The sequence below is a fragment of the Uloborus diversus genome, chromosome 3 (assembly GCF_026930045.1).
Source record: "Uloborus diversus isolate 005 chromosome 3, Udiv.v.3.1, whole genome shotgun sequence".
Classification (NCBI taxonomy): Eukaryota; Metazoa; Arthropoda; class Arachnida; order Araneae; family Uloboridae; genus Uloborus; species Uloborus diversus.
The window spans coordinates 113,747,760-113,819,848 of record NC_072733.1 but is presented as its reverse complement, the minus strand read 5'-3'; the positions used below and the strand labels follow the sequence as shown (position 1 = coordinate 113,819,848).

General features: G+C 32.7%; 1 protein-coding gene across 4 annotated transcripts; it reads right to left on the bottom strand.

Annotated features, from left to right (window-relative positions):
* Positions 1–25,392: 25,392 nt before the first annotated feature.
* Positions 25,393–59,634, bottom strand: LOC129218561 (uncharacterized). Of its 4 annotated transcripts, none has more exons than XM_054852868.1 (10): positions 59,415–59,634; positions 36,833–37,039; positions 36,572–36,745; positions 34,941–35,045; positions 34,679–34,759; positions 33,826–33,876; positions 33,490–33,728; positions 29,855–30,020; positions 27,151–27,261; positions 25,393–25,564 (listed from the first exon to the last, which is right to left on the bottom strand). In XM_054852868.1, the coding sequence occupies exons 2-10, from the start codon at positions 36,960–36,962 to the stop codon at positions 25,494–25,496; spliced, it is 1,128 nt and encodes a 375-aa protein (XP_054708843.1). In that variant the 5' UTR covers positions 36,963–37,039; positions 59,415–59,634; the 3' UTR covers positions 25,393–25,493. The 4 variants fall into 4 exon arrangements, with proteins under 4 accessions (XP_054708843.1, XP_054708842.1, XP_054708841.1 ...); XM_054852867.1 differs by lacking the exon at positions 59,415–59,634 and adding an exon at positions 51,232–52,040; XM_054852866.1 differs by lacking the exon at positions 59,415–59,634 and adding an exon at positions 50,366–50,544.
* Positions 59,635–72,089: the final 12,455 nt, after the last annotated feature.

The following is a 72,089-nucleotide window of genomic DNA, read 5'->3' as shown; positions in this document are numbered from 1 at the left end:
TAGTACCGGCTTTTCATCTGCTACAGTTCCCACAATGCACTGCAGTGAGGGTTTTTACCCGTAGTGACATCAGGTGAATACGGCCTATTAACCCTGCCACCTCATCGCTCAAATAAAAGGCTAGCTCTCCCCCCCCCCTCTATTTTCAGGAGGATGCACCCTTGTCTGAAATAATAGGGCAATCAATTTTCTTACCAGGTATTTCATTTGTAGAAATGGAAGATGAAAAACTGTTGAGCAGCGACATACTTGGTTGAACAGTGGAAGGTGGAATAAATGGTGGTACATTTTGTAAAACTGGAACTTTTGAAGGTAAAACAGAGCCATTTGGATTTAAAGATGGAAATGAAGGTGGAAATAGTCTGGGTGGTGGCACATTTAATGGCACTACATTTGGAGGTAGAACTGAAAACGGAATGCCAGTTGCTGGATATAGTGATGGATTCTTGGAGTCTTCTTGATTTAAATGAGGAGTGAAAGTGATTTTACCATCTGCTGGTACATTCAAATTCGGAGGAGGTACCAAGGAATTTCCTGGAGAAGGAGTATGTATCAAAGAATTTCCTGGTGAAGGAATAAGTAGCAAAGAATTTCCTGGAGAGCTATTATTTTGCCAATCATTTGAAGGAACTGAAGGTATAAATGAATTAGGAGGTACAGTTGGTACTGGAACTGGTATATGTGGTACTGGAGCAGGTACAGGTGGTACTGGAGCAGCTACAGGTGGTACTGGAGCAGCTACAGGTGGTAATGGGGCAGCTACAGGTGGTAATGGGGCAGCTACTGGTGGTACTGGAGCAGCTACTGGTGGTACTGGAGCAGCTACTGGTGGTACTGGAGCAGCTACTGGTGGTACTGGAGCAGCTACTGGTGGTACTGGAGCAGCTACTGGTGGAGGGGGTGGCTGTTGCGTGAACTTCCATGGGCCATTGGATGCTGAAGGTTGGTCAGAAAGATAGCACCATGATCCATTATTAGACATAATTGCTTAACAGCCTATAGAAGAAAAAAAAATTTATAAGAGAAGCAAACAACAAAATAGTGTTCAATAGTCTTTGCTTAAAGTGATCACTTTGGGACACAATGATTTTGATAATATAAAAAAACATGAAATTTAACCAATTTAAGTAACTTATAATAAGTTTCAATGGAAAAATATCTTATATTTGCATACAGTGAAGTCTTGACTTATGCAAGGACTGCACTCCTAGACCCATAGCTTAAGTCAAAATTTTGCATTGTAAAAATTGAAAATGCATATAACTTTTTAAATAAACTAGAGGTGAGCAAAGTCGTTCTGTTCAATGACCCGTTCATCAGAGGACCGTTCCTTCTTTTGATCCGTTCGTTAAACTCGTTCATTTGAACGACTTCGTTCATTTGAAAAAGTTACAGGTGATCTCTATATGACATAATCACATGCATTTGATATGTTTCATTAAATTAGCAACATTCTTTGAAAGAAATAAAACTAAAATTATCTAAAAGTGTAAGAAAATATTCCTATGAAAAAAGAATTAAAAAAACTTTATTCAGGTTTAGATATATCAAGCAATTACAGTTCATTTTCTAAGGCATTTCTCAGTTCCCGAATGGTAAGATATGTTTTCCATTCCAAAAATCGCAGGTACCATTTCAGCCATGTCAAAAAATAATAAGTTACTAATTTTTTTCAGTTAGAGCACTGTATCTCTACATAGTATAAAATGAAGTCTCCAAAAAGTGTCTGTTTGTGTGAACGCGCAAAACTCGAGAACTACATGGTCGATTTTGCTGAAATTCTCAGAGAATCTTTCTTTCAGCACCGGAAAGGTTTGCAGACCAGTTCAAAAAAAATCCGATTGACTGTTTTTTTTTAAATTCCAATTTAGGCCGAATATTCACATAAACTTCCCGAATAAGTGGTGAAAAATTACTTGCAAATATTAATATTATATATCTTTGGAAACGGTAGAATTTTCCGCGTTCTAGGCCATTTGTTCCAATGCTCTAACATAATTACCACGAGAGTAATTTGAGTTTTTTAATCGATTTTTTTTTTTTTTTGGCTCAGCAGAAATTCAGGCACTACTTTCTTCATTAAATAAATCAATAAAAAATGAAAGAATTGTCCACAGTTTTCCTTTTGACACCATTGAAGAAAGCGACATTTTTTACTCCAGATCTATCTCGATTTATGGTTGAAAAACTAAGCTTCGACCTCCAAAGGAAAAAAGTTACAAACCTTTTTAAATCAAGTTCGAAAACTCTCATCTCTATTCAAGATGCTAACCATTTTATTTAGTTTCCCTGGAGAACCACATCAGCTTCAAAAAACGCATTTTTTATCGATTGCTAAAACTAGGTAATAATTAATTCTTTTTTCAATGTCTTAAATCTACCCATATTCCTTGGTATTCGTACCTCATTGCTTCAATACTAACACAAACGATGAAAAGTCCCGTCGACTCCATGTCTCTCTCGTCTCACAGGTTTTGTTGGACATATAATGAGAAAATCATTACAAAAAGTGTGCAACACTCTGCCTCCCTTCGTTTCACAATTTACAGAAAAAAAACTAATTTTACTAAATGAAGGCAAAGAAAAAAAGACTGCGCTAATGTCTCACGTTTGTGGGGAGAGAGAGAGAAATGGTCAGTCTAATACACTTGATTCATTTAAGCAACATGTTTGATTCAAATATTCTGCAAATTTTTTATGTTAAAACTGGATTTTGTTTTGTTTTTGAGCATTTGATTTATTAAAGTGACTGATTCAATTACCCGCCGCTCACTGTAATGGCATTATCTATAACTTACAGTTAATGTGTGTATATACAGGGTGTCCACCCTAAAAGTGGACCAATAGCTAATTCCTAAACCTTTAGAGATAAGCGTATAGTTACATTTTGAAAAAATCCTTAAATTGCGCAAGGACTCGAAATTCATGAAATTTTTGTCAAAAAAATCAAACTTTGAAAAAGTTACAAAATTTAACTTTTCATACAGTCCCCCAGTCCTAGCAATGAGAGTTAGTAAAACATTCTGGACGCACTAACATTTACAACTAAAAAAAAAATCACTCTTCTACGACCAAAATTGATCGTTATGAAGTTTTGAAAACTCACCCCCTATTTTTGAAGATATGACGTTGACGAGTGACCTCTTAAGGGCACGTATGAGAATTGACAAAGTGTGTTAATAGGTTTAAATTTATTTTGAGTCTTACAATAATTACGGGGGCAATATTAACAGATGAAAAAGTGCTATTTATAAACTCAAAGTCTATTTATCGTTAAAAGAGGAGAGGGTCATTTTGTTTCATGAACCTCGAATTTCCATTGCTCGAATATCTATAAGTAAATGGAATTTTTTTAAAAAATTCAAATCAAATATTATTTTTTAAACAATTATATTCTCTTTTTTTTTAAATATCTTTGTTTAATGTCAGGGGAAATTTTTGAGCAATCACGAGTTGCTCATTGTCCTCATTTGACCAAAGTTGATGTGGCTCTTAATTTTCAGATTGCCATGACGACGGTTGTTTTTAATATTTATTCAGGGAGTAAAACTTTTCTCGTCATAGTTACAAATCATCTGTGGTTTGGTTTTATTCATTTTTTTTTTCAGTGCTTAACTCAAGCAGACGTTATTAAAGAAAAAAAAAGGTTTCTGTGTGTAAAATTACTTTTTAAAAAAAAACACCTATATAGATGAATTTAAACAGAAAAACTTCATCTTCATATAAAATTTTGAGATTACTAATTCTCATCATTTAAGATTGATCAGAAATAAAAATACATGACGGTATACGCTGTAAATAATCTTTATGATTAGTGTACTGGTGGATATCGACCACAAAATCTTTATCTTTACTACTGCATCCTAATCACCATTTATTTTTGTTACGGATAAGCCTTGTCTTACCTATTCTAGAAAATTAAATCAAAATATTATGAAGGGTGCTAATTTCTTAGTAATTTCTATTCCATTCCATTTGAGGAAACAAGAAACCCAACGAATAGGCTTTCGCAATTCATGATTGCGAAAAACATAATTTAAACTCAAGATTATTTAAATTCAATTGTTTTTAAAATCTTAAATTTAAATTACGTTCCTTGCCACCACAAAATGCGATAGGACTCTACTCGTTGAGTTTCTGTTCTACAAATGGAATGGGTTCGAAATGAGAAACAAATTTGCACCTGTCAATTAATTTATTAATACAAACCAGTTTTATAAAAGAATAAGGAAAATAAAACTAATGAGAATATTTAAGTGTACTTTCGTTACAACTAGTGATGTGGATCGAGTAATACCCAGCGGGTAGGTAAATTTTTTTGGGTACTTACCCAAGGCCTTGGGTAAATACCCAAAAACTGGGCATTTTACAAAAAAATGCAAAAAGTGAATGAGACATTTTTTCCCCTAAATCTAAATATGAAATAATTGATAAAACTGATACATACATATGTATTACAAATTATAATATTTTTTATTGAAAGACTTGATAAAATTATGAAAGAAACATTTCTTGTGAACCAAAGAATCTTTCTTTTCAATGTCATAATTAGAGAAGTATAAGTAATTCAATGATGAATTTCAGGATTTCAAAATCACAATCTAGGTTAGTCATATCCAAAATGAAAAAAAAAAAAAAAAAGCATAAAGGATGTTTGGAAGAATAAACTAAGAAGTTATCCAGCCCCCCAGGGGGTTGGATAGTACATATCAGCATTATAAAAAAACTTGTCACCTTTTATAATACTCGTTTATTGTCGACCAATACAAAGTCAGCCTACCATGCAGTTGAAATAAGCAAGCAAATTCTTGCGAATTTGGTAAAAGTGTAATTACTAGCTGACTTGTGCATTACCAACCTCTATAGGAACCTGCAAATTATTATATTATGCCCACTGCTCCAGCTCCTTGAAAACGTAGCAATTACTGCCCATTTCATTAATTATCTTAAGGTTCATATTGTTCAACTTTTCCTATTTACATGGTTTTCAATTTACATTGTTAATTTTTGGGTTTCTTAGTGTTGTTTAGTACACTTGCCACTGTGCTACCTACAAGTGTGATATTAAATTGTATAACATATGTAGTATACATTTAACACTTTAGCTGCATTTGCACTGTCTAAATGTAGAATATTTCACTTCAAGTTATTATATATATATATATATATATATATATATATATATATATATATATATATATATATATATATATATATATATATATATATATGAGATGCAGAATAGGCCTGAACACTTGAACTAGGTTTGGAGGAAATTTCTTAAGTAAATAAATAGCAATAATAAATTGAGCGACATTTCGTTACATTTTGATGTCATGTAGGGACATATAACTGGGTAAAAGACTAGGACCTTAAAAAAATAATGTTTGCTTTTTTTTTTTTTTTGTAACCAGTTAGGCTTTTTACTTTTTGATATCTGACTTTTTTATATCTGAAATTTGGCTATCAACATTGATTAGGCATATCCAATACATTTAATGTGAATATCATATTAGATTGCTAAGTTGTTTCACATTTAATTCTTTAAATATGTGATCAAAATACAATTTTTCGGCAAAAATTTATTGTTTTGTATATGGTTGGTTATATATATAGTGGAATAAATACAGAAAAGTATTTTAATTGAATATAAGTTTTTTAATAAATACCCGGGTATATTACCCTGGGTATTTACCCGTAAAAATAAATACCTGGGTATTTTACATCACTAGTTACTACCATTAAATGAAATGCGTAGAAAGAAAAAAAACATTTTTTCAGCATTACAAAATTGTCTGTCCTCTGAAATAATATGACAAAAGTTCCAAATAATTCAAACCTTTATGGTTTTCCTTTTTTTTTTTAAATATATACTATTTTTTTCCTTTATCAGTACTCTGTAAATTTAAATACAGTGATACCTTTTACATAAATTGAGATATAAAACATGTTTTTCAATCAAACTCACCTAAGGAAATTACATATTTTTCAAACAAATAAGATTTTTAAAAAAAAACTTTTAGGGCAGTTCTCAAAAGGTGGGAACAAAAGAGTTAACTTTGAGCAATTTCAAAAATTTTCAAATTTGACATCAATTTTGCTTTTATTCTATAGTATGCATACCTACATCACAATATATAAACATGAAAAGACAGCAGGTATTTGTAAAAATTGTTAATTAGCAAATTAAATCAGCAGTCTGTAGGTAACAGATTTTGGACATTGTTGTCCTGTAGGTAACGGATTTTGGACATCATCATAATGTAAGTCTCATCATTTTTCACAATTGTTAATCTGATTTTTAACTTTTCCAATGAAAATTTTGTTCACTACCTTTTGGATTTTGCAATTTAATAATAAAGAGGATATTAATGAAGTACTTGAATGGCTGAACTACTGCTCTTTACATGCAAATAAAGTTTTGGAATGATTTTTAAGAAGTTGATGAAAGGTTAAAAAAAGCTTCATGGAAATAACTATACAAACTCGTAGTTTGATTTATTGGGACAAATAAGGAATAAAAATGGAGATAAGGGTCGTTCCATGTCAAATCAACGAAAAAAATGGCATTTTCAACCTGACCTTCTCAAATTTTTTTGATATTTGGCTCAATTGTTAGGTTTACATAAAAAGGAATAAATATACAATAATAAGTCTCTATCTATTTTAGTTTCTGAGATAATTCAATCCAAAGATGAGCAAAAAATGTAAAATTTTACATTTTGCTAATCATATAATGAGTCATTATTTGTTCCCGTATTGTCGCAGAACATTACTTTTGGTGTTTTTAGAAAGTGCTTGAATGGACCTTTTATTTGATATGTGACATGCTTATATTTCTTAATTTTTTAATTTCAAGGTCAAACACTTTGACCTTTGACCTTCAGTATTTCAGAAAGTGTATTTTCATTTTTCTTTAAAAAAAAAAGTGTTATTCCTACATCTATTTTTTACAATATACGAGCATATAAACATGGGATTGCCATGGGATGCTAAGTTATAAAATAAAATGTAACTTATAATTTCAGTACAAAATCGGCATTTAAGTTTTATTTTACATATTTTTTTTAAAAAAATCAACCATACTGCAGCAAATATTTATTTAATAATATATTAAAATTAACACATTATTAAGGGGTATTATATACTATACATATGTACTGAACATAAATTAAAATTAATATTGATATTAAAAAAAATAGTTTTATTATATGAATTTTAAAGAAAAAAATTTGCTGGCATATTTGTTTTTGAAATGGCATAACATTTTTTTTAAAAAGAAAAATATTTTTTAGTATCATAATATGTATATCTACTAAAAATAAAATAAATTACATGACTTTTTCATTCTAAATTTTTCACCTCCAGTTCCTTTTCATTTTAAATATTTCTTTGCTCTTTTTAAAATCATGCACTAAACATGAACAACACTGTGATCAAATAAATATGTTGTTGGTTTTTGAAGTATACTAGAGTTTCCCAGTCAACCACATGGCCCTACAGGGCCATGTATGAAGATGTTATGAAATATGCAGTTTGAAAAAATCCTACTGAAGCTTGTTACTTTGGAAATTGTATAAATTGTTCTGGCTTTGAAAGAGTCAAAGAAAGAATCGAAGAAGCTTTTGAATTCAACTGCGTTGAAAACATCACATATAAACAGCGGATACAAGTTGAAAAAAGAACATCTCTCGAGACATTAGTGAAAACTACTGAAGAATTCATCAATATATTTTTTGAAAATCTCCCAAAACTTCTTCACTCATTTCTTGCAAGTCAACAATCGAGTTATCTCAATCGTTAAAAGAAGGTGAATACCTTGTAACCTGCGACTTTGCAGAGAATTATTCTTTTATCCTCCAGGATGCTACCCAAGGTTTCCATTGGAACAATGCTCAAGCTACAATTCACCCCTTCACCATTTATTTTCAGGACGCTTCCACAAAAGCTGTAATAAATACATCTCTAGTAATAATTTCTGATTGCCTTGTACATGACACAACAGCAGTCAATCTTTTTCAAAAACATCTAATTTCTTTCATGCAATCTTATTATAACACAAAACTAAACTTAATTTATTACTATAGTGATGGTGCTGCTTCTCAGTACAGAAATCGATTCAATTTTCTGAATCTCTGCTACCATGAGTTGGACTTTGGTATCAAAGCACAATGGCATTTTTTTGCAACATCACACGACAAAAGTGCATGCGATGGTGTAGGAGGCATTGTGAAAAGACTAGCAGCGAGAGCTAGTCTTCAAATGATACATAATTACCAAATTATGACTCCTCGACAGCTGTATGAATGGGCAAAAGATCACATTAAGACAATACATTTTCAATATAGTACAACTGAAGCAACATAAACAAGAAGAGGAGACTTTGAAAAACAGGTTAATGACTGCAAGAATACCAGGTACTCAGAAACTCCATTCTTTTATTCCACTGAACATGAATCACATGGAAGTCAAAATATTTTCATTTTCAAAAAATTCAAGAATAGAATATGTAAGAGCTGCTCGGGATTGTATTGAATTCGCAGAAATGGTCGGGTTTTTAATCTGCAGGTATGATGGACACTGGTGGTTAGGTTGTGTTTTAAACTGTTGAAGAAAATCAAACACTTAAGATAAAATTCTTGCATCCACATGGACCTTCATATTCTTTTTACTATCCAGACGTAGAGGATATTCTGAATGTACCTGTAGATGATGTAATATCAAAAGTAGATCCCAGGATAAATCTCACAGGAAGAGTTTATAAACTTGTCGAAGGAAGAAATGGACAATGCTAACCAAAAAGTTGTAAAAATAACTTGTGTCCTTCTGTAAAAATTTTCGGAAATGCTACTTGCATTTAAATAGTAAGTAGATATGTGTTCAAAATTTTGTTTTACCATGATCCCATTGCAATCCCATTATGAAATTTTTTCCACATATACAGTGCATTAGTGGGTAAAAAATAATTTTTTTTCAGATTATTTAAAGATACACTTTTTGAAATATTCAAGGTCAAATTATATTTTTCGTGACCTTGAAATATTAATGACCCCAAACCTTATAATGTGACATATCCTATAAAAGCCCATTTCAAAAGCTTTAAAATAAAACCAAAATGAACTCTTTAGCTCCAATGGCAGCTGAGAAAATCAACTTTTTGTAATAACCAAAACCTTGTTTTTTGCATTTTCCCCCCTTTTTTTACATAGCCCTACACAAAAAAACCGGGCAACTTAAAAATCTGAAAAAAATATTTTTCTGTATCATTTTATATATATAATCAATCCCCTGAAATTTGTTGGAATCCGTGATGGTCAAGTTGTGAGGCTCGTTGATTTGACATGGAATGACCCATAAATAAATAAGACATATACATTTTTAAAGGAAAAATAAACAAAATATGCTTTAAGAAAGAATGTAAAAAGTGACATCAGTTTTAGTAATGAATAATACTTCTAATGTCATAAGAATTAAAACAATGTATAAAAAAAATTATGGAAAAAAGAAATTTGTATTTCTATTTGGAGATCGTTAAATTATATTTCCAAAAGAAAGAAGAGAAAAAAAAAATCCTAAAATAATAAAAGCGGAAAAAAAAGCAAAGCTAGTGCAGGTGATAAAGTCGCGAAAACTGATGCAGCTGACAATAAACTACTGAAACTACATTTGTCAAACTGGAATTCCCGTCTAGTAACCTTTAGCTTTTCGTATACTGTGTTGTCGCCAACGGAGGTTTGCTTGGCGATTTTAGCGCAAAATGGCTTTTGTTACGATCATAACCAGCCATGTCTCCACTGTAATTCAAGTATTGTTCAATGTGTAATGTATAAATTATGCAAAATACCAATGGATTAAAGAAGATAACATTATAATAACCTTTTTAATTGAGGTTAGAAGACAGTGGATCATCAAAAATTATGAATAAACGGACAGAATTATCGGCGTCAAGATCGTAACGCCATTTGGACATCTCACATGTATGTTTAAGAAAAATAACTTTTCTTCTAAGACACTGCATAAAAGCTTATGAAAACACTTTTAAACAATTAAAAATTGATTCTGAGGATTGATAAATACCTTTTAAACGAAAACATCGTATACAGTCGACTCCCGCTACAACGCGATCCGACTTACGCGAAATGGCTATAACGCGAGTTTTTCGGAGCAACGAATTTTTGAGCTAAAGCGAATTTTTCGCTCTCAACTCGAAAATATTTGGAAAGGAATTGTGATGCTAAGTTTCGGTTTTGTTATTTACTACTTAACACTAATTTGTGACTGTACTTTCATCCCTTCAGCATCAATAATTGCACAAGTTCCCACATACCGCACTATGAACATAGCATTGTTCGTGTGTATGTATCACAACTCCTCATATTTTTCATTTATTTATTCTAAATATGAAAGATGATAAAATATTCTGACACCTAGGCACGCTGTTTCATGTAAAGTTTGAAGAGGGAAACAAAAACTAAAAGTTTACGACAATTTCAGAAAAGGTAAGGATTCTTGATAAGCTTGATTAAGAGGACTCATCAGACAGAAAATTTCTAGCTTTCGGAAGAGAGAGAGAGAAAGTTGTAGCGTTTTACTTCCCCCTCTACGTGGAGCGGCTGACAGGTTTTGGGGGACGTCTAACCCCTCTATGCTGTCACTGCTCAAAATTTATTGGCAGAGGAAGAGGGTCCGTGTATAGTCTTGGATGACCACATACAATTTTTGCGTTGATTCTTTTAGCGCATTTTAGATTCGACAGAAATCTTCTACACAATCGGTGTTTTGTGCCTAACTTTCCTTTCCTTACGCACTGAAACTCGAAATTTTGTTAATTTTATATTCGCTATTTGTTTTCTAAATTTTATTTATTAAAATGCTTTCACATGCTACTTTTTATGCACAAGAAGGATATGCAGTAGGATCATTAACATTTTGTTTTCCTTCGAAATGCAGCATTATCGATCTGCAAATCAAAAGCATTCGCAGGATTGATAAAACAAATTATGGATCACGTTGCGATTCAAATTCGCCGCTCTTGTTCATCAAATAATACCGCATTATTACCGCCAGCACCAGGCAAATGGGCGCGAAATTCTTGCAGTCTGGCTGAACTCACCAAAATGAAACAATTATTCAAAATTTGAGGAATGTGCCAAAACAAGGCCCCCCCACCCCCTCCCAATTTTAAAGAAACGACTTGGACTTGAAACGATATTTTCGAATAAAAGCAAAACTGTTACTTTTGAAAACAGTTATATTCCAGTATTATTTTAATCTTTTGCAATCTATATTCTGTAGCATTTGATCTATTTCAGCTTCTGCTTCACATTTTAAAAGTCGATTATGAAAATTACGTTTAAGAACTTCATTGGCCGCTGCGACACCATCATTAACTTTCTAACCAGAAGTCAGTAAATTTAATAATTAATTAAATTTATCCTGATTTAATTAAACACACTGGTATGATAAATTATAAATTCATTTGTAGAAACGTGAATCGAAATAAAAGTAATGGAAAAAGTATGATTATGAAAAGTTTTCCGCATTAATTTCCATATTTGTCAAGCTGTATGGGAATGACAAAATCTTTAACCCCCCCCCCCCCCCGCCACTTATCGATGTGAATTATCAGAGAACGTATTTTTCGGACTTGAAACATACTGTTTTAATTCATAGGGTAAATTTTAGAATTAGTAAAGCGTTCGAAAAAGAAAATCAAATTTGTTTCTGAAGTTTTTTAATCAAAGATTGCAGTCTTGAATCATTATTTACCTTTTTTTTTCAATGTCCTTTTTTCTCTTTTCGAATTTGTGCGTAGTAGTTGATTTGTATGTTTTTAAAAGCAAGAGTTTTGAATAAATTTCAGGTTTTCTTTTCAGATTTTTTGTTTACGCTAAATGTTTCACAAAAAGAATACTAATGAATCGGAACAGTGTAAAAGTTATACCATAAGAACAGTAGCACCCAACCTGCGGCTCGAGGGGCAAATACGATGTGTGAAGTTGATACCTGTGGCCCGTGGTCTTTTTTAAACTCAACAAATCGAAAAGCACGTTTAATGAGAACGTCAAAAATTGAACTAAATACTCAGAATTGGTTTCTGACAAACTGATGCAATTAAAAAAAAGATGCATCAAGTAATGATTACACCAATTATTGGTTTTTAATTTTCATTATTTTTTCCTCGTTTTCACATGCTATTCAAAAAAATTTTGAACATCTTCAAATTTTAGTTATGTTCTGAACCGCGAGAACCATTTTAATATGAGATGCGGTCTCAAGTAGAAAAAGGTTTGGCACCACTGCCATAAGAGATTAAAAAATCATCAAAAATATTTTTTATTACAGTATGAAGTATGAGTTTAATAATTTTATTTCTGGAAACACTTCGGAAAACATACGCAAAAAAATGTCCCCTGTGGCCCAAGCTCGCTTATTATAACCCCAGTTTATTACGTTTTATCTCCAATCTTAGAAGTTTGGATTTTGAAAGATTGGAAAGTTTTGTGTATTTGCCATGAAATGAAAGTACATACTTTTAATAGCATCCGTTTTATTTCTACCTACATTCGTAGCATAAGATGGAAAAATGCAGAACTTCGAGGCTGTTAAGCTACCTCTCTCTAAATGTTAAAATTATGAGCTCAAACTTCACAATCATTATTTTTTACATAGGTGAAACCAAATGGGAGAGTAAAACCAATAAAATAAAAAATAATAAAAAGGCCTATTTCGGACCACGCTAATTTACCATGCTGTTTCGTATAAGCTGAAAACGGACAGGATACAGAAAAATCTTTTGGAGGAGGCACGGAAAATTGAGTTCCCCCCCCCCCCCCCCCCCCGCCTATTTGATGTTTAACAACAGAGTTTTAATGACTTTATTTTTAAATGGTTTTGCGGTCAATGAATCTACTTCTAAATATAGGAATATTATGCAATAATATATTTTGAATGTGGACGGAAAACATCTTCAACGTTTCAAGCCAATTACATACTAAACCCAATTTAATGTCACCGAGACAGTGGTTGGAAAAACTACATTTTTTTTTTGTAGCGAACTACAACTACTTTGTTACAAATGTAGTTAACTACAACTACAACTACTTTTTTCAAAATGTAGCAACTACAAACTACTTTTAAAATGTAGTTGTTACTTCGCTACTTTCCAAAAAATAAGTAAATAAAAAGCATACACAATAGGTTGTCCCTCAAAAAATGAAAGTCAATTTTTCAAGTCGCATAGACTCTTGTATTTTTCCTCTTGTGTCACAACAATCGGGAAAAAACATCTCATATAATTTGCACAATGACAACCCGTGCTCACTTGCACCTGAAAGTGTAAAACAATACTTGTATGCTGGGCCAAATCGAAAAAAAACACCCTCGAAATTTCTGTTGATAAAACGTTGCCCCTGTACCCAACACCCCACATGCACCACAAGAACATTTATTCAAATTAAAAAACATATAGATCTGCCACACTTGATTTCGAAAAAAAATTGATTTTGTTTCGAGTCATCTTTTAAAAAATTATATATAAATTTAAATAGAATATCAAGTTTAAAAATTACTGGCGAACACATTTACAGATCAACAATTACAAACGCTAATAATAAAAGAATAATATATTTTAAATGAAAAATTTAACTCAACCTGGAAAAAATCCATATCTTAGAGTACTATGTGGGAGACTTAAAAATCGCAGGAAAACAAAAATTTCTATTTAACGCTAATTACCTAATTTTTCAGCTTTATAATTTCGTAAAATCTTACATTTCTAAAAATATGTATCAAAAACTTAATTTTTTGAAGAAAATTATAAATGTTAGGCCACGTGTGGGATATCTAAATGGTTTTTAATTTGAATAAATGTTTTTGTGCTGCGTATATGGGGTATAGGAGCAACGTTTTATCAACAGAAATTTTGAGTTTATAAAAATACATTATATTTTAATTTGGCCTAGCATTCACAAATGCTGGTTCACACTTTCAGACATAATCGGCACTTGTTGCAGTTGTTCAAATTATATGATTTTTTTTTTTTTTTTTTTGACATAAAAGGATAAAATATAAGAGAGTGTGCGACTTGAAAAATTAAATTTCGATTTTTTTTTGAGGGGGGGCATCCTAATACACACACCGTAAGAGGATTGAACAAAAAAAGATTGATATATTAGCTCATCAGAAGACACTAATAAAAATGTCCGATATCATACACTCATACACTGTAATGCTCGTATTTATTGTAAGTCCTCCAGAACAGTTCAATTTCATCCTTTTCTATAACATTTTCAGTAGCTTCTTTTTATTTGGTGAATACTGTCGAAAATTTAAGCCTCACTAATTTTTTTTTAACAATCTTCGGTCTGTTCATATAAAATTCACTAAATTTTCTGCACATGAAATCATCGATATCTTCATTTTCGCGAAAATAAGTGCTTTTTTCAATATAAATATTGGCGAAATATGAAAATTACGACGGCAAACTAATGGCGTCAAAATGAAATGCCTGAGGTCAGCTCGTATTTTTATGAGTCTTATTTCTCATTGCATCCGCTGATGTACTTGTGTAAAATTTGCGCCAGTTTAAATTCGTTTGAACCTTGATTTTTTTCCCGTTTATTTAAAAGTAGTTTCCAGAAATCGCTACAAACTACTATTTTTTTGTAGTTAACTACTCACTACACTACTTTTTTAAAAAAGTAGTGCGCTACACTACAAACTACTAAAAAATGTAGCTACTACAGTAGCGTCGCTACTTGTAGCGCGCTACTTCCAACCACTGCACCGAGATGCTATACAATGAGCGGTTTTAATTAGGAACATTGAAGGCAATGTTATTAAATAAACCCATCCCTCATTTGAGATTTTATAAATTAATTTATATTTTAACTACAAAATATTATTTGAGTAAGAAAATCATAACTTCATAAAACATAAGTTTTATTGAAGAATTCAGAAACTATTTCTGTGTGAATTTCAAAGCAGTTGCTGATTTGTTTTGAAAGTCATGACACAGTTGAGATAACATATTGATACTACATGCCGTTTCCATTAATAATCATGATTTTTCCAAGAAACTACCATCATGTGATTTCTATCATTTTGCATTTTTTATGAGCTGAAAAAGAAATCTATTATTTGGCAAATAGCTGCCTGGATCAAAATGACTTTTTTAGGTGAACCTACACATTTTTTTAGAAATGTTAATTATTGATTCCATAAAAGAAGAATTAGTAGACGAATGGCGATAATATGTTCCCTAGAATTCGAAACCAAATGTATTCTGCCACTCTGTGCCTCTGACTCCAGTATTACTTCTTTAGCAAACAAGAATGCTTTTATTCGAAATATGCTGTGTGTGTTTTGTGTTAATAACCTATATAAAAAATGCAAAAAACAATTCAATTAAAAATAATTAATAAAATAGTTAAATTAATCTATCCCTTTAGGGGGGGGGCTGCCTCACCCCTAAAATCCGCAACTGATCATAAACTTATTAGTGTTCACTCTAGAAAAAAAAGGGCAGGGTGCTGGTCTTTAAAAGGGGCACTATTTATTATAAAAAGGGCACTATTTTAATGTGGTCTTCCCCCATCCAAGACGAATGACGTGTAATATAGTGTATCCTTGCATATTTTATTATTATTTCAAATGTTACTTTTAATATAATTGTAAGTGAACGTGACTTTAGGTTTTTAAAATATTGTCAGAACGACATAAGATGATATAAATGTTGTAACGTAAAGCTGGTTCCCAAATTCAACTAAAATAAAATGCATATTAAACGTCAAGGAGTCTCAATACATAATATGACATGACGCACCTCTCAAAAAGTACTGAGCTCCCCCCCCCCCCAAAAAAAAGAAGAAAAATAGCATCTTAAAACACCTTGAAAAAATTTCATCCATTCCTCTGCACCATGAGCACCCCCCCTCCCCCCCGAGGGGCGTGCACAGCGGGGGCGGGGGAGAAGGGACACCTGTTGGGGCCGGGCCTGATCCTCAAGGGGGTCCAATATTTTTTAACCTAGGGGTGAAATATGGAGGCAAACAACATGGAGGGGGAACCGAAAAACTCATTTGTGACGGGCCCTAAAATTTCTGTGCACACCCCTGCCCCCCTCCATTGCCACCATTGGCTTCAGTATTGAATATCATTTCTTCCAGAAAATGCACTTGTCTTAAGGGTTAGATTGCCCCCCCCCCCCCCCCCCCCGCCAACTAAGCACATTTTTCAAACTCCGTAGGAACGTTTAGCTAATGCTGAATCTTAGCTTTGGATGTGTTTCAACATTTTCAAGCTATAATTGTGACTCCTTTTCCTGAACAGTATTTAAATACGGATCCTTCCTTCCTATCTAAAAACTGCCTAGTAATGTGCTTTATGCTATTAAGTATTTTAGTAGACATCAAAATCATGATGAATGTAAATTCAACTTTTAAAAAATATTGTACTTCAAACAGAATAATTATTAAAATACTGTGTGCAGTGCTTCAAAAATGCAGTCGTAGCAATAAGCAAAACGAAAAAAAAAAAGTTTTTTTTTTTGAATTGCCTATTGTTGGATTTGGCACAACTTCATGACACAAATGAGTTTGCAGATGTATGCGCTACCCGAGTAGCTGGGGACAATCCAAGATTTTAATTTCACTGAAAATTTTTATGAAAATTTAATACATCAGCATTTTATTTTTGTAATTTTTTTAAAAAGCAATATCATAGTTTTTTATATATATATAAAAGAAACAGTAAAAAAGATCATTTTAGTTGGAAAAAGCATAAAAATGTCAAAAGTATGTTTTTAATTATGTCAATAAGTTTTTTTTAAAAATAATCTGTTAGTATACAAATCGTATTCAAGGATAATACAAATACTCAGCAAAAAGGAATGAATGAATATTTCGCAGTAGAAAATTTAGCTGGCAAATTTTACACAGAACAATATGTTTCCATTTCAAATGTTCTTTTTTTGGGGGGAGGGGCTAAAAATTCAAGATAACAAAGAAATACCCTTGTATTTCGGTTCAGTAGACTTTGTACTGTGTACTACTTAGAAAACAATTAGAAAGTTCACCAAGCAGAACCAGATGCGAAAAGATTGCTTCACAATCACTAGCAATGCACCAAAAATAGCTAAGCCTAATTTCCACGTGCAAAAGAAAAACGGACACAAAGGGCTGAAACGCTACGAAAATTGCCCAATCATGCAATGTTTTTTGCTCAATTCAACATTCTATTTCAAAAATATTTTTTATTTTGGTGAAGATGCCGTTTTTGTTACATTATTTTCGTTAATGTTCTGATTTTGCAAGTGCGATTTCGGGGAAGTGATGATTATAAATGGGGTAAAATCGACCTGTATTGGACCTTGAAATTGTTAACTAGAACAACAAATATGAGTTTTAAAACGATAATTTCACAAACTTAGTTATTTCATTCTTTTTTTCAAATTTTTTTATTTATATATATTTAAAAAAAATTTTCGTGGATTAATTCAACAGGATTCGTGGGCCCCGTTTGGCTCATGGGTCATAGGTTGTGCATTCCTTAGACTCTAAAGAATTCAAGCACTAAGTTAACTTTCAAAACTTTATCAATCACTTCAAAAAAAAAAAAAAGGAACTCTTATTTGAATTCCGAAACTTTGAATTCAAATTATGTTTTTCGCAATCACGAGTTGCGACAAGACTCTACTGGTTAGAGTTATTGTTTCTAGAAATGGCTCCCCCGCCCAAGCATGTCCCTCCTCCTGGGTGCTTACGTGTATATAGTTGTGTGCGTGTGTGTGTAGGCTTACGTGTGTGCACGTAGGCGTGTGTATGTGTGTAAAGGCGTGCGCATATAGGCAAGTGTGTATGAGCATGCGTGTGGTGGACATGGACAGCAAAAGTGGATTCTGGGGGACAGTGGTCAGGACCAGCCGCGCCGCCGCCGGTGGACGGTGGTGCTGCAGCCCTGGTCCAAGCTGAAAAAGGAACCGGAACATCAAGGACTGTCAAGTGAGAACAATAAGCAATCGTGATTGCTCAAAAACCGCTCTTTCCAATTTCTTTACAAGGATTATCAAGAACATTCGAATCCTGCTTCTGTTCTGTTTTTTAGGAAAAAAGAAAAAGAACAGCCTGAAATATTTCAGTAAACTTCATATTTTTTCGGCCGGCATCATCATCAAGAACCGTGTATTTTCAAATCAAGAACCGTTTGCGTTTGCACTCGGACTTTTCGGACAAGAAATGGAGCAGTTCATCTGCATCTGTTCTTGTCTGACAAGTAGTACCCCTTCTACTTTTCCTGGAACTGGCGCCCCCTGGTCCTACAGATGAAAATAATATAGGAAGACTACCTACCATCCTCCCTCTCTCATTGCTGATTCTCAGAAACTCAAGGATGGGGAGGAATTAAACAATAATCTCTCCCCCCCCTCCCCCCCCCCCATCGCGGACGACTGAACATCTTCCCTCACCCTTTCAAACCCATCCTCAGCAGAAGGAAGAAATCTATCTTTTGTTTCCAACTGATAAGTCTGTTAGAATTCCGAGAATCTCATCCCCTCTTTGCCTAGGTGTTTGCATCTCCTTTTATTCATGGGGCCGTTTTCAGGGTGAAATTCTGGGGACAATGGCAAGACATGAGCATTTTTGCAGACGATCGCTGGACAAATAAAATTGCCCCGATATCGCTGCGGGTCCCAACAATGCTTGAGGCATCTTTTTAAAAACACAGGGTGCATATTGTTATTTTTGAAAAAGGCAGGGCGCATTTTGCGATCTAAAAGAAGGGCAGGGCGCATTCTGCCGATATGGAAAAGGGCAGGGCGCTGCGCCCTTCAAAAACGGCCTAGCAGGAACACTAAACTTATGATTTGCTTTCTGACCCGCCATAACTCTTCTAGGTAAGCACATATATATGTTTTTTTTTTATGTTAATTACTAATTCAATGAAAAAAGAAGTAATAGACAAATCGCGATAATATATACCCTTGGGTTTAAAACCATTGAGTTACATATCTTTTTTCGCACTGTCCTTAAATTCCAATAATACTCGAAAAGCAAACAAAAGTGATAAGGGTAAGTTCAAATTTTCTTCTAGGTATATTCAAATATTCTTTCCTTTTTTTATATTATGTAATAATTAAAAAATATATATAGTTACATTGTGACAAAATTAATTCAAAATTATTTAATGGGCGAGTTCAATTTATTTTATCCCGTCGAGAGAAGCAGGTAAACTCTCAATGCCCCCCCCCCCCCAAAGATTTGCAACTGCATGAAAATCGTGATTTAAATATTTTTAAAGCTTAAATTTTGTGTTTATATACATAATTTTACAAAAAAAAAACGCAATTATTTATTAAAAAATAAGCGAAATTAAAAATTATTTAAGAGCGTCATTTTTGCCAGGTTTTTTCCCCGCAATTCTCAAGCAAAGGAAAAAAAATGCTTTCCAGACAGCTATTTAGGACAGTCAATCTGTGTTCAGCAGGTGGAGAAGAAACACGCCCACAAGTGGGGTGCTGACCATTTCCCCGAAAAGGCCATAAACCACTTGCGTAGAGGCGAATCTCGTACCTTTGTAAAGGGGGATGGAAATTTTTAGTTTGTGAATTGGAATAGGCTCACCATTCATTTGATTACTGTTGTTCAATTAAAGCTATCGAAAATATTTTAACATCTTTAGAAAGGTGAGATTATACGCTATGCTTCTATTTTTTTAAAAATCCGAATACTCCTCCTGGTTCGTCAAAAATTCACCTTTTCTCAAAGTTTAACTTCAAGTTTGTATTAAAAAAATTTTAATTATTTTAATGAAAAACCGCAAAAATAGAAGCACTCTATAGTCGTCACAGATTAAGTCAAAAAAAGAAAAGTTTGAAAATCTCAATTTCCCAATGAGCTATCGTAAGAATGAGAAGACATTCTGCCCCGTAGGTTAACATAGGGATGCGAAAACCGGGAATCTGTCTGATGCAGCCTCTTAACTAGAAAGTGGATCGAAGGTAGCGCGACAGTTAGGTAGATGGGTGAATCCTACGTATAGTTAAAAGTCAAGAGAAGGCAATCTGTATAAGTCCAGAGGGTGCCAAAAGGGGATTACCATAGATGTAAAGATTATAAAAGCAATTGCGAAGCTACTGTATTAAAAAATATATTAGAATGACGATCTGATTGTGCAGGATAAATCATCATCTTCAATTTTTAAGTTATAAATGTAACTTACTGCATCTACTGTACAGTACTATTACAGTGCAGTGCTTTATTATTACTACATACCGTACGTTTCGTGCTATTTTATTTTCATATATCTCTCTCCCATTGATCATTGATTTTGTGCATCGTAACAATATTTTATGTTGAATAATGCAACTTTAAGAATACGGTAAAAATTCAGCTCTTTTTGTAAGAAACGGTAATATATAGTTAACAAATGGTCAAAAACAGTTTAAAAGGGGTTTAAATGTCTAAAATGATTGGGTATGTTAATAAAAAAAATCATATGACACAACACTTTTCCACACCGCGAAATTTCGACTTACGCGAGGAGTCTTGGAACGCATTCCTCGCGTAAGTCGGGATTCGACTGTACTTAGTTCTCAAATAAGCATTGTAAAGATTGTAACTTTTGGACATGCATCAAATTTCAAACTTACTTTTTTCCAAAATCGTTTACAAAGTAAATAAACTGTCTTTACTTATGTTATTTGTTTAAAATATTAACAAAAAATTATTCAGTGTAAGATTCATACCTTTAATTTTTTTTTTAAACATATGGAAATAATTTAAATAAATTTTTTTTAATGGTATATTTGCTCAGTTAACGTTTTGGTATGTCCAAAATTGTGCCTTTTAGCAAAGAAAATATTTTTTAAGGGCATTTGAAGAGCATTTTTTCCATAATTTATGTCAATTCTTGTCTCTATACAGTATTATAATTTAACTCAAAAATTTTTGAATAAAATGAAAGTTATTTGGTGTTAAATCTTCAAAGGTGAGGTCTGTGTTTGCTCCCACCTTTTGAGAACTGCCCTTTAATCATAAATATACCTTTGAGCTTATAAATAGTACTTGCAGAGTCTTTTCAGCCATTAATATTGCCTCCTGATGACATGAACCCAAAATAAATTTAAACCTATTAACACACTTTGTCAATTCACATACATGCCTTAAAAACTATCTCGCTGTCATAAAATTTTCGAAAATAGTGATTTTTCAAAACTTTATAAGTATATGTCAATTTTGGTCGTAAAAGAGCGATTTTTTTAGTTGTAAATGTTAGTGTGTCCGGAATGTTTTACTAAATATCATTGCTAGGACTGGAGACTGCATAAAAAGTTAAATTTTGTAACTTTTTCAAAATTTGATTTTTTGACAAAAATTTCGCGAATTTCGAGTCCTAGTGCAATTTACATTTTTTTTTCAAAATGGAATTATACACTTATCTCTAATGGTTTAGGAAATAGCTATTGGTCCACTTTTAGGGTGGACACAATGAATATGTACACACATGTATAAAGAGTGAACTTGACCTAATCTGCCATATTAAAAGGGGTGTCAGAAGAGCTCAAATAGGAGCATAGAACCATCTATTATCCTCATTTGAGCCAAAAAAAAAATTTTTTTTTTTTTTTTTTTTTTTTGAGATGAACACAGATTTTTAAATTCTTGGAAAATATACACACAAAATAAGTACATATTTGAAAAAAGCAGGTAAAATCCTTTAAAATGACACTTCTTTCATCGAGATAGTTACATTTTTCAGTGAGCTACAAACTTTGAAACATTTGAAGCACTCAAAGTTGAATTGGTACCAAAATCTGTACATGGCATTTTCAAAAATAATCGTTTGAGCTACAACCGATTTTTTGAACTACACGTAAGGTTAAGCTTGACAGATTTCTGAAATGTTCAACCGTTTTTAGCATGTTTTAGAGAGTAAATCATTCTCAATGCTATGTAATTATGAGCCTAAACCAGGGGTAATAATGCATGACATGAGCAGATAAATTTAAACATTTTATTTCTTATATGTTAATATTTGTTAGTTACTTTAGTACAAAAAAATATTTTGAATGAAGAATTTTTGTTTTAATTTTGTCGTAAAAATCCTCACAAGCTGAATCCATATTTATATTACAAGTTTATGTTTCAAATGACGAAGTTATTATCCAAAATAATCCTTCACAGTTAATTATTTTTAGACTTTGTTTTGTCATCTAATCAAATTTATCTTTTTCCGGAACCAAAAGCAAACCGGCCGGGACACCAGGATTTTCCCTTAAATCCGGGACTCTCCCGTTCAAACCGAGACGTCTGGCTAGCCTATGTAAAATTATATGTGACAAAATTAAACGCTTTGAAAATCTTTACAAGTCCTACACTTAAAGTTAACATGTTGTACTATTAAAATTACTAGGCAAACTCATTGCAAGAAAAAAAAAATAATTGAAAACAAGTTAAAAGTTGCAAGTAAAACCATCTATATTTTGTATATCTCATAAAAATAATCAAACAAAAGTTTAATACCTGTGCCAAAATTAAAGATGTAAGAGAGCAGGGGAGAAAGAAGAGAAAAATGGATCAAAGAATTTTTCATTTTTGGGTAGCATTTAACATCCGAAGGAAAAAATATAGGAGTTAGGGAGAAAATATAGGAGTATATCTCACAAATTGTAACAATATAGGAGGACTATGAGCCCTGAACACAATGCACATGCCCTTGAAGGTTACATAACCTAACCTAAATCATTTCAGGGAAGTATATTAGGATGCACAATCTATATTTGCATAAAAACATCAAAGAATTAACTATCTATTAAAATCCGTGAAAAAAAATCAAAAAGTTAAAAAACAAAAATATTTTTTTTAAAAGTAGATCAGTATATTGGACGATACTGGCCTCATAAATATGGCTGCCATCCTTTTGCAGCCATTTTATTCAACCAGGTATTGACTAAGTTATTCAACAACTAAATTTCAGAAATATATACAAGAAAGAAAAAACAGGCATAAAAACTAATTACTTGATGGTTACAACAAGAAGCAGAGTGAAAAATCTTAATTCATTAACACTATAATTACTGGAGGTGTCATTTTTACCCCAGCCAATAGGGAAGTTTTCGATTTTTCAATTTTATTTTTATATGATAGAGTAACATGTATGAACATCATAGGTGAAAAAATTTTTGCGATACGATAAGTAGTTTTTTTTTTAATTAATTTTTAAAGTTCAAGCGCCTGTGACGTCAGATGGCATAGGAAGTGACGTCCGATAGGAGAGAAACGCTAGCGAACCGGTTCCCATGTCATGGGAGAAATCGAAGAACGTGCATTTGACTTCGAAGATGAAACGTAAAAGACTTATCTCCTCGCGTTTCTGGAACATTAAACCTCTCATCCTCTCGGAAATATTCGAATATCACCATTAATATTATTTGAGGAAGATTATTTAGATTGTGCTTTAACAAATCCGGCCTCCATAGTGTGTTCAAAAGGATTATTGAATTTCTAAAAAATAAAACTATCAACGCGCTCAAAATGTCCATAGCGAAAACAAGGGATCTTCGGCGGAAGGCTGCCCATTCCCGCCCTGTGACGTAGGCTCATGACGTTTCAGAAGAGCGCACTTTTGCGCGTGGATTTTTAAAAATTCATTAAAAATCAACCACGGTGTTTTAAAATTCGGCGATGGTGAATTTTTTAGTTTTGAGGGTCAATTAACAATATGCAATAGCCAAAATATGAACATTTAATAGGTTGCAACTTCCCTATTTCTTTTTCAAAACCAGTTAGTGCATTTCAGAGGAAAGAAGAGTTCTAGACCATGAATATCTATCAATAAAGTCAAAATCAGATATAGAATTTGAAACAGAAAGATGTCTACCACAAAGCTCATGTTCAATAAACGATAGACGATTCCTAGTTTCCTGGATCGAAGCTGTAAATACAGCCAATTTCGACCAAAGACAACTTGATTAATTTTGACCGAACAAATTAAGTTACATTTACATTACGTTTTTGAAATGATTTTCTAACGCCTATACTCTAAAAGAAATTTCAAATGGTTTAAAAATAAACGCTTTTGAAAACGAAGATTGTAAAACATACCGACTTGAGACATAAATAATACAGGCATGGAAATACAGAAAATATAAACAATAATCAAAACAAATGTTTGGAGGAATACGTTCCCATTTAATATAAGCTACAAATACTTTTACTTACAATTATTATTTTTCGTTATTTTAACTATTCGTGTAAAAATAATTTATTAAAAAAAAGCATATTGAAACATTAAAGCGCCGTCATGCTTTTAGTTTTGTTTATGCACTACTGTTGCCATATTCATCAGTTCAAAACTCAGGCTTTTGTTTCAGTTGATGAAGCGGCTCGGCTTTACCTCTTACCGTAGCCTACGAGAATCTGATGTTGCTTGAAAGCCTTCAAAAACGAGGGACAGGGAACTTCGCCCCTAGATGGCGCTTATAGCGAGACCAACCGTAGCCTACGAGGTAGAAACTCTGCGCTGTTTGAGGAACCTGTAATTTTCCACCGATTTCCAAAGCTGAAAAAAGGGGATCAGTATAGTTCAGGGCAGTAGCAGACGACGTCATCCTGGTCATAGTTTAACTATTTTGTTTTACGTCGAATTAAGAAATTTTCTGTATTTTTTCATTCAAAAATATATATTGCTGAATCTGTATTCAAAAAATCGTTGATGCATTCTTTTAAATTAGAGTAATAAACTACTTCAGTAAAAGAAAACCATTTGCAAAATCCATGTTTATTTTGTTTATCTATGAATGGAAATGTATAGGTAGACCACAAAAAGAAAAATAGCGAGCAAAGCAAATTCAGTTAAATTATATTTTTTGCTAATTATTTGTATTACTGGATTGTCATTCATAATCTTATAAAATGAAAATTTTCTTATGAAAATCAAATCAGAACATAACTTATTAAGATGGTACTCAAATCTTTATTTTGAAAACAAAAATGTATATTGCCGTGCTCTGCAGCTCAAAAGAGAAACATCTCTATATATTTCAATTGGATTTCTTTAAAAGTTCTCAAAAAATTACCTTGCATATAGGTAAAATATGTCAAAGAACCACTTGTGAAAATTACTCAATCTTGACTTTAAGTGCAGATTTTAAAATGTTTTGCATTTTTTGAATATGTATATATATGTATGTATGTATATATATATATATGTATGTGTGTATATATATATGTATATGTGTGTGTGTATGTATATATATATATATATATATATATATATATATATATATATATATATATATATATACCTTTCAAAATTTTCTAGTCATCAAGAATAAAAAAAAATGAGAAAGCTCTATAGAGTTGATTAGCATATAAAAACAGAACAAACATAGAACACCAAAAATACAAGTTTTATTATAATAGTACATTTGTTTTATTTTACAGTCCATTTTAAAGGGGATGATGTCCGCATCAATGGTAGCCTTTTTCCTTTTACAATCTGTTATTACAAAGAAGGGATTCACTGTCCTGGTCATCAGCCATTTGTTGTTGATCATTTATAGCTGCAAGAAAGAAAAACATTTTCTAATTCATTTATTTTTTGAGAATATGGTTTCAAATGTTTTAATTAGAGGTATACCGAATACAGTAAAACCTGTCTACAACGATACTGTTGGGACCTAAAAAAAAATCATAACAGACAGGTTATCGTTATAGACAGTATTGTTATACACAGTTTCTCTGTATTTGGCATACTGCTTTTATGCAGACAAACCGAATATTCAGCAACCAAACAGTAAACAAATTTAAATGTATGACATTTGGTTATCAAACACGTTATTTTGTGCAGTCAATAAAAGGAGTTTTTTGCCTTCCTTCTAATCAAGGAACAAATAAAATTTGCTAAATCGCAAAATTTGTTAAATGGAGGTTTGTTAAATCTGGGTCCGACTGTACTACAATTAATCGTAAATGATTCTTTGTTACTTAAATTATATTAGAAATGTTACATGTATAGTATAAAATAAATGAAACAAGAAGGATAAAATTCAGGCAGGGGTTTAGCATTCAACTTTTTGACTTTTGACACTCTTAAAAAGCATGGAGTTTCGTTTAGAACTGATAAATTTCTTGATTGTAATAAAAATGTAAAAGAATTTATTCGTTCACCTCTTAACAGTGTATAAAACATCAAAAATTTGAAAAATCCGATTCCCGTAGCGGATGCAAAAAAGATCACAATCTTTCAAACAAGTATAAAAATGGCTAATAAACGAAACATTTTTTGTAAAATTATTATAAAATTGCATTTTAGAGGCTTATGATAAACATATCCTTAATATATATTGAGACAGTTGAAGCAAAAATATAAAATGAAACCACTGATTCAGCATTTTAATTTTTGACTCATTAAAGAAAATGGAATTTCTCTTAATAAACTTGAAATAAGCATTGTGACAAATATAGATCTTGTGTTATTTTGATTTCAGATTTGCTCCAATAATGAACCCAAATTTCCTCTGGCCAGACCCCTGGATACATATTAAAATATTCTATGGTTTTTAATAATAAAATGTTGAATGCCGAAACAAGCGGTAACTCAAACTTACGATAAGTCGAAGTTTTTCGTCAGACCCTTTAGATTCGAGTTATTGCGAATTGACTGTATATGAAAAGGTTGTAAATTGGTTCCACACCACCTTTTCTCTCGGTGCAATCTAAATCCCAAGGAAAATTCCTCCAAATTTTTTTTTTTTTTACAACTACAACACTGAATATTACTAAAATACTTAATTGGCTGCATTCATGGTCAGGATCAGTCTTTTTATGCTGGTGATTTTGTGCTTGCCTCAATTTCTACATGATTTATTATGTTTAAGATCTGAGATTGCATCAACGGACTATTTGGAAAATTAATTTTCAAACGCAATCGTCTCTAAAAGATCTTAACATTTTCAGATATGCTACCAGCAGTGTGTAGCAGCAGCTGGGCATATTGGCAGTATGATTAAAAAGAAAATTACATTTGGATATATATATATACATTTGATTCATTACAAATGGCATAACAACATATTTATCTAATGTGAACAGTTTTAAAAGATTTTAAAAGATACATGAATAATTTTAAATGAAAAAGTGTACCCACCAGGGTTACTTTTTTTCCGGCCATCCCAGTCAACAGACAAAGCCAAAGCTTTGCCCAATTTTTCTGACAATTCTTCTGGTGTGGCATCAGGGAATTTCATAGTGGCAGCTCCTTATTAAAAACAATTTTTTAGAAAATAATAATGAGACAAACTTTGTTTTTCAAATGCAAACAACCAAATAACAATTTATTTTATAAGGTGGATGTTTTTATTTTCTCTCCAAAATCTTGCAGCTATTTTACTTTACTACAACCCTAAATGACAAGATCTCTATTTTTATGAGATTACTTGTTGCTACAAAGATCAAAAGCATTCCACTTTTAAAAGTGACTCGGGTGTGCGGGGGTATTAGTTTTATTATTTTCTGAACAGAGAGCAGGGAAAAGTAAAAATAGCAAAGTGACATATGAAAAACAAGTATTAACCATATATACTCTAGTATAAGTCGAGAAATGTAGTCCAAAACACTGGGGATGAAAGTAAGGGGGTTGACTTACACCTGGGGCAGAAGTTCCTAAAATTTTCTTTGATCAATTCTTGGGGAAAAACACTTGAAAGCTGGAACATTTTCTCAATTATAATCAATCCTTTAAAACATATGCTAAACTAGTATAAGTAAAATACAGTACAGTGAAACCTGTGTAAGTTGAACACTTGCGGTGCAGTACTTTGGTGGTCAACTTAGACAGGTGGTCAACTTATTAAAAGGGTAATGTTTTTTTTTTTTTTTTTGTCATTTCTTGCACTATGTATTCATTTTTTGATTAATTGACACTTACTCTTTCCGTTCAACACACTGTCATTGTTATTTTGAAACAATAATTTAAAATATTATTGAAGTATTTTTGGAGGTTATTTTCTCAGAATGATGTATAATGTGTCATGTAAATTTAAAATTTCAGTAAATTGATCAAAAAAAATCATTGTTTATAAAAAGATTTTTATATTAATATTCCTAAAAATTCATAGCTAATCAAAAATAGCAAATTTTTCGCTTATTTTTTTTTCTCATACACATTTAATACATTTATAACCATGATGATCTACTTTTCAACAAAATAACTCCTTATTGAAGTTTGCCGCATTTATTAGACACTAGTTTTGGAAATTCCATATGTGTCAACTAATTTTCTCTTCCCTTTTCAGTTAATTTTAATATTTCATACTTTTTATCAATCTCAAGTTCAACTAACTTTCTTTTTGAAGTCATTTTATGTAAAACTAGAACACAAAGAGCAACAAGCTGGACACTCAAGGAGGTTTAGTTATGCTGCTGTTTTATTTAGTTGGTAAAATGCTGATCTGGCACAAAAGATATTCTTGGAAAGCTATAAAATAATAATAATAATAAAATAAAATAATTTGCTAAATTAAGTTTTAAAAAATAAACCAAGTGGTCAACTTACAAAGGGTTTTTTACAATACTCCAAACCAAATTTGGGGTACATTAGTGGTCAAGATAGACAGGTGGTCAAGTTACAGAGGTTTTCCTTCTTTATACAAGATAGGACTAATTCCGTTCCTGACAAAAGCGGTCAACATAGACAGGTGGTCAACTTACAAAGGTGGTCAACTTTACAGGTTTTACTGTATAACTTTGATTTAAGGATCTCCGATTTCCTCAATTTAAGTCTTATACTCGGGTTTTATGTCGAAAAGTAAATGAAAAAACTGTTTTAAAAAAAACCCTATAAAAAGTAGATTAATTTTTATGATTTTTGAAATATTTTACAGGGGGCAACACCCCTATGAGTACCCAAACTAGCTCCAAATGTTCATAATTTTGAACTTTGCAGCTCTCTAGCTCTTCAGAAGAGTGTCACAAGCAAATTTAATGTTTCCTTTCCCTCAAAATAAAATAGTAGCTATGAAACTCAAAAACTGCCAAAAGTGGGATATTCTGTGGGAAAACGATGGCCATATTTGGATACAGGGGGTCATTTTACACACACAAAAAAAAAAAAAAAAAAATCAGAAGCTTTTGAAGGTTTTTTTTTTTTTTTTTTTTTGCCAACAGTGCTATTTATTATCAGGTTGTCCGGAGAATAATGTACGTTTCTGCAGCAGCTTATCTTTCTTGTACATTTTTAGCAATAAAAATTCTTTGGTCTATACAACAATTTAAAGCTCTATTCTTGCTATGTATTTCTATAAAAATCATTTTGTTCCAAAATTATTTTGCAAAATATTTAGGAGGCGTTTGGTTTTAGATGGCTAAATGAGATTTTCCATCAAATTTACTTTTTTGAGTTTCTCCATACTTGCCTGACTTCCCTCCGACCGATTATTACGTTTTTAAGCATTTGGATAATTTTCTGCAGAAAAATACTTCAGAAAACAAGACAAACCCAAAATTGCCTTTAACAACTTAATCGCATCCAGAACTCCAGAAATTTATTCTGCCAGCATAAATAAATTTGTATCTAGTTGGCAAAAATGTATTGATTCAGTTGGTGCTTATTTTAATTAATAAAAAAAATTGAGTTGAGTTATGATACTTTAAAGAAGCAGGTTATGAACCTGCATTATTATCCGTCAGTAGGTCAACCTGACACTTTTTAATTTTTATTTTGTTTCATCTCACTCCGTAGCCCATTTTTTATGAACCAAATACTTTCACTCCTGATGTTGTTGTCTCACAATAAAAAGTTTTGACAATTTCTGACTAAATAATTTGGAAAGATTTTTACAAAATAAGTTTACCCATTATTATATCATAAATAGATGAAAGGCTTGTAAAACTTTTCTTTCCTTTTCGTCCCAATCTACTATACAGGTTAGCTACATTTCTCTTCATCAATTTTCTTAAGCAAGAAGTCATAAACTGCAAAGAATTTCTTGCCAGACAGGAACTATATAAGAAGCGAACCTGTAAAAAATAACATTACAAATTTTTCAATTAGGATTTTCAAAAATTTAAAGAGCATTAGCAAATTTTATTATTAGAATTCATGCTCTACTCTAAAATTCAACTTTGAGGAGGGGAAACAATTTTTGGCACTTGAAAGAAAGGAAAAATATTGTTTAACTATCGAAGGCTTCTGAGTATTTTAAATTGGAAAAGTTTTAGCAAATTTGGATCTGTTAACAGACTCTACACAAATATCTGATTAGCTGAAACTTACTTCTTACAAATTATTTACTTGGAAAATATATCTGAATTTAAAATAATGGAATTTCTGCCTAAGCTTGTACAGCATTTTCCTATACCTTTTATCTCTATCGCTAACATCGTGTTTATTCATGGTACAGTTTCAAATCTTTCATTAGTAAGACTCTTACTAAGCTAAAACATTGGAGGAGATTTGAAAAATTTTGCAGGAAACCCACAATCCTTCCCTGAATCTAAGATGGTTTATTAAGTTTAACAATATTAAAATAAAAATTTAAAAAAAAAAATCTTAATCTATAAATTATAGTCAGAAACACTTTCCCACATTATTATTTTTTGGCCACTAGAGGGCGCCTGTGATGCAGGGAGTGTTATTGCTGCTAATTTGATAAGTGTTTTTTTTTTACTATAATTTTTCATTATTACTGTCTAGTTTTAGGTTTTTTTACTTCACTTTATCATGTAATTTAGTTTTATTGTGTTTTGGGGGCTCATTTTTGCTGTTATTGTATTCTTGAAGTGTTTTTGCATTTTTGGAGCTAAGCCTAACATGTGGTGATCTCCTGGTTTTTGATCTTGTGTGCTTTATTGGGTGTAGCAACTCTGTTTATTTACTGCTGTTTTTAGTATTTATTCTGTGTTTTTTTGCATTTTTATCTTTCTGTTTTGCCTTTTGGAACATATTCACTGAGTAGAAATGGGTGTTATATGCATTATGAAAGAGGTAAAGAGTGGGAAGGGGGACAGGTGGATCTCTTGTGATTTATGTCATATGTTCTGCCTGTATAAGGGGGAAAATGAGTGTTTTTGAGGAGGATCATATTTGCACTAAATGTGCTGAACTCTCAGACTTAAGACTTCAGATGCTAGTTTTGGAAGCCCAATTAGCATTAGGGTGTAGGCCAGTTGTAGAGGGTATAAATGTTCCAGAGATTCAGGGGGAAGTTTCAAATGAGGAGTTAGATTGGGAAACTAAGGGTGTGATTTTGGGGGACTCTATGGTAAGGGAGGTGGGTAACACAGTTGGGAGAGTAAAGCATAAGGTGGCTAGGTGTTGTTTACCTGGGGCTCGGGTAAAAGACGTTAATATGGTTGCTGAAAAGGAGGGATTATTGAATAAGGAGGGCATGGTTACTTTGTGGGTGGGAACAAATGATGTAGGCCACAGTAAAAATGAGGAGTTTTCTAGGGAATGGGAATCCCTGTTGGATAAAGCAACCAGCTTTGCGACGAATGTCCAAGTGGTTGGTTTGCTTCCCAGGTATGGAGTGCATAGGAGCTGGCTAAATCAACGTGCGAGGTGTATGAACTTGCTACTGAAGTCAATTTGCGAAAAGCGCAGTATCAGGTTTATTGAGGTATGGAGTCATTGTAAACGGGATTGGATTGCTAGGGATGGCCTGCATCTGAGCTCTACAGGGGTCAAAATGGTTAGTGGATTAATTTTAAGGGCTTCGGAGTCAGAAAACTAAGTTGGAATGGGGGGCATGGTTCAAGCATCAGGTATCAAGAGAATGAAATTTTTTAGGGTATTGCTAGAAATGGAAATAAAGTGACCAACAAGAGTAGTAATGTTAACAATTGTAATTTAAGAAATTTCAGGGTGTTAAATAAAAGCAACTTAGGCATGCTTAAAGTTTTCTATACCAATGCTCGCAGTATTAGGAACAAGATGGATGAATTGAAAAGCATAGTTATGGATGAGAAGTTGGATGTTATTGGAATTACAGAGACATGGGCTACCGAATCTGATGCAGAGTTATTACATAATTCTGGGTTTAATTTGTTCAGACAGGATAGAGTAGGTAAAAGAGGTGGTGGGGTTTTATTTTATGTTAGAGACAATTTTATTTGCAATGAATTGGTCATAAATGATAAGCCTACTGATATTGATATGGTTTGGCTGGAGTTGATGAGCAGTAAGGGCAAAAAGCTACGCTTTGGAAACATTTATAGGCCACCTAATTCAAACCAGGGACAAGATGAACAGATGTACCGTATTATTAGTGACATGTCCAGTAAGGGATCCGTTATCATAATGGGGGATTTCAATTTTCCGGGTATTGATTGGAATAATTTTTATCCTGGTAATGGCAAAGAAGAGGAATTTTTAAAAGTAATTGGTGACTGTTTCTTAGATCAAGTTGTAACTCAGGGAACTCGAGAGGAGGCCATTTTGGATCTAGTTTTTTGTGACATAGGTAGTTTTGTTCAGGGGTTGAGTGTAGGGGAGCATATTGGAGATAGTGATCATAACAGCATTAGGTTCCGGGTTAAATTTGAAGTGTGCAAAGATGATAATTTTAGGTTTGTGCCCAATTTCAGAAACACTGATTTTGTTGCACTTAGGCAGAGCTTGAAAGAAGTTTTTTCGTCAGGGTTGGAAAATAGCGACGTAGATCAGCAGTGGACGGAATTTAAGGATAAACTTGCTAAAACCTTTGGGGACTATGTTCCATTTAGGAGAAAAGGTGTTAGTACCAAAATTTGGCCCATGTGGTTCTCCAGGGAGACTAAAGAAGCTCTTAATTATAAGCAAGCCACTTTTCGTAAGTTTAAAGAAACTGGTCAGAGTGCGGAGAGGCTCCAGTATGGTAAGGCAAGGCGAAATTTTAAGTATTTGGTACGGATTCAGAAAAGGGAATTGGAGCAAAGGCTGGCAGATGACATTGATGGGAACCCTAAGAGGTTTTTTGCTTACTCTAATTCTGGGAAAGCTCGAAACAGTCAAATTGGGCCTTTGGTTGATGAGTATGGAAATTTAATCCAAAACGATAGGGATATTGCAAATGTTCTAAATAACTTTTTTCCAGTGTGTTTAACGATATCTGTATCTCAACAGTTGACACTAACAAGACACAAGCTATTATACAGCTTGAGGATTTTGTATTTTCCAGGGAGGAGGTTTTATTTCATTTGAAAAAGATTAAAGCAACTAAAGCTCCGGGACCAGATAATATCTATCCAAAAATTTTAGTTGAATGTGCAGAGGAATTAGTGGATGTTATTTTGAATATTTTCAATGCTTCTTATAACTCGGGGACGGTGCCAGAGGACTGGAAGCTGGCTAACATAATGCCACTCTTCAAGAAGGGGTCTAAAGGTATTGCTGGGAATTATAGACCTGTAAGTTTGACTTCAGTGATCCCTCTTATCCTGCAAAAAAAATATTATACATGCATTTAAAACAGTATGAATTGAATTTTAGTAAATGATTTCAGCTCACATATTGTGATTGTAGTTGCCTGTCTGCTTGTAAGTTCTCATTGAACATAATCACTGCTGCATCAGAATCAAATGGCAGATCCTTTAAATCGGGGATCTGCATTAGTGGAAGAATTTTCTGGTTATCTTTTGCATTGAGGTTTTTCAGTTCGCACATTTCTGCTTTTATTTCATTCAGTTCTTTTTCCAAGCCTTTCACTTTTTGGTAAGTTTTTTCATTTATTTTTATCAGATGAGAGACTGTGAAATTAAAAAAAAAAAATAAAAAAAAAAATCAAACATGAATTTTATATTAAACAATACAGATCACAAAAATAGGTCTATACAGTTTACTTACTTAGATTTTTTATTTCATTTGCATCAGGCAAAGTTTGATGTTTGGGTGTACCTGAAATTACAAATAAATGAGCTTCCAATCCTTCATTAATCTGTTATAATTTTAATATATATAAGAAATATTCACTTCTATATCCCTTCACCCTCTTGCCACTAGAGGGCGTATGTGATGCATGGGATGGCTTATCTGCTGCTCAGATAAGTGCTTTTTTTAAGTAATTTTTCATTATAAGTGTTTTAGTTTTAGTATTTTTACTGTATTTTATCATGTTTATTAGTTTAGTTTTTTGAGAACTCATTTTAGCTTTAAGTGCATTTTTGAAGTCCCTTGAGATTTTTTGGAGCTAAGCCTAACATATGGTGATTTCTTTGTTTTGATTATGTGTACTTTGTTGGGTGTACTAACTCTGTTTTATTTACTGCTATATTGTTATCTTTAGTATTTCTTCTGTGGTGCATTTTTGTCAATTCTGGTTTGTCTCTGCATGAAGGAAAGAATGAGTATGCTGTTCAGTTTTGGTCGCTTTATCTGAGAAAAGATATTTCTGTATTGGAAAGGGTTACTAAACTAGTAAGGGGATTTTAAGATCTATATTATGATACTAGACTTAATATGTATAGTCTGGAGCAAAGGAGAGTCAGGCGGGACATGATTCAGTTGTTTAAATTTATCAAAATGAAGGATGTTAATGGATTAAACTTTTGCACAAAATCAAAACAGGGGAAAACAGTTGAAAATTTTCAAAACAATTGAGAAATTCAGACAGAAAAGTTCTTGTTACTAAAACATTCAAGCAGAATTGCAATGAAATATTCAATATTTTTTTCCAAAATAAATGATATAATGTACTCACTCGAAAAGACAGGTGGTGCTGGTCCATTTCTTTCTGATCCCATGGAATCAGATGAAAATCTTAGTGAACATGGATTGGTATCTATAATTCAAATTTGTTTCATTAAGCAAAATATAATTGGACTCAACAGATCTCTAATAATGCATTCATATTAGGAAAATGAACATTTTAAACATAAGTATTATTTTTGCTTGATTAATTTTACTTTTTTATCAGTCATTGGAATGAATTGCTTAGAATAAGATGTCAATAGCATACATACTTGTAGGAAGATCTGGAATCTTGTATTTTTTTTGGTAATTATTACAAACTTCACGTTCATCATCCGTTGTGGTGGCACCGTTGTTGCTAACTTGCTGAATGGAATCTGAAATTAATTTTTAAAATAAAATAAGAGTAATTTTAAATATCTCATTAATCTTTTAATTAGCATTAATAATGCTTCATGTTTAAACAAACAATTGTTTTAGTGAATCATTAGTGAAACCTCTCCAAGTGGCCACCCCTCTGTTCCGTGAAAATGTGGCCACTCTTACAGGTTTTCATCATTGAACTCGAACCATACTACTAATGATATAATTCAACACTTTTTAATATTTTTTAAAGAAAATAAAAAAAAGAAAACATTTTACTCCATGATTTCTCCTTTTTTAGACAAAAAAAAAAGATTCAGTTTGTATTCATGTACAATTTTATAGAAACTACCTTTTCTGTTGTTGATTTTTAACTTGTTAAAGCAAATCTCGAATTCAGTCATCAGCTCTTTGGAATAGTTGTGCGGAACTAATAATCCTGTGCATAAAGCACAGGACTTTCCTTCACTTCATCTTTCAACTCATTAAAAGCCCTTTCGCATTCCGGGTTCCAAATTGCTTCAGATTTCCTTTCCTTACCCTTCAAGGCATTAGTCAGAGGGACGGCGAAGACAGAATACTTAGGGATGTATCTAGAATAATTTCCCGCCATTCCTAAAAATGATCTTATCTGGGTTTTGTTTTTAGGTGTTGGGAAATCATTAATTGCCTTTATTTTCACCTCATTAGGAGACCTTTTTCTGGACCCCACCTCATGTCCAAGAAAAATGACATGATCCCTAGCAAATCTACACTTTGAGGGTTTCACAGTTAGACCCGCCTCTCCTAATCTACACAATACTGAATTAATGTGCGTCAAATGCTCCTCCCAATTATTCGAAAATATAGCGATGTCGTCAATATATGATAACGCATACTCTTCCATTCCTTCTAAAACTTGTGTCATCAATTTACAAAAATAAAATGAAGAGTTGACTAGGCCAAACATCATTTTATTACTAATGTAAGACCCAAAAGGAGTCACAAACGCCGCATACCTCTTGGATTCTTCAGAGAGTGGTATCTGAGAATACCCTTTTGTCAAATCCATCAAGGTCTTAAGAAACCCGAAACTAAAAACTGGTGAATAATATTATTTTATAACGTAATGCCTATTAAGACTAGGTATTTGAACTTATTTAAACACCTTAGCTAGAATTTTAAAAAGATTAAGTTGACTATCCTTATGCTTGCTTCCTCTCTCGGATCCTGCAGTTTCTTTTTATCAATTAATTTTTTGGTTTAGCAAATAGGGGAAAATGCTTTGCTTTATTTTCATCATTGAGATAGTATTTTCGGATTTCGCAAAAAATGTGATTACAGCAGAAACCCTGACTAGCTGCAAAGTACTTTACAATTTAACATTTGGACCAGTATAGTTGGGCCAGAACCTGTTGCTGGTCGTCACATTCGCATTTGTCCTGATCAATCTCTTTGAACCCTTCGACGAACAGCCTATTTTAATTTTGAACCCAGTCTCAAAGAAAGTAAATGATGAACACTCAAAGTTGTAACAATTTGTTAAAAATTTTTCTCATACCTGTACCAGAAATTCTTCTTTTCTTACATTGCGATCGACTATCGCAAAAGCGAGGAGGAACTTTTATTTTCCGCTTCTTTAACGTCAAATCTTCATCAGAGCTTGTAGAATCTGAAGCAACATTTGACGACTCTCTATATAAATTTAATTTCTTTGATGCTCTGGCAAAAGAATCTATATTAAATTTTAAAAAAAATTAATACTAATTTTAAAGAAATTTATATGTACATTTTTAAAATTTACTACAGATAAACAACTTACTTGTTTCGAAATATACTTTTATTTCAAAAGTATCCCAAGACTCCTCTGCATCAACACAATTTTGAATAAGTTTCTTCATGACGCTTTCAGAGCATTTTGGGGGCCAATAGGTCAGTAATTCATTCCTCATAATCCACTTAGTTGGAATGATTTCTAAGGTATTCTCCTTCAAAAACACAACTGAATAAGCTTTTACAGGAGCAGCTACTGCACAGACAAAAATAAGAACACAAAACATTATTTTTGAAGTAAGAAGCTTCAAATCAACTGCCCACTAAAATGGCTAAAACCAAAGTTATCCAGCACTTTATACTAAAGCAGTTCAAGTGAATCATACAAAAAGACAACATATGCAATACATGAAAAGCTAAGAGCAATGGTCTAGTACCTAATTCTGAAAAAAAAAAAAGACATTTCGAAACAAAACCGAAATTATGAACAAAAGTCTTGACTTACACAATTTTGAAATAAAACTTATGTACAGTAACCCCTTGTTACATTGCTCATTCAGATAGATCTTGCTTTTCCTTTGTCTCCCCAAAATTTGCATTAAGATAGAAAGAAGGAAAAAGATGTTGCTTGCTCAAGCTGCAACTTTTCTTTCGTATTTCAGTATACAGCAATTGAAATATTTCGAAATATTTTTTGTTATTTTAAAAGCAAAATTGGTAGACTCATTTTGTTTGATTCTCATTAAGAAAATCATCTTTATATGATGATAAACTAATCTTTTTGTGCCTGCATATGATATTGATTTGTATGTACTGTAATTGAATCTTAAATTTTTATGACTTAGATTACATCAGGTTATCAAATGTACCATGCTTTTTTTTGTGTCTTAAAAAGTGCGATATAAGGAAGGTTTCAGTAGCTAGTAATTTAAAAGAAGCTAGCTTGAAAAGTCATACATAATAACTGCAACAATATTCAATGCATATCAGATAAATATTATGCTTTCATTTGATGATAAAATGTTTTGTACAACAGTTATAAATGTAATATTACTATTTTGTATTAACAATTTCAAATAAAAAAAATTTGAGAAGTAACAGAAAATATATTTAATACAAATACAAAAGTGACGACCAGCAACAGGCTCTGGGCCCAGCTAGACTGGTCCTAGTCAATTCATCATTTACAAATTAAAAGAAAAAAAACTAAATTATTAATGAAATCACTTCTTCAGTTTATATCAGTCTAGCTAGGAAAAGAAAAGAAGCTTCTAAAAAAGGTAGTTCAGCAGAACCTCAATTAACAAAAAGAACCAGATATCTTTCATTAAATCCAAATCTCCGCACAGAAGAAAGTATTTGAAAATTGAGACTCATGCTTTAGACAAAACATTACTAGAAACAAAGAATTTGTTCAAAAAATGCCAAAAGGGCTGGATAAAGGATAATGCAAAGCAAATTTAATAAATCATAATGCTCCAGAGATTTAATGGCGAGTTTGAATAAAATAAAATCGAGATTGATTAAAAATTATGCAGAAAGAGAAAAAAAGACATAATTAGAGATTCACAAAATACCAAATTTTACCACCTATGCCAAATACTTAGCATTCCATAAAATTCTAACTCAATATTTGGCCAAATATTCAATTAAAAATTTCAGTTATAACATTTATTTTTATTTTAGCTAATTTAGATAATAAAACTTAAAATCAATTTTTTGTTTTTGGGTGAAATGTAAATATATTTCCAGTAAATATTCTTAACTTCTTTACATTTATTTTATGAAAAAATAAATAAATCATTCCATATACATATGTACAAAAATATTTAGATAAACATGCGCTTGTATTTGTATGTAAGGTAAATACCAGATAATTATTTTACAACACGTTACCATGATTATCTGTTGTCAAATTAGTCACATACAAAATTATCAATTTATGCAGAATTCAGCATTTACTATATGAAGTTGCATTTGGATTTTTTTTTAATTTTAAATTAATTACACATAAGTATGTTTAAATTTAAGAAAAAAAATCAATTTCTCTATAATTTTTTTTCAAAAAGTTAAGTCAGAGGAATTATAAAAGGATGTCTATGCTAGGACTGCGGCCTAGAGACCCCATATCACCTGTGGCAGGAGGGAGGATCATTTTGTTATAATCATAATGCATATTTTAATATGATGCTTTATGCTTATATGTACAGACAATATAAATCTTAGCAAATAACATTGCTAAGCAATCTTCAGAGGTTGGTGAGCAGGGAAGGAGATTGAGAAAATGTGGTATCTGGTGCACTCTAAATTGTCAGTCAAGATATCATACAGTATATATATTTTTTCTGATTATTATATACATTTCTTTTTTTGATGATAGCTAATTGCACAAAAATAAATAAATTCAACCAGAGTCAAACTTTGGAAATGAAAGAAATTAAATATTTTTTTCTTTGAAAAATGCTCCCTGCAAAAATTTAATCCAATTAAGATTTTTTATTTTGATAAATTTTAAAAACTAATTCATGGCCCCTCTGTTCCAGGCTATACATATTAAGCCTAATTAGTCTGGTATCATGATCTTAATTTGAAAGTCCCCTTACTAGTCTAGTAGACCTTCTTTGAACCCTTTCCAATTCAGAAATATCTTTCCAGAGATAAGGCGACCGAACCTGAACAGCATACTCTTAATTAGGTCTTACTTAACTTCTATATAAAGGCAGAACCTTCTTAGATTTGTTTGAAATAGACCTATTGATAAACCCAAGCATTCTGTTGGCTTTGTTACTTGCAATGCTGCACTATTGACTAAATTTGAAGTCCTGATTTATTAAGATACCCAGATCAATAACATTTTCTGCCCGTCTAATGACTGAAACCTGTAAAGGATAACTGGTACGCCATTTCCATGACCTAAGTGTAGCACTTGACATTTCCCTACATTAACTGCCTTACCCCACAGTAATATGATATCTCTTGAAGCAGTTTTACTTGTTCTTCATTTTATACAATCTCCATGACTTTTATATCATCAGAAAAATAATTCCTGCTTCCAGAAATATTTTCATTAATGTCATTCATAAAAATAATAAACAAGAGATGCCCTAAAACGGCTCATTTTATTTTTTAAGGATTAGTTTCTTGTTTAAAGATGCATGTTTTAAAACTTATTTCAGAAAAGATATTTACAACTCTTATACTATTTATTTTGCTTTCGTACAATGCATTTAATGCACAAACATGCTAAATTTATAGTAAAATATGCATTTACTGCTTCTTAGACTTGCGCCAACTCAGAATCAATGGGAGGGGGGTATTTACTAAAATATATTTTATTTTGAAATTGAATAAAAAACAAGTGAAATTGATTGCGCACTAATAATTGTGCAAAAACAAAACAAGCAAAAACTTTTTTTTTTCTATTTTTGGCATATTTTAAAAACATAAGTTTCCTCATACGAGATTTAAATACAAAAAATTCCATTTAAATATTAAGGATTGTTTTGAAAAAATTGTGCAAATTATAGTTTTTAACAAGGCTAAAAGATGTATATAATTAATAATTATCGACATAATCATCAGAAATTTAGAGTGAGGAAAAAATATTCGGATGTGAGGAAGAAAATAGTCTAACGTCAAAATCGGATTTCCGGTATTAACAGACGAAAAATACCCAAATTTTGGTAAAATCCGGTATAATGTATTTACTTGTATAGGATTGGCGATAGTAGAATCTTAAAGGCTATGCAGAATAAAAAATAAGAAGTTTGTAAGGAGATAATAGCAAAATTCAGGAGTTTGTTAGAAGCGTACGAGCCCTGTCAACCAATGGGCCAGTTTGACTATTTCGAGCTGTCCCAGAGTTAGTGTAAGCAAAAAACTTTTTAGGATTCCCATCAATGTTATCTGCTAGTCTTTGCTCCAATTCCCTTTTCTGAATCTGTGCCAAGCTATTATTCCCGGAAACGGAAAGCTTCTACTTTTTCATTTAACAGGTTTTAAGAGAAATTTGAAAAAAATGAGGGTTTTTCAGAAATTAATTTATTTCTCTCCCCCCCCCCCCCAAAAAAAAAGACTATGGCAAAAAACTTCACCCATATTTCAAATTATTGAATATCTTTTTAATTAGAAAAGAATGACCTTTTAAATAAAAAATAACTGCAATAAAATATATTGTACCCTGAGAGTTGAATATCGCAAGTGAGAAGTGATGCCTGGGCCGACATTTTCAGCGGCCTATATCTCGGCCCAGAATTTTCTTTGGACAAAAACAAAACATAATGTAATCTCGCTTTTTCACGTACATTCAAAAAAAATTCCTGCGCTACCAAGGTTGGACTCTAGTTGAATTAATACAGATTCTACAATAGATAAATAAAGGAAAAGGTTGAGTAAATTATGTAATTTTTAAATTATGAAGAAGACAAACAACAACATTAAAGTCCCGACACAATATACATTTTCTTTTTAACATTAATAAGTCCAATTTAACAGGTGTTGAACTTTCATGCTCAATTTTAAAAATTGAGGTAATCTTAGAATCAGCAGGCTCAGAAAAATAACTTTCTTTGCAAACTATTTCAGAGCAAATCAAAGCACACTGTTCATTAGCAGTCTTAACAATTCTCTTGACAGAAACAATTCTTTCATCTTTTAATTGAAATGTATTGTCACAATTATTCTGGGAAGAAATTTTCACGTTTTTCAACTCTAAAGACGAAAACTCTTCACCTGAACAAAATGATGCATTGAATTGTCCTTTGGACTTGATCCATTTTGCACTTGATGAAGAGTTGCTCGGTTGTTGACATTGCTCTGATAATCTTTTGCTCAATTGAGCCAATGGATTTGAATAAGATCTTAATGACCTTTTGATTTGGCCTAAGAAATTCTCGAATGCATAACAGTTGAAGGTGTCAAGGCTTCCATGTAGCCTTACATCATCAGCTAAATGCAATAGGTTATGCATATTGTAGGTCATATATTTGTTACCATACAATTGCATAACATCTTCCACAAATGACTTGAGCATGAGCTCAGCATAGTCTATATACCTCCCATCTTTAACCAAATCAGCATTGCACAATATATTGATGGAAACATGCAGACATAGAAAATGTTGGTATAAAGAGGGAGGTAAAATAGGCTTCAAAACAATAGGACCTGTGTACAGCAGGAATTGACGGAATTCAGAAGCCTTCCACCGATCCAAATACTTTAAGGATCTCGGTTTGCGACTCAATTCCGAAGGTACACAGCTGGATAGTAACTCCAAGTTGTCAGAAATTTGTTTTGTTTCATGGGGTTTCAATCGCGTACTGTGATCTTGCATTCGACCCCCCTTCTTAACCCAGCATAGAAGTATTTTTCGTACAACGCCATGATCAATGAGATGCATGGCATCTAAGGGGAATTGAGAGATCATTCCCACATTTAAAGAGGTCAAAGGCGAAACACCTATATGATGTTTTGCCTGCTTGATTTCTTTGAAACTTTTATCTGTTCTTTTTTCATTTTCTATATTTAGAAACTTCACCTGTTTTTCCACAGGGGTGCCTTCAATTACGCATTTCTCGCATCCAAAGTATGCATTGTGCCCTTTAATGCACTTCAAAAAAGCTCTAGCCGGAGCATCACAATTGAAGTGACTTATTTTTATAGCATATTTCACATTTCTTATGTAACCATTTACCATCAGATGGTCCATTTCGTCCACAAAATCTTCTAAGAAAGTATTGATGCATTTTGGCTTTGAATTGCCACAGTAACAAGCAATCACGAATGGAGAATCCGAATTTTGGCCTAGTAAGCCAAGAATTGGCCAAAATTGAATAGGTGAGCTATTAAACAGAGATAGTCCATCAACATTGATTCGTAGCTCAATTGTATTGCCAATAACTGTATCGTTCAAGTTCAGCCTATTCAATGCATTACTAATGCCATAATAGAAATATTTTCCTTCATCCATATTTTTAACATTTGTTGTACGGCTTGTGCCCAAGAGAGTACGACTATCCAATGGCAGCTTGGGAATTTCCTTTACTTGCAGAATTTGCAATAAGCCGTTCAATGCAACATGTGCAATTCTGTTATTTAAGGCCCAATCACGCAAATTGAGTTCAAAATTAGGATTTGCCTGCATTGGCATCCGTATGATTGAGTGGGTCTGTAAACTACTTGGGCTTGCTATACTTTGTTCAGAAATAAAAGTGTCATTTAAGCAGTCTGAATCACTCTGTGACACATTAGATCTATTCCAAGCTTCAGCACAAAAGTTCAAATGCGTAGTTTCATCATCAGATGATTCAGAAACAGGTCTGTAAACAAAAAAAAAAAAAACCCAATTTGAAAGTATTGATATGGATGCAACTAGTTAAACTATTAGATATCAAGGAAATTCGAAATATTGCAAATTCAGAAGACAGAGTAAGGAGACAAATTTTAAATAAAATTTATTGCACGGAAACTTTTTAATTTAAGTAAGATTTCAAATAAAATTTCAAAATGTACTATTCCAAAATTGTTCAGTTAAAGATGCCAATTTATGCAATACATTATCCACTGCCCCATTAACATCTAAGTCACAGACAGATAATCAACAACTCATTCATCAAGCCATAAAAATACAAATGTAATGACCAGCAATAAGGTCGGTGCTCAGCTAGGCTGGTCCTAATCAATTTCTAGTCCTCAGTTAAGATTCATGTTCTTTTTAAAGCTATCTGTACAGGTAAGCTGGTCTCAGAACCCACAATCTTACTGAAGTAGTAAATCTTACTATCTCGAGATTGGCCTGAGATTTAAGAAGCTTAAAACAATGACCTCTCGTCTTGCCTTCCCTGTGTAATTATTTAACCCACTAGCTGCATTGCCCGGTTTTGCAGTCTACCTCGAAAATAAAAGTTCTGTCAAGTGAAGCATGTGTACAAGGCCGTATCCAGAAATTTTTTTTGGGAGGGGCCCAGATTAGCACATTGCCCTAACACACACACATATAGTATATATAGACACACCAAACGCATAAAAATGTTAACATAGAAGACTTTTTGTCTCGATTTTTAATGATTCCACTGTTTGGACTGTTGCTATTTTAATTTCTTATTATTTTTCTTATTCACCTTGTAGTGTTAGGGATAACAGGAGAGTATCCCTTTAAGTTGGATGTAGAACATACATAATTTCAGGGGTCCGGGGGGTTTTTCAACCGAGAAATTTTCGAAAAAAAAATCTGTATTTTGAGGCCTTATATTAGGTAATTGAAACTACAAAAATATGAAAAAAAAAAGGCAAACAAAGTCTTTTAAAAGTTATACATTTTTTTTCAAATCAAGATCAAACAAAATAAAAATTGCTTGCTCGAAAAATCATGGAACTTAATGGACAGAGAGAAAAAACAAGAGAGGAGAAAAGAGAATCACTTCGTCATCTGCTCATATCGGCTTTTAGTGAAGTTTGTTTTTGATCACTCCTCCTACCCCCATTTTTTTTTTTTTCATTAAATATCCTACAGTATGAAAATTGTACAAAATAGTTTAAAAGAAACGGTGTAGACATTAAGAAAATAAGAACGGAAGAGTAATATTCTGGCCATTTGGACAATTCATACTTTATTTTCTTGATAAGATACAAAATTGGAGAACTTTTCAAGGAATTTCAAAAACTCAAATAATTTTTAAAGACTCTCGAACAGTTGAAATTATTTGAAGCTCTTTATTTACACTTTTCAGAAGTTGATTGCAGTCTTACAAAATGATTATAACTTTGTAAGACACACCCATTTTAAGTTTAAAAGAAATGCAACGAAATATTTCTCGAAACAAACTTTTTTTTCAATCACAAGTAGTGCAGAAAATGAAAGAGAGTAGAGTAAGTGTTATTTTTTTCGCTCATACTACAAGTATTAATAGTATGGAGGAGGAAGTGCACAGAAGTCAGTTTGGTAGTCTACCGAACTGACAAAGGGCCTGCCTTAACCCTGGACTGCCCTGAATTGAATTGGGAAAGAGAGCAGGAAGTCCTAATTAAAGGTTTAAATTTCAAGTGTGCCTTGCAGCTAATGAGAACTAGAACTGCTTTTTCTGTATTTCTTCAAAATATGATAAATTTTGAATAGTAGCAAAATTGAGAATAAAAAACTTTGTCATTTTTTTTTCTGATATTAGGAATTTAAAAAAAAAAAAAAAAAACCTTCTGTTTTACGGTACAAAACATTTCGGGTTTCGGGGGGGGGGGGGGCGTCAGGCCCCCCCCCCCTCTGAATACGGCCCTGCATGTTTAACAAAAGCAAAAAGGGTCTCTCCGATTTAATCTTGATGTTCATATGCTTAAAAATGTTAATAACTTTTCTCCTGGTGATTGTATAGCCTTGTTTTTTTTTTTTTGAAATTTGAAGGAAGAAAATCTAGTTCACGGGTAGGGGGAGATGGGGTACGTTGGACTGGTCTTAATTATTTTAATACTATTAATATTTTTTGTTTTATTTTATGACCTACAAATAACACCTATGGTCTTACAAATCCTATAATGAAATCACATGGTACAGTAATATTGAACAAATTTTATTCCAGAAAGTTATTGCAGTAGTCCTGAGCAGTCTTGCATAATATAGACGAACATGCAAACAGAGTTCTCAGAAAACTTTTGGCTCTGCAGAAATTTTTTTCAAACTTCTAACGTTAATTTTAAAAAAATTATTAAAGAAATTATTTTTTTAAAAACCCAGTTTATTTCTGTTGAAGCCTTTTTCCAAAAGAATTTTAAAACACATATGTGAAAAAAAAAAAGGGTTTTGGTTGGTTTCAGTTGGTGAAAAAAAGCAAACCATATGTTATTGTAAAAAAAAAAATGATTTAAAGCACTTTTTTTTGGCCTCTTTCATATTTGAATATAAATTTAATTCTTTATTCAAGGGTGAGTTAGGGAAAATAATTACTTGCAGAAAATTTTCCAGCTAGGATTTGTGTTAGCAGAAAGCTTTTCGTTTTATCCAAGTCTGGTCCTGAGTAATTTTCAGATAACTAACTTTATTTTTTTTTAATGGTTTTCATCAGGATTGCATGAAAAAATTGAACTCCTTTCTTAAAATAAGTTTCTTTAGTTCAATATAACTGGCAATTTTTTCATTTTTTGTCAAAAAGAAAAAAAATTATGACATCACTTTCTCAGACCAAGAAGGTGGGGTAGGTTGGTCCTCTCTTTGTGGGGCACGTTGGACCCAACCACTGTACCCCACATAATTTAAAAACTTCTTTTTGCTCTAAAATCTCAATAATTATAACAATATTCTATGACTTTTCTTTTGATTTAAAAAAAATAATTGTGTACTAATGGTGCTTACTGCTGTTTTTAAATACAGATGATTTATCAAAAAATCAATTTAATACGTTATATTGATCTTTAAACTTAATATTTCTTTCTCTCTCTACACAACAGAGAATAAGGTAGATACAAAGTTTAATAGTATTTATCACTAAAATTATAACATATGTTTTTTTTTTGAGTTATGCGGTCCAACGTGCCCCACCAGGCGGACCAACGTACCCCGCCCGTGGGGCATGTTGGTCCACTTTACGTTTCATAAAAATAATAAAGAGGGGTCCTGAAACTGATCCTGGAGGAACTCCAATATGCTATATGCTTCATGTTTGATTTAAGTAAATGTGTCGTGTACATTAGTCTATTTTTGAAAGATCTTCTTGAAACTGCAATATTTCAAAATTTCAGATATTTAAAAATTAATTAATTTAAAATATTTTTCAAAGACTTCATAGTACTCACGCGGACGAAGAAGATGAAATTTCGGGGCTGTCTTTGAGTACAAAAGCATCTTGCACAATACGATCAAAATGGGCTTTTTTACTAGCACTTTTTAAAGCATTAGAAACTTTTCTCTTTACGATCCTATAATTTGTACAATTTTTGGAATTATTACCTGGAGCTGAAGCCATCTTTTCCGAATCGCAATCTGTAATCACAAAGCTAAACAATAACCTAAACGATAAAACCCGCCAACACAATTCTGCCAGTTAAAAAGGATGATGATAGGGAAAGATATTAATATCAGATAATATGAAACGAAAAAAAGGGGGGCACTTGTGTAAAAACTTTAAAAAGTTTTGAAATTTATTAAAAAGAGAGGGGTGAGACGCTGGTGTAAAATTAAAGTACGAGGACCGTGTCTCCCTGCGTACCATATTAAAGTAAGGGGTGAGAAAAGAAAGGTAATAAATCGGGTTTTGGGGAAAGAAATTTTCAAAATTTCTAAAACAAGAGAATTTTTAATTTTTGTTTGGCTTTAAATAATTACACTTTTTTTTTTTTTTTGGACGTAATCACATTTAAAAACCGGCTGTGACCATGACGGACCGAGCAGTAAACAAAAGTTTATTTATTATCCGGGTCATGTGTGACCAAGTACACGAATTCGAAATGCATGTTGTCAATAAAAAAATAAATAAATAAATAAAAAAAATTATTATCGAATGTTTTGTTCTTCGCTGTTTGAAATTGTGCTTTGAATAACTTATGATGGTGAACTTTAGGTCTTTGACTTGGAATCATTTCAGAAATAAAGCATATCGTGAAAGATAAATCACCGTTTGACGATTATTTAAGGACCACTTTAACATATAAACACTTTCAGAAGTGCATGAAACGAGTATTGTTGACAGTTTTGACTGTTGCTTAAACTTATGAGTTTTTCACCAACGATGCTTTTGTATCTGCATCTCATAATTTTGCGAATAATTAGCCATCGCAAACGAATTAGTTTATTGGCTTTTGATGAATCAGTATCACGAAATAAAATATAATTAACGAAACAGCCAAACTTAAGCAAAAGATCTATTTGAAATAAACATTTTTCTTGAGGAGAAATACTAAGCACTGCCACTTCTACGTCAAAACTTTCAGCGGGTGTATTCGTTATGTTTAAAAGACTTCAAGATGGAGACGAGTCTCTTCAAGATGCTGTTCTGCTGGAAAAGAATGCGCCACTTTGTGGAGTTGAAATCCTAATGCTTGTTTTGAAACCAGTGCAGCATCCGGAAAGATTTTTTCGGCCTTCCTTAACATGCATACAGCAGTGCTGTAAGAAATATTTAAAACAATTGAAAAAGGTCAAAGTCACTTAAGAGTCAATTAAACCCGAATTTACGAAAGAAAATGATGCTGAGTAATTGAATCTATTTTATTGCAGTATACCGACAGCCCAATTATGCCATTCAAAGCCTGCATTTTGTCCTTATTAGGGACTCGTCAGTCTGGAATAGACAATGACCAAACTAAAGGAGATGTCACTTCTGTGAAGCTGAAAGGGCCAACTAACTGGTAGCTAAAGTAAATTTTGCACACCAGCGAAAGACTGCAGCATTGGTACACTTCAACTTGCAAATTGACGGCAAAGCTTGGGTATCAAGCAGGAAGTTATCATCCACAAGCCAGGACTATGGCAGAACTGCATGCTATATACCAACAGCCCATTTTTTTTTCATCTAAACACTGCAGTTTTGTCCTTATTAGTATTTATATATTTGACTTTAAGAGTGATGGGCATTATTTGTTGAAACAAAAGTATCATATTTTTAAACATGTAGTGTTAGTTATTACGTTTTGTGGATAATAAAAGTTTTACTTCTTAAAATGTGTCCTTCGTTAACATGATATGGTTGAGCTCTATGTATGTTGTATGTTTTAGGTCTAAACATGTAAATCTAATTTAAGAAGGATAATTCATTCTAAGGGATATTGGTACAGTGCCAGTTCGGCAAACTTACAGTGGAATACTTGGCAAATTTTGTTCATTTATTTTAAACTTCTATGTTTCTGACATTAACCACACACATTTTTTTCATACGTTTGCGGGCATGTGTTCATTTATAGTTTGAATGTTTCATGGCAGAAATCATGAAATCTGGCTGAAATTCTTCATTCTAGAGTTTTCCAAATTAAAGAGAAGTTTGGCCGCTTTATCATTTGCAGCTAGAATTGCGTTTGGCAAAGTTTTGCTTTGGACCAATATAAATGCAAACATTCAGTTTAGAGGCATAATTGGACGCTTTTTTTTTTTTTTTTAGGAATGCCAGATAGCAGATGTGTGTTTGCCTTTAAATTCAGCAGAATCTTGTTGAAACTGACATAGTATGCTCATCAAATTTTTACTGAGACTCGTCTTAGTGAAACATTTGCTAATTCCATATCTGTGAGCGGACTGTCATGTTATACTTTCTGATGAATAAATTCTCTTAAGTTAATTTGGAGTTGATTTCAAATTAAATTCTATCAACACAGTTGAGTATTTATTGTATGTTCTTTTTATTTTCCAAGTGTGATTTAAAAAAATAGCTAGGTTGGCTAAATTTTGCCATTTTCTAAGCACCAAGCTACTGGGAGCTAATGTCTTGCCTTTTTTCTGTCGTAAAAAACCAACAACCTGAAACGGAATTTCAAGTTTGCACATGTGCGGTTATGCTCACTACTCAATTAGTCACTTATTTTTCCACTCGTGTGATCACCACTCTATATTTTATCTGTGTTCATGTTCCATTCGTGTGAAACCCTGTGTGATTGTGGGAAAAAACTACAAGTAGTGAGTCGGTAACAAAGTTCAATGATTTAAAAAACATCTATGCATTCCAGAAAGGAATCAACTAGAAAATGTTATGCTCAATATACCAGACAGGCCTCTGATATCACATCCAGAGATTGCCATTTTGTTCGTCTTAGAACTCCTCAGTCTGGAACAGTGAATATCCGAGCTGGAGGCAGATGTCATTGAAGAGTGTCAACAAACTGGTAGATAAAGTGAATTTATTTCACCAGTGAGTGTCCGCAGCATGGGGTGGTTCGACTTGTGAATTGAAGGCAAAGCTTGGGTATTCGGCAGTAAGTTACCACCCCTAAGGCAGGGTGACAAAGGCGAATTTACTTGAAAACCGGGCTGTCTGGTACATTGCATGTAGTTTTGCCTAAGCTCTAACTTAGGGGCGGTAACTTACTGCTAGAAAATGTTATGTTTGCCAACTCTTTGAGCATGTTCAATCGCTATCGAACACAATACCAACTTTATGATTTTGAAACCACAATTATTATGAATTTTTAAATCTGCGGACTGCTCTCATTTTCTAAAATTAGCAAAAAGATAATTACTCAAAAGAGGTTGATAGATAAGTTTAATGAAGTTCATGAAAAATGTACCGGGTTGTACAGCTTTTCCCCTTTTGTTTGTAAAGTTAAAAAATAATGGAAAGGGTTTAATGTTTATCCTGTCTGCTCACTCAATATAATACATATTATGATATCATCTACACAAATACAGGTATTTTGACTGAATTGAGTTTACCATAAAAAAATAACCACACATAAAATTAATTTGGGTTCTGAGTATGTGTGTCCTAAATACAAATTCCAGGGAATTTTACATCACTTGTAAAAAATAATGCTACAACGGATACCTATTTTCAAAAGTAGAATAGGACATTTTTTTTTCAATTAAAGAAAAAAAAAGACATTACAGTGACGTTATTTTTGAATTTTTTTGTTTATAAAGTGTTACAAGTAAAAAAAAGACATTAGAATGACGTACGACGATATCATGAAAATAACCAATGCTATATCGCTGCGTCATCGGGTCACGATATAAAACGATGTCTAATCCGACAGAGCGTGTGTTATCGCAACAATATCGAAACGCGTCATTGTAACGATAACGCATGCGTCATTGTACAGTCATCGTTTTGCCCATAGTTACGATATCTTCCTACATCGCTTACGCGTCATTGTAACGATGACGTAAGCGTCATCGTGTCGAGATGAGAGAAGGTGTGAAATTTCAAAAATTTGAATTTTTTTATTTAAACCGGATTATTTTTGTTATTTATTCCATTTTATTCATAAAATAACGGTACAGCATTGAAATATGATTATTATAAGCAATTTTGTAAAATGTCGTTCCTCGTAATATCGAGACGATGACGCGCTATACAGTTGAAACGATATACGATATCGGGTAGATGAAACGATACACGGCAATGACGTATAGATGACGCCACGATATCGGGTGCTACTAGGGTACCTTTTTTAGTTATATTAACTTTTCAATGAAAAACGGGATAAATAGCAGTTTTTTCATGGAATGGTTCATTAGATATTTTCTCATCATAACTTTTGAAGCAGACGGGTATGCCATTTCTAAGTGTTTAAATATTGAGTTGAAACAGACGTCCTCAGTGTTAAATATAGAAGAAAAATCTTAAACAAAATTTAACCTTATAAATTTTATTTCAAACAAATTTTTTAAATACATATAGATCAATGCGTACTTTTAAGAAATCTTTTGAAGTTTGCTACAATTTTACATAAAACTACATGTAAATTCTTAAATCAATTAGAATTCAAATAGTATTGAATATCAATTCCTTCAATTAAATAATATTCGCATGTGTTACATACCAACAATATATGAGTCAAACAATAACTTTGGTTTCTTCAAGATTTTTAGTCAACTTCAACTTCTGAATATTGAACATTGTCCTTCTTTTTGTTTCAAGTAGAAACAGGAAAAATTTTGGAGTAATAGAGGTGAAGCCACTGTGTTAGAGTGAAGCATATACCTCAAAATAGAGAGAGAAGAAGAAGAAGAATGCTGCGTGTGATCTAACTTTTGTTGAATTAGGCACTGGTTTTTTTGGAATCTGCCGTCGTGAGAGCCGCGTTTTTTTTTTTGGAGGAGCACAGTCTTAATAGTTTGATATTTTGAGTCATTAGACTCATTTCGTCTTTTTCTTCCCGGGAGGACGTTTATCTGCTACACCAAGTATTGTAAAATTTTCTTAGTCTATTCTCTTTTTATTTTTTCCCCCCTCTGTTTGCTTGGCATGGTTTTTCAACAATGACAAATAATAAACGTAAAAGTAAGGAGTCCAATAATGAAGAGAGTCTAGTAGCGGACAAAGTTCGCAAACATGACCCCCTCATTTTCCAAAATAATGCTCCGGACACAGACAGATACAAACTCGCAATAAAAAATGGCTGTCCAAACGTTAAAATTGCCATTTCGGGAAACGAAACCCAAATTCCCACAAATAAAGGATTAAAATTCCATAAAGAGCTGGAAAAATTTACACATAAGGGAGACTTAGTCACTTTTTCCCGTAATGGAAACCTTATATTAACAACAAGCAACCAAAAGACCTTTGAAAAGGCTATACAAATCAAATCTTTTCTAGATGTAGCAGTTCACACCAGAGTTATAGATGATTATATTTTCACCAAATGTATAGTCAAAGACGTAGATGTTGAATTAAAACTAGCATATATCGCTGAAAAACTGCAAGAAGATGATATTCATGTGTCGCAAATCTGCCGTTTCACAAAGAAGGGAACCAAGGAAGAAATACCAGTTATACTTATTAAAGAAATAGGAAAAAGCAATAGAGAATATATATATATCGGAAGAATCAGATACAAAGTCAACAAATTCATAGATCGTCCCAGAATATGTAAAAAATGTCTGAAAGTGGGTCACCCGGAGAAGTTTTGCAAAGGTGAAACAAGGTGCCCTGACTGCGGCGAGCAACATACTGCTTGTGGGAAAAAACCGGAGTGTTTTAGATGCAAAGGGGAACACTCGGCACTCAGCACAAACTGCCCATCCCTGACAAAAAACTTAGGAAACAATCAACTGGACTCTAGCAAAAAATCTTTTATTCAGGTTGTGGAAGGGAAAAATATTCAGAAAATCGAAGACAGCAAAGATAAAATCATATACGACTTAAAATCTGAACTAAAAAGTAGGGATAAAGAAATATCTGCACTAAAACAAGAGATAAAAAAAATTAGAATTGAAATTATTAATCTGAAGTTCAACTTGGATATCAAAAGCACCAATGATTTTGACAACTTAAATGAAAGTGAAAGAAATTTAATAAATCAATACCGGGAAACCATTCAAAAAGATGTTTTCTATAATGCTCTTGACAATGAGGCCATGATAACTAGCGAAATGGACGACATTCTTGGCTGCTCTAGCCAAAGGTTACATTCTCTGGATAGCTCCCCTGAAGGGGACATCCAAATTTAACTAGGACGTTAAGGTTTTTTTTTCTTCTTCTTCCCCTTTCTCATGGGGTTTTTTTGCTGTCCTGGAACATCCGCAGCATTTTTTCTAATTGTGACTTTCTTAAATTCCTCATTTCGTGGTCAAGCCCGACCGTTATATGCCTCCAGGAGACCTGGAGTAAGGATGTTGATTTCCCCATTTTTTCCAACTATGTTGCTTATACAAAAGAAAGATCTTCCCCTCAAAGAGGAGGAGGAGTCTGCATTCTCGTGGACAAATCTGTCCCGTCTATTGAAATCCCAGTTAATGTCAATAACTCTAGTATTGAAATTGTGAGCGTCCAAATTTTTACTGATAAAAGGAATCCCATTCAAATTATTAACTGCTATCGCCCACCTGGAAATATTAATAACGACTTCATACACATCCTGAACTCGCTGCTTAAAACAAATCAAATTTTTACTGGGGATTTCAACGCCAGGCACATTATGACAGGAGACTCCCGAAGCCACCCAAATGCCGATAAATTTTACGATTGGATCAATGAAAAACATTTAATTTTATTAAACAACACTTCAGGAACTCGTATCAATCAAAATAATAATAACGCTATTCTTGATCTGATTTTTACTACAGCAAATCTAGCCCTCGATTTTGGTTTTCATATCAGCAGAGAAAATGGCAGTAGTGACCATTATCCACTTCTGTTAAAACGGAATCCTGAAAATACAACAAATGGAAAAAAGAAAAAATACACAAACTGGGATAAGGCTAAATTGAACATAGCAGAAAGTTTTCAACAATACGATCAAAACAATTTTAAAGATCCAAATAATATCGAAGATTTCAACAACATCATTAATAAAAATATTAATGAATCAACTCAAACAGTATACTACAAAGACAATAAAAATAACATGAAATGGTGGGATATGGACTGTGCCAAGAAAAAGAAAGAAAAAAATAAAGCCCGTAACAAAGCCTTTCACACCCAAAATATTGAGGACTGGATAAGGTACAAAAAAAAAAAAAACTAGCAGTGTTGAGAAGGCAAGTTAAAATTTCCAAAAACAAATTCTGGTCTAAGATTAATTTTGACCTAAAAAAAACCAAGAATATTTATCGCTCACTTAAACACCTTAAAAATAACCTTAATAGCAGAAGAATCGAAAATAACCTCGTCATTGAACACAATGGGGAGCTCATTACAGAAGCCATCAATCAAGCTAACATCTTTGCGGACTTTTTCCTTAATAAACCTTCAAAAAAGACAACAGATAATCTCAATATTTCTAGCAATCCTGACAGATGTTCCATATCTCAAGATATCACAGACCAAGAATTCATATACGTTACAAGAAATCTGAAAAATACTTCACCAGGATCCGACAACATAAACAATAAAATGATAAAAAACCTTCCAGAAGAAGGGAAAAAAATTCTCATTGCTTTTTTCAACTCAAGCTTAAGAAGCGGGAAAGTACCCGACGTTTGGAAAAAAACAATCATATATCCTATAAAAAAACCAAATAAAGATAATAAAATTGTAAACAACTATAGACCCATCGCCCTAACACAAAACTCATGCAAAATCATGGAAAAAATATTACTAGAACGCCTCAAATGGTGGGACAATAACTACAACATTTTACCCAATTTTATTTACGGTTTTAAAAAGGAAAGAAGTACAGAAGACTGCATTATTAAAATAGTCCAAGAAATAAAGAATGCTAGGAAAAACAAACTCACAACCTATCTTATTTCGCTCGACATCAAAGGAGCATATGATAACATTCAGCATAACATCTTAATCAATAAATTATACAATACAAACCTTGACATCAAGATCATTCAATGGGTACATGACTTCCTTACTAATAGAAAATGCCTTATTAAATGGAGAAATGAAGATTCCTCAGAGAGAATTGTCCAGCAGGGCCTGCCTCAAGGAGCAATATTATCCCCAGTGGCGGCTCGTGCCTTAATTTAGCGGGTGGGCTCGCTGTATAAAGTTTTATCAATAATATTTATACAGATACAATGGAGAGGACTGCAGTTAGTAATGCTGAACAATATAAGATAGTCTTTATTGCAGTTGTTTCATTTCTAACTTCTCTTCTATTTCAAAGTTGAAATTGTTTTAGAAAAATATCCACTTGAGCATTTTTTGAAAATTCAAGGTAAATAACCTAAATTTAATGGCAAGACACCCACCCCATGCCAACTAGTAATAAACAACACACAGCATTAATTAAACTACTACATTACACTCTTGATGATAACACGAGCACATGATCACGCAGAAGCTTCAACTTTCGTTTTAGCATGCTTCCTTATCTCAAATTACAAAATTGGTTACTATTTTTTTTTTCCAGAAGCACAGTTTCCTCAATCGCTAGTGCATTCTTCATACATCAAAATTAGAATTAATTATTTAATTTAATTAATTATTTTTATTGTGTGAAACTACATCACAATATCTAGGGGTCACATCACATTCATAGCATTTTTGTAAAACATTTCAATAAAATATGTAATTCTTTGGAATCTTTGTATGCGCTTACTTATTTACCAATAATTATTTTTCATGCCCTTTCATAAAATCAAAACACTGAAGAATATATCAGTTTTTTAAAAGTTTAAATTTTGAGATCTTGAATTCAAAGTATGGTTTTCACTATCGCGAATTGCGATAGGAGGAATTTCTTTTTTCTACTAATGGCTTTTATCGCAACCATATTTTGAATTCCTGACGTCAAAAGTCAAATGAATGCCTGGGGCTGGATGCTGGATATTATGTGCTGGATACCTTTTTCGCGTAAAAAGGATTGTGTAAAGTCCAGAAGGTCGTTAATAAATAATTCGATTCCGAGGCACATGGATGCCTGCATTACTGTCAGCCCCGCTTAATCGAGTAAAATCTCTAGGAACCAAATTTAAAGATGTAATGTTAGAGATCCCCGCTTAATCGAATAATTTCTTCGGAAAATCGAATAATAGTAATCGGCTTTCACATATATTTTTGCTGAAAATTTTTTTGAATACGTTAAAAATAAATAGGAGCAATTACTGACGTAAAAACTTAAAATAGCATTTTTCAGCAAACGACGGGCGGGAAAAACAACATTAATTTTCCATCAAAACATTTCCATTATTCTATCTAGTTTCTTCTATAGTTACCAATGCCATTACCAACAGACAGTCGATAAATAAATTAAAAAACACAACAAAATATCAACATTGCAGAAAATAAGAAATTGATAATTATTGATTACGTAAAACGCGGTAATTGAATTTAGAAAACTGTTCACAAAACACATTGAGCAAGGAATCCACTATTATGGACTTTCTCCAAAAAATATGAACTGAAAAAAGGTGTAGATTTAATACCTCAAGTTGTAAGTTGCATATTTATAATTTTCATATGTACTTGTATTATATATACTTAGTTATTATACATGTTGTTGATTACTTAGCTTATTTAAAACGCTTTTTAATCAAAAAAATTTTTTTTCTATTACTTAGATATTGATTTATTATTACGTTTTAAGCAAAAGTTGTCAACCAGGGAAGATAAATAAAATTTCCCAGCTTAATCGAATATTTCTTGAAACCGACGGTATTCGTTTAAGTGGGGCCAACAGTATAAGAATAGAAAAATAAAATCAAAGGCATACGTCATTCAACGGTCAAGTGAACACAATAAGAAATTCATGATTGCTCAAAAACAGTTCGAAATCAAGAAAAAGCGCACCTAGTGTGAGTGACCTAAAGTTAATAACTTTTTAAATAATTAAACTAAGCGTGGAAACCCTCTTCTTCATAAAGTTTGAAACAATCTGAAGTTTTAAAACAAACAATAAAAAAATCGAAAAGTTTGGTCATTTTTGAGGTTATGTGGCCCTACGCCTTTAAGGATTTAAAGCGATGTACCGGATCAAATTGAAATAATTCAGGTTTGTTCCGCCTTAGAGTACTACAGAATAGAAAACACATATCGATAAGACCTATTATACGATTAATACTTATTACTTTTGCCAAATATCAGAACAAAAAAGAAAATTGAATAGATCTCGCCCAATTGAAGTTTTTTTGTAAAAGTTTCGGACCAATTCAGAATTTTTCACACTCAAAACCAACTAGTATATTCGAAAACAAACTCTTCATTCAGAAATTCCGATCATATTAGTTCCAAACAGAAAAATAAATAAAAATACGCACGCATGCGATGCGGTAGAATCGGAGGGAACCCATAAAATGGTAAATGCCAGTTCCAGATACTAACAGAAATTTAAGATTAAAGACAAATACAAAAGAAGGACGGTGGAAAACGATAAGAGCACTTTCTTTCATTCAGTGGGCTTGTCATTTTTTGCCCATTTTCGAACTGTTGTTTCGTACAAGTGACGTGTGTCAAATCCTTCCCCACCTCCTATTGCCCTTCTACTGCTGTTGGGGGTAAAGCTATTTTTCGGAGGGCTAGGGAGCGGGAGCCCACACAGCAGAAATCGGAGTGACACGGACTTGCCGTTTTGGTGTCTAATTGAATCGTCGTGATTGGTTAGGTGCGGAGGTGTGGCAAGTCAATCGAGGGGCAAACCAGTCGCAGCCCCAAGAATCATTCTCAGAGCTTGCAAGCGAAACGCTAACATTTTAGAAGCGATATGCAAAGTGTTAGAGATTTAAAATGTGTTTCATGTCCCCAATTCGTTGTTTGTTTGTTGTTTTTTTTATTATTTTTATTTTTTTTTAGCGAAATACTAAACGTTATTTTGACATGATCTATTTAGTGGTGTACAATTTTTCTGGGTGGGCTTTGCCCACCCGGCCCATAGTGACGAGCCGCCACTGATTATCCCCTTTTCTTTTTAATTGTTTTTTACTGGATCTCGGACAAATTCAAAATAAACACTGCTCCCTGTATGTATATGCTGATGATATTACTTGTATCATAAGCCATGAAAATGCAGATATAGCTGAAAAAATTCTGGTCAACACTATGACAAACCTTTCCGAGTGGGCAGACAAAAATCAGCTAGAATTCTCGCCCGACAAATGTGCAGCTCTCAACATGTCCCCCTTTAAAGAGAAACATAACATCACAATTAAGTTACATAATACACCTATCAAGTGGGCTAATACTCACAAAATCCTGGGGATTTATATTCAAGACAACTTAAAATGGGACAGCCACACCAATTACATTGTTCAGAAAATTTTCTAAAGTATAAACGTTATCAAGATCCTGGGAAATCAAAAAACAGGCATGAGCCACAAAAATTTACTTTCTATCATCAAGCAGGTCATCATCCCTCAAAGCAACTATGGCAGCATTGCCAGGACACTGGACACAAAAAAAAAAAAAAAAAAGGAAAAAGATTAACACAATTGAAAATAAAGCAATCAGATCAGCTTTTAAATTTAATTCCTTTGCTCCTAATGAAGTTCTCAGATATATGACCACAATAGACAAATATGAGGACAGGATCAAATGGACTTTTATAACTTACATGCTTAAACAACACTATAAAAAAAATCCAAAAAATAAGTTCTTGTTGGAAAATTACCTTCAAGGAAGCACAAATAATATGGATCAAGAAATTCTTAATTTGGTGGAAAATTATAAAACCAGTTACCTGATTGGACAAAACAGTTACATTAAAGGGGAAGACTCCAAACCTTGGGAAGGCTATAACTTTGAAGTTTTAATCAAGAAAGAATTTGTAGAGAATAGCAAAATTAATAAAGAAGCAATCCAGAAATATTTTTTAAGTTACATCAATGAAAATAACGAAGCTGAGTTTTGGGCAACAGACGGCTCTAAGAATCAAAATGGAGTCGGTTTCGGTATTACTAATAAGGCCAAAACCACCACAAGAAAAATAAAACTTCCAGATATCTGCTCAGTGTTCACAGCAGAACTTGCTGCTGTTTTCTATACTGTCAAATACCTTATTGGCAATGAAAGCCAGATAATAATCATTACTGATAGTTTAAGCGCAGTTCAAGCTATTGAAACAAAAAAAAAAATAAAGAAGATAATCTAATCACTAATACAAGAAACACTCTCATTAAAGCTTCCCAAGATAAAAAAATCACGATCACTTGGATACCAGGTCATTCAGGCATTGATCTTAACGAGACCGCGGATAACCTTGCGAAGGAGGCAGTCAATAATAGTCATACCCCCAAACTACCCTGCACCACTTGGAAAGATTGCAAGAATCATATCAACTTCATTAAGATTAGTTATAGAGAAAAAAATTGGAAAAACAGCAAATATTATAACAAATTCAAGTACAGAAAGCTGATCTTAAACAAACAGCGTAATAATGGTATTATCAACAAGAAGCAGGAGATCCTGATTAATAGATTAATTACCAACTGCTTTCTCACTAAAGAAAAACTTTACAAAATGAGATTAGAGCACAGCCCTATGTGCAACTCATGCAAAGAAACTGACACTATCCATCATCGACTTTATGACTGCACCAAGTTTAAAGCTATTAGAAACTCTTTAAAAAACCAAATTCCGCCCAATCTTCTTATATATGCCAATGATTTTCTTGCCTACCCGCTGCTTTGCTTGCATGGCTTTTGCTCCTCTGTTTTATCCATCTTCCTCCAATAATTCTCCTTTTTTCTGGTTTTCCTTTGCTCCTCCTGTTTGAGGTTTTGTGTTCCCTTTTCTTAATTTTTTAATCCTGTTTCAGTTTTTATGAAGGCAAGGCGCCTGGCACGCAGTCCTTCGTTTTCTGAAAGGGGTCAGAGGCCCCTGGAATAGTAATAGTAATTCACCAAATATCCTAAAAAAACAAACAAACCCTGACGTCAGAGGAGGTGACGTCACGGATACCCCTGAAACTTCTGGTTAAGCGCGAATCTATTGTAAGTAATGAGTGTTTGCCCTTTGCCACTGTTTAGGCGATTTTGTTTTCCTTTTGAAAAAAGAAGAATCATGTGTTTTGCTTATTTTAATGCATTAAATGAGAATGATAAGATTCGCTATTCTCAGAAATTGTCTGTCAACCCGCGATCTCAGCTTTATAAATACTTCGTAAACACAAATAAAGTTGACACAGCTGCTTTCAAGAATCACGCATATCTGCTGTGTTACAAGTAGGTTGTGGTTGATAAGACTAAAAATCTGGGAGTATATTATGTTGAACGATTGGCCATTTCAGTACTTGTTCAAGTTAGTCAATCCTGGAATATGAAAAACGATGGTGAAATCGTAATTCCTATTCTTAATTTGAAGCTATTTTGTCAAAGAAGATGGAAGATTTTCTGCTGTTTCTTCTGCACTGTGTTCATACAGAATGGCTATGGCATGGGGTTTTGGTGTGATATTCAATCAATTCTCCTGCTGTAGCTTTTCAGTTCACACACACTTATTGGTTTATGGTTGCTACCTAATTCTCAGGTTTGATATTTTATTAGTTTTGTTCATCACTTTTTTTTTGTTTCATCTACTTCCTTCTGTTGTAAGATTGATATGTCATAGACATAAAAAAAATTGAAAGATTACAAAATCTAAATTTAATTTCTGACTGCTTTCTCTTATGTTAAAATTAATTTGAATGTGATACCAATAGCTGTACTATGATACTATACTATAACTTTTATTAATGCGTTTGTTTACCAGTTGTTGAATATCTAAATTTGTTTACCGTTACTGCGTCTTATATTAACCATCAACAACTCTTGATAACTTGGAAATCCAAGAGACCTGCTAAAACGTTTGAGGTATTGGTAGTTTGAGCTATGGGAAGTTTCCAACTGCAGTCTCAATAGTTTGGGACCTGAGGAAAACTTCGAGATAAAGGAATATTTTGACTTATCGAGACCTCACTGTATTCGGCTTAACCGAACATTTCGTTTGTCTGCCAAATAGGCAGTGTACTGATTTGAACTGAATATTTGGTGCATCTTTAAACTACTAAACATTTTCAAAACATATTTTGTAAGCTTGGAGAAACTTGTACTCATGTTTCAGCCATTCTGTTTCTAACTGAAGATCTGGTAAATAACCAAGTTGCACATCACTTGAAATCACGGATAAAACAAACATTTTGCTCGTTAAGTTTGGTTTGTTATCTACTTACATAAAAATTTTTATGTATAAAATGTACATTAAATTAAAAGGCTTGGCTAAGATGGTCAAAAAATCCGACCTCTTTACTTGTTGAATATTGTAATTTTCTATTTTAGAAATTATTCATAATTTTTTTAGGTAGAAGAGACCCGGTGCTTATTGAAAAGAAAATACAGTGAAATCCCGTTACAACAAACAAAATGTTTGGTATACCGTTTTAAAAGGCATTAAGATAATTAATAAATCTCATTTTAACAAAGAGATTTTTTTCAAAAATTTGTTACAACGAAACATTATTCTCAACATCAGTTGGAATATTTTCTACTTAGTGTTGTTTTCAGAAACTAAAAAAAACGATTTTCACAAGTCGTTACGTCAAAACTCGGTTTGTACTTTCAAAACAGAGCCATTCAAGGTGGAAATGCACTCGTACTGAAACGTGGGTTGATGTGTGACAACAAAAGCTAGTGTCTATCCAAGTGCAGTCAATTTCTGAATACCAAACGCAAAGCGCACTGAGAAGTCGGAAAGGGTTCTTGTGGTCAGAATAACAACGTTTATGAATTAGAATCTTTTATAATGTCTACTGCGACCAAATCTCTCGCAAAAGAAAATACACTTTTTATGATGACAACCAATGAATAAAAGTTCAGTGTTCCATATTTTAATTTTGTTTTTTTTTCAGAATAATCAATGTGTTAATTGTATTTTAGATCTTTTGTAACTGTAACAGTTGCAGATTTACTTATATTAGGGTGTAGGTTTGTAAAATTAACACTTTTATAAAAAATTAAGTTTTTAGAAGATTCTGTTATAAACGAAATATTTTATAGGTCCCTTGGAGTTCGTTGTAACGGGATTTCACTGTATCAAACACTTTCACAGAAAATAAAGCCCGTACATTTGTTTACCTGTGGATATTTCAATTTAATCTGAGATAAAACTTCATTTTCAATTGTGGATTACAACCTATTTTGCGATTGTCGATTATCAGCTTCTGTTTTCAATATTTTCCAAAAACATTCTATAATAACTAATATACAACGTGTATATTAGTAGTGATATTTTAAAAATATAGGTAAGTATTTCTTCATTTTTTCACTGCATCACACATTTACTGTTACTATGAATAATGGCTAATATGAACAATTTTGTTTATTTTTGACATTTCATACTAACAGAGATCATATATATATATCTTGTTGTTGTTACTTATGCCACTCAGGGATCCAAGCCCGAGTAGAATGCTAGTAGATTGTAAGGCAAAGGGGAACGGCTTCCGTTTAATTCAGTGCCTATTTCCAGGTGGAAGTACGCAATCCTGAAGTATTTCCGATTGTGACAAGAAAAAGAGGGGGGGGGAGAGGAAATTGAATTTTTTAAAAATTTTAATTCAAAAACAGTTTCAAACTATCTATAGTGACGTTAAGAGAAAAAGAGATTTAGGGGCTATCCCTAGAATTTTTTCTGAAATTGAAGCCTAAAAAACGCGAAAGTAGGCTTTCTTTGTTCAAAGTTAGTGCTCCGAAAGCGTAATTTAATCGAACCTTCTATAACAGGGGGAGGAAACTTTCAAGGGCCTTGCATGCATTATTTTTCGTAATTGAAGCACTAAAGACGAGATTAAAGGGGGGGGGGTAAGCAGTCGCAAAAAATTTTCGATGTTGTATGAAACAGTTTTAGAAGATTTTTGGCAATGTTAATGAGAGGAGAGTTCGGAGTCGTCTCCTGGAAAGAGAATTGAAATTCCATTAATATAAGTGATCTTCAAATGTTATAGGGGAGGGGGTGCGAGGAATCTCCCTGGTAAGGTTTTTGGGATTGAAGCCTTAACAATGCAGTTTTAGAGGATCTTTGGTGATATTAAGAGAACAGGTTCGGGGGACCTCCGGAAGTTTTGTAAAAACCAAAAAATGAAATTTATTCGATCTTTTGAATGATGGGGATGGGAAAGCATTTCTCAGGGTTTTGGATGAAGTTTATTGAAATTGCAGTTCTAGGCTCTCTCTCCTTTTTGCGCCCATGACGTTGAGCAATATGTTGCTCATACTGAAATTGTAAATACCTCCAGCAACATTTACAGGCTCAGCCACCCCTCCCCCCCCCTTATTTCAAAGCAAAGAGAATAATGAAAATGATTTTAGTTTTAAGATGAACATTGGGCTTAATTTCTAAACCAAAATACTTAAATGGTAATTATATCTGTTTGAGAGTTATTGCATTCATCTTACCTTTTTTCCTTTAAAAAAAAAACTGAATTAGTGTCTTAGTTTCAGTATGGTTTCTTTGGGAATACACTGAATGCCCTAAATTGAAAAATATGGGAAAAGGAATAAGATACCATATAAGTTGTCACAAATGTTGCATCTATTACTTTTAAACTATTAAAATGTTCATTGTTTCTAGCTATAATTGGGCCAAAGCTAACCTATTAGCATTGTGAAGGCTTTGCAGAAATACCTACAGATCCTAATTTCAGTGTTACAACATTGCCCAATTAGGTTTGCTTCATCTGTTGACAGTTGCCTCTTCCAGGTGCAAAAATTTTTGGTATACTGATAAAATGTGTCCAATTGTACTGCTGTTTAAAAAGCAATTGTATATGATCTCTGACTGTATTCTTTTTCCCCCACTGTCTCTTAGATTTATGATCAGTCAGAATTGCTATCCTTGATTTGAAGCTAATTCATCCAGAAGTGATTGTGTTCCGGTATTTTACCGGATTTCTGGTATTTTCATCTTGAATTCCGGTATCTTTATCTTCGAAAATACCGGAACTTCTATATTTTCAGAAAAACCTACTTTAGTAAAATTTAGGGCGATGTTTAATGAAACGAAAAAATCCAAATTGAAGACATTTGGTATAAATATAAAGCGTAAGCTTCGGTCATGTTTTGTAAACTGGGGGAAGGTAGGAAGAGAAAAGTGATAAGAGCTTCGACTCCTGTCTTTGTTCTTTATGGCAGTTGGAGGAATTGATCGTACGCAAATATTTTCTTTATTTTATATTCTGGTTTATGATCTTTATCTGCGTGCGTTCTGTTGTTCTTGAACTAATTCTAATTATACTTTATCGTTATTAATATGCTCCTCGTAAATATAAATTAGTTTGTTATATTAAATTTTACTAGTTAACTCTTACTTTTCATTTCGCTACTTTTTTGTTTGATAAATTTATTCATTTGAACTTTGCATGTTCTCATTTAAAAAATGAGGTATCGGGATAAATCTGAAGATATTGGCTCCATCGATGCAGGAAAGAAGAACAAGTTTAATTGAGAATGGTTAAACAGAGTGGATTCCTACAATGAAAAGATGAAAATATAGTGTAAAAAAATTGATAGAGCTTGGATTTTGGTTTTGTGTTTCTTGTAACAAGCCCTTTACATATGCTAATGATGGTGTGAAGGCATTATTGCAATGCAACATTCTTCTGCAAATACTCATAAAAGAAACCGGGAATCATTAAAAAATGCTGGTGTATTAGGCTTTAGTGTATTAGTAAATGAATGTAATTAATGGTTAAGGATTCAGATACAAAAGAGAAAAATAAACATTCTTTGAAAAATTTTAAGAAATAAGAAAAATTAAAAGAATTTAATTCCCACCATGCACATGGACGTATGAAGTATAATTAAAACTTCGAGTTTTAGCCCCAACAAATAACTATGTATCTAAATTATTTATATACACAATATGATGTGTACATACACCTAATGTGTATATATATGCCCATCAAAACACTATTTTTTCTTGGAAAAAAAATTCAGGTATTTTTTCATGGAGTTACAATCACCCCTGTTCATCAAAGAATAAATGAAGATGGATGGCTGTTTCTTTTGCATTGTGCTCTTATCGAATGGATATGACAAGGAGATTTGATGTGATGTCATATTCAATCAATTCCCCTGTTGTAACTTTTCAGTTCAGACACGCTTAGTGGTTTACAGATGCTAATTTTCAAGTTTGATGTTTTATGGCATTTTTCTGTCACTATATTAGTTTGATCAATTTCCTTGTATATGTATTCACATATTAGAGTAATAAAAAACATATTTAAATTAGAGTGGAGCAGAGAGCGCTGCATTAGCACGTAAAGAGGAAGAACTTTTAAGCAACTGTTACAGATAGTGTGAGGAAGAGTGGTGATGGCACCACATTCTTTTCTGCTGTAAACATTTTTTATAAATAAATGAATGAAAAAATAAATAAAGAAACAAAGTTTTTCAAAAAAAAAATTATTTATTGCATATTTTATTATTACATAATTTGAAATTCTGAGCATAAAATTAAGTCAAAATTATTCTGTAGCAATATCACTTCTTTAAAACTGAAAAGTCTGCCATAACGTAATGTTAATGTAATACAAAACAAAACAGAACAGCAGACCATTCGGTATTGTTTAAAGAAGTAATTGTTCCTTTGAAGTCTTCCGTGACCTGACATCCCACATCAGATTTCAAATCTTGAGAGACTGCTGAAAAAGTAGTTTTCTAGTGAGAATTTGCCAATCATACATAACAAAGAAATAATGAAGCTTACTCAAATGAAATTGGGACTCAGAGAGCTGAACTAGTTCTCAAAAAGGAACTTTCCAACAACTGCAACAGATAGTACGGTGGAAGAGAGGTGATGCCCACCACTCTTCTGCGCTGAAATCATTTGTTAAAAATAAATGAATGAAAAGAAAAAAAAAAACATGAAACTTTTTCAAACAAGTATTTACTAAATGTTTCATTATTACATAAATTGAAATTCTGAGCATAAAAAGAAATCAAAATTATTTTGTATCACTATCACTTCTTTGAAACCAAAAAGAGAACCATAATGTAAGATTAATATAAGACAAAACAAAATGGAACAGCAAACACTATTCAGTATAGCTTAAAGAAGTAGTTATTCCTTTGGAGTCTTCTATAACCTATCACCTCACAGTAGATTTGAAATCTAGGGAGGCTGCTGTAAAAGTAGTTTTCTAGCAAAGATGACCATTGTTTAGTTAAAAAGAACTAAAACCTAAAATTTAACTTTTCAACCAAGAGGGGAAAAACTCAAAATCCCTTCTTTAAAACTCAGGAACCTATATAAGATAAAAGCATGATTAACCTAGAAACAAAATTAAATGAAAAATTTTAATTAGGGAGTAAAATTACACTCTGTTAATATCTGCAACTTACTAGTAGATACCTGAAAATAAAAATAAATGAATACAGATAGTTCCCACTATCCCTTTTTCAAAGATCAGCTACCTAAAAAAAATAGAAACTGGAATATTTAGCATAAAATTAGTGTTAATAATAAAATTTTCCAGGACAATTGTCCAGACAAACATGTATACATCTGAAAGTGATTTTAAATATGATGATCCATAAATGTGACGATGTTCTTTTTTTCTAAAAGCTTAGTGCAAGAATGGTACCAATAAGCAGTTATTGTGCATAATAGAATAACAGGTATACATTTAATGTAAAACGTTGTTTAGAAACTGAATCTATCAGTTAATATTTAAAAAAAATGCATCATCATCATAACATCTGTATGTGAGTATTTCAAACAGTATATTAAAAAATCTTAAACAAGAGAACACATTTTATGATCTTTAGTAAACCTCCTTTTCATTAATTTATTGTTATCAAGTTTTGAAATATGACTAAGGAGTAGAAGATGATTAAATGACCATATCTAGCATTTATATTTAAAACACTTCACTTTTGCTTAATGGATTCTTTGCTAGTCCTTCCTTTGCATTTAAGGTTTAAATGCATTCCAATAATGTTGAGAAAAGTTAGTAGTCAATGATAATTATTAAAATGGAAAGTTCCCCTACAAAAAACACTTTAATGTGATAAAAGTTGTTTTGCATGCAACCTGCCAGATGGCCTAGTTTTCACATCCAGAGACTGCAGTTTTGTTCTAATTAAAACTCTTTAGTTTGGAATGGTGAATAACCAAGGTGGAGCAGATGTTATCTCATTGAAGCTGGGAGTGTCAACCAGCTGGTACATAAAGTGAATTTTTTTCTCCAGTCAGGGCCTGATTAACGCACGGTCCGGCGGGTCCGTGGACCTGGGCACCACAAATTTAGGGGCACTAAAATAGACTAAATTAAATTACTTCCTTTTTTCTCTGTTAAAGGGAAAGTTCCTTCTCAGCTTTGAAAATAATCAAAAATCGTTTGAGAAGATGCGCTTCTCAGGATAATTTACAGGCGTTTTTCTTATTGACCATTGAAAATTCCGTGACATCAAAATTAGATTTCGATGATGTGATCGACACATTTGCATCTGTTAAAGCCAGAAAGAAGCCTTTTTAAAACTTAATGTCAGAATTAGTTAGTTTTTTTTTCTTTCTTTTTTTTTATTGCTATTTTTGCAGTTTTAAATTGTTTTTTAATTCATTGTTACCTTAAGGTACGGAAATTTAACTATGATTAGTATGGTGACTATCAAGTGTTTGGTATTCAAATCCCAGGTTTCTGCAGTAATGTGTAGGTTTCTAGTGTATTAGGTTTCTAGTATAAAACATTGACTTTCAAATTGTGCTGATTTTCGCAGGGGGGGGGGGGCACCAATTTTTACTCAGGACCTGGGCACCAGTTTGTCTTGATCGGGCCCTGTCTCCAGTGAGTGTCCGCAGCATGGTGCGGCTTGATTCGCGAATTGAAGACGAAGCCTGGGTACTTAGCAGTAAGTTACTGCCTTTAAGCTAGGGATAAGGCAGAACTACATGTAACATACCAGACACCCCGGTTTTCACATCCAGAGACTGCAGTTTTGTTCTTACTACAACTCTCCAGCTTGGAATAGTGAAAAACCGGGCTGGAGGCAGATGTCATCTCATTGAAACTGAGAATGCCAACAAACTGGTAAATAAAGTACATTTATCTGGTGAGATAAATTTCCTTTATCTACTAGTTTGTGGGCACACTCAGCTTCAATGAGATGACAACTGCCTCCAGCTCGGTTATTCTCTATTCCAGACTGAAGAGTTCCAATAAGAATAATACTGCAGTCTCTGGATGTGAAAACCGGGCTGTCTGGTATGTTGCATGTAGTTCTGCCTTATCCCTAGCTTAAAGGCAGTAACTTACTGCTAAGTACCCAGGCTTCACCTTCAATTCCCAAATCGAGCCGCACCATGCAGTGGACACTCACTGGTGAAATAAATCCACTTTATCTACCAGCTGGTTGACACTCCCAGCTTCAATGACATCTGCTCCACCTTGGTTATTCACCATTCCAGACTGAAGAGTTTCAATAAAAACGACACTGCAGTCTCTAGGTTTGAAAACTGGACTGTCTGATATGTTGCACAGTTCTGCTTTAGCCTTGGATTAGGGACGGTAACTTACTACGAAATATCCAAGCTTCGCCTTCTATTCATTAATCGCACCGCATAGTGCTGCGGACACTCACTGGTGAGATAAATTCACTTTATCTACCAGTTTGCTGGCGCTCTCAGCTTCATTAAAATGACATCTGCCTCCAGCATGGTTATTTATTATTTCAGGCCAAAGAGTTTTAACAAGAAGATAACTTCAGTATAAGGATATGAAAACCGGGCTGTCTTGTATGTTGCATGTAGTTCTGCCTTAGCCCTGGCTTAGGGGCAGTAACTTACTGCTAAAAGGTGTTTTGTTTGATTCTTAAAATGTAAATTTTTCATTATGTCACATTTATGTACCATTCTTGCAATAAGACTTTAAAAGAACATTGTCACACTTATAAAACATTGGTTATGCATATTGATGATGAAATGCAACATAATGAAATATTCACACTTCAGGAATAAAAGTGCAACCAGCCTTTGGGTGCATTAAAGTTTCTTTTGTAGAGGAGCTTACCATTGCAATAAATATTATTTATCTATTTTGCCCCAACATACCCAAAATGCATAGAAACCTTAAATGCATTAGCAGGAAAAAAAAAACCCCAATTAAGTCAAAGTATTTGAAATAGAGATGCTAGGGGAAAAAAACTTACTATAGCGTTCTAATTGATTGGGACAAGTGGAGATTTTTTTTCTTCTAAAACCATAGGTAGCAACTTCTTGAAGTTGTTAACAGTCCATGATTGGTACTTTTTGACCCAAGCTAGACTTTTTTTCATCATTTGCAGTAAGAAATTGTTCTTTCCTCAGTCTTGCTGCCTTACAACTAACTTCCAGAAACCTTTTCCGTCCACACCAACAGCTGCAGCTATATTTCTCACAGTCATAGCAGTGTGTTATTTTAGAACTCTTTCTCGCAGTAATATCTACCCTTGAATAAGCAAAAGTAGCATGTGAAACTTGGAATGCAAAATTATAACCACCAGCGACTACACTGAAAGTCTCCACTACTGAGCTATTCATACGCTAAAGCCAATCAAAGAAGTATAAATAAAAATCAAGGTCCATCCAACACACTGCCTTAAAGCAGATAGAACTGATTTGAGGTGGTTTGGGACATTACTGGTAATCCCACGTGAACTGAGACAAAAAAAAAAAACCTGTTTGTCTCAATCAATTCGAACACTATAGTAGGGACATCGTACTTCTTATTCATACTTTGAAACATGATAACAATGTGAATTAATAAAAATTAGATTAACCAACAGGCATTAAATGTGTACTCACATTTAAGTATTTCTTTCATATTTAAACTGCTCAAATTGAGAAAAATGGACTAAGATGTGATGACAACCAATGATGCATTTTTAACACGCTTTTATTAGCTTCACCTGTATGTATGTATGTATGTATGTATCTTGTAATGGAATCTTGCAGCTCAAATTTCGCCCACTTCCTGCGATCGGATTCTTTTGAAATTTGGCACGCGATCTCAGACCCGATGACAATGCAATATTCTATAATCAAATTAATTAATTAACCCTTTTAATTGTTAGTTTCCTCCAATTTTAATCAATATTTTGGCATAAATCCAACAATGTGAAAAAGGGAAAATTTAAAAAAATACATCAAAAAATGCTCGCAAAAATTATTTAAAAATATCTACAAAAACCTTTAATTTTTCTGCATCAGACAAAATTTGTTCCAATGTTCCAAGGTAATTAGAACATGAAATATAATTGTTTTTAACTAATTTCATGCCAAAATTTAGGTGAGCCTTCAATTGGAAATTCATTGCTGATCAGACCATTGTTGAACAAAAATTTTATTCAAATGCATCTCAAATTTTCAAAGTAATATAAATATGATTTCTGCAAACATACATTGATGACTCACAGTAGCTTCCCATCGGGGTGCCCTTGTCTTAACTTTAAGATATTACCTCGCACTCGTTTTATAAATAATTTCGTCGCTTGATAATTCTCGAACATAAGACTAAAAAGCAGAAAAATAAAATAATAGTTTAAAAAACTAAAAAAACACGCTTTCGTAGCAAAATGAACTAAAAAGTGAAAAATAATCTTTGGATGATAGTAGTTGACCAATCACTTAATTTTAATGTAATACAAAAAAGCGTGGGGGGCTTCTTATCAATTGTCTTGAATTTCTTCCATTTGTTGTCCAAGCAAAAATGTAAATAGACAGCACCCCACGCTTTTTTGTATTACATTAAAATTAAGTGATTGGTCAACTACTATCATCCAAAGATTATTTTTCACTTTTTAGTTCATTTTGCTACGAAAGCGTGTTTTTTTAGTTTTTTAAACTATTATTTTATTTAATATTAAACTTAAAGATTCCACCTCTTGAAAATAGATCAGTTTAAAAAACAAGCATTACAGAAAATGATATTATACAAGAAATAATACATGTAAATGAATATTAAATCAGAATACCTATTCAAACATTATTTTTTAATTAAAGGATTACCAACATTAATTAAAGCTGAAACAACACACAAAACTTTGTCTATAGTTGAGTACTCAAAATCATTATTCCTTTTAACCATTGATATTGGTAAATTGCCATCTAATATTTTAAAAGTTTTTATCTTACGTATTGCACGCTCTATATGTACTCTAACTTTTGACATTCTTCTCGATTCTACAATCTCTTGGTAAGAGAGTTGTGGTTTACCTTTGGTATATGCTGGTACACCAAGATACGCTCCTCTAGCTTCAACCATATTTTTGATGTTAAAACCTCTATCTGCAAGGACCATGTCATTTGGTCTCAACATGTCAAGAAAACCACTGTGTAAGGTTATATGTTTGTCAGAAACTCTTCCACCCCATGCTTGTGAAATGAAACAAATGTTTCCAGCAGGCAAAATTCCCACAAGAAATTTCATCGTGTTATGACTTTTGTAATTAGAATAGGTTTGAGCCCTGGCAGTTAAATTTTTCGGCTTCTCAATGAAAATTTCTGAACAATCTATTATACAGGTCACATCACCTAAAGACAAGTTTTCAAAACAAGCAGGCATGCTTTTTTTAATATTTTTTTTGGAGGGATAAATTATAAATCTTTTAAAATTTACCAGCATAACATCTAACCAAGAATGAAAAATTTTACTTACTGATGATGGAGAAATATTAAATCGGATGGCTAAATCTTGATTCAACAATCCCAGTCTCAACTTCATAAGGACCAATAAAAACTGTTCACTTGAGTTTAGGCTAACTTTTTCTTTTGGCTTCCATGCACTTAGCAAAAACTGTAATAAACATTGAAAGACAGCAAAATTCTCCAACCCAGTAAAAAATTTAAAAATTTTGTTTGATTTTCCAGTAATAACATTGTATATTGGAACATATGCTAAACTTTCCCTGAGGCATTTATTTTCTTCTTCGACAAGTTGCACTCTATGTTTCAAGTTCACATTTTCTTTGTGCAGTGCATCTAAAATATCTGCACTAATGTCAGTTTGTGTGCCAGCATCAGTGCACTTAGAAATGGAAAAAAGATTTATTCCATCTGGATCATCTCTGCTGTCGATGATAACTGATGCTTGACCTAAAAAAGTCCAAAAAAATTAGGCTAACATGCTATATAAAGATACGTAAGTCATTAATCGCATTAAAGAAAAATACATCCTACAGTTTTAGCCTCTCACTCATCTTAAAAATTGAGAATGTACTCGAGTATAACTATTTTACCTTTGTTTTAATTTAAACCACATACAGAACAAAATATTTTCAAAAAGAGAAGCAAACATTACATATATTTTAGATTTATGGTTATAGTTAAAACTCGATCTATCAG

Bases quoted from the DNA above. Each gene is read 5' to 3' on its own strand.
- LOC129218561 (XM_054852868.1), bottom strand. From the start codon at position 36,962: ATGAGGAATGAATTACTGACCTATTGGCCCCCAAAATGCTCTGAAAGC. The intron at 36,746-36,832 runs GTAAGTTGTTTA...AATTTAATATAG, and splicing joins AAAAGTATATTTCGAAACAA to ATTCTTTTGCCAGAGCATCA. The intron at 34,760-34,940 runs GTATGTATGCTA...TTTGAATTATAG, and splicing joins GATTCCAGATCTTCCTACAA to ATACCAATCCATGTTCACTA.